The sequence below is a fragment of the Sinocyclocheilus grahami genome, unplaced genomic scaffold, assembly GCF_001515645.1.
Source record: "Sinocyclocheilus grahami isolate Dianchi unplaced genomic scaffold, SAMN03320097.WGS_v1.1 scaffold1543.1, whole genome shotgun sequence".
NCBI classification, from domain to species: domain Eukaryota; kingdom Metazoa; phylum Chordata; class Actinopteri; order Cypriniformes; family Cyprinidae; genus Sinocyclocheilus; species Sinocyclocheilus grahami.
In genome coordinates, this window is record NW_015506722.1 from 135,415 (window position 1) to 196,818 (window position 61,404).

A 61,404-nucleotide genomic window follows, 5' to 3' on the forward strand; every position below is an offset into this window, starting at 1 on the left:
GGTGCTTATATCATGTACATTTGATCATGAGGTAATCTTGTCCTAATTGGGCAACGGCAAATCAGATTACTGTGAATATAGTTTGGTCCATTATGAACAGCTTTGCTCCGAGGTCATAACGGAAGGTATTAGCAAATAGCATGTACTGCTCTAAAACTATTACAAACAAACTCAGAAGCAAAATATGTAGACAGACAAACAAACGTGCCCTGTGTGTTTAGATTTTGTGTGGTCCAATCAAATGTATATAAGCCAAGATGCTCATCGGTAGACAGCTGTGACACTGAGCACTTGAGTGTCTCCAAAATATTTAAGTTTTATAGCGAAGGTCTATGTCTCCACTTACCATTCCTTATTTGACCCAAAGATAAGCAGTGCCTGAGAAAGCTGGTTGTTTTGAATAGCAGTAATGAGGCTGAGTTATGTTATGAGGTTTATCTGTGGACCTTGAGGAGGAAACACACTCAAGTTGTGACGTCCTGTAAATGTACGTTTTCCTCAAATCCAGAAAGTGTCATTTGTCTCCTCGAGGGACTGGAAAAATGCAGTCCTATCTTGGAGCATCTATCCCTGCTCATTGACAATACACTTTACACCACATACATTTGAAGTTTTCAGCTTCCAGTGTTTATAATCTCTATAAATCACTCGTGAGTCGCCTCACAGTCACTGAGAGTTCAGAAGGTTAATGCAGTTGACTGTGAGGGTGGCTTGATGTACAGTCATTATTCAATTCCAACATAGCCTGTGAAAGTAATCGGATTGAACGTGCCATTGAGGGTACAAGAAGTAGTTATGTTGTACATTGTTCATAAGCAGTTATGTCTCATTGCAGTTATTGTACATATTCTCAAAATAAAATAGTCGTTGGGTTTCCAAAACACCTAATCGGCCCAGAACTTTGATTAGATATAAACATTGCAGGTAATCAAATACATACATATTTATATTGATTTAAAATATTAATAATAATAATAATTTCATAAATAAACGAATGTGTTTGTATTAAATTGTTATATTCACAAATAAAATTGATTTAATAATAAAAACAATAATGATGATGATAATGATTATTATTTTTATTATTATTATTATATTAGGTTTATTATTATATTTGGTTTATTTCTATCAAATTTTCATGACTTATTACAAACAAAATTATTATTACAAATTATTGCATCAATACTATATTATTATTATTAATAATAATAATAATTATTATTTTTAAAAGATCGTATTCTACCATGTCAAACAGCTAAAGTACAGCACAATAAAGCAGATGTGACAAAAACATTATTATTATTATTATTATTATCATCATCATTAATAATTTTTAAAAGATATTATTCTACCATCTGTCAAACAGCTAAAGTACAGCACATTAAAGCAGATGTTAAGAGAAAAAAAAACTGCATCGCACCTCATATTGGCAGATTAGTGCCGAGTATTGGAGCGGGACAGAGCGGTTTTGCATCCCTGCACAGGGGAACATGGCTGCAGTGTTAATCTGACACTAATAAGATTACAGGCATATCATAGAGCCAGAATATTTTAGGGGCACAGCTGGAGGACAAGGTCTTAATGACTTTAAACCTGTCCCAACAGAGATGTGTGCAACCCTCGTGTTTGTAGTTTTAACAAACTCAGTAATGAAAAGCAATCAGCTGTATGACTGTTTTAGAAAATAAATGAACTAAAATGTTACTTAGCTTAACATGAAGCAGTAACTATAAACACTGATGTTTTCCAACAGATTCAAGCAAATCCCATTTGCAGTCTTTACAACCCCTTGCTGGCAAGTATTCATAAATGCTCTATAGAAAACAATTCTGGGGAAAATTGGCATCAAAAACACGCTCATAAATGTCAGCGCATTCACAAATGCTGGACCACTATGATGGATTGGTTTAATTTAATTCATACTGGCAACAAGAGTTCTCTATTTCTTTAAAGAAATCAAGTGTAAAAACATCCATTAGGCCATAAAGCTAAATTATATGATGTAGTTTGTGAAGCATCTCCTCAACAGAGAATGACAACACAAAATAAGCAGTAAAAAATCTAAAATACAATTGCTAGCACATTCTTCACTGCATTCACTAAAACCATGATTTCTTAAGGTGTCACTGACATTTCAGATTTTTCTAAAGATTTGAACCCACATCCACATAGCCCAGTCCATATTTCAGTTGTTGAGGAGACGTCAGTGTTGTGTACGGTACACAACATCTGATATACCTCATAAACTCATTACAGCAGAAATGCCTGATCCTTTCTCTCATATGGCTTCTGGCTATAACATCACCACCAAATCACTGAGCGCTCCACTTTTAATCAGAAGCAATATCTCATATCATCCATCTGAAAGGTTAAGTATGCAACATACACACCACCAGTCAAAAAAAAAAAAGGCCAAATTTATGTTTCTTGTGATCTGAAGGCTTATGTTTAAATGCTTTAAATTAGATTTGTAGACAATATAAAGTGTCTACATAAGAATGTTTTTACAACAAGAAACTTTTGATTGTTTGGTCACGACAATGTAAATTAAAGCATTTTTTTTCTGTATTATTGACTTATTTAACTATTTTGATAGTTAAAGGGCATCTTTTAACCAAGAAAAATCAATTCAGTGCCACCATTCATCAACATACATTCACAATAAAAGGCATCTATAGGGGTCATACAGTGAACAAAAGCAAAAAAATACTGAAGCAAAGAGGCAGTGATCAAAGCCACTAGGCACTCACAGCTGGCCAGATGTTAAAGCCAACTCTGGCATGAGCATTTAACTAGGCCGAGATCTTGATTAAGATTTAGCCCTCTTGTCTACTGGAAACCATTCATGAGCGCAAAAAACTTATAACAGCCAATCGGAGCGCACAGTTTTTTTCAGCCATCAAAGGCGCTGGCGGACTGGGGTGGAGCAGGGAAACGGTAGTGTCCTTCAGTGCTGGACTCTTTCATCTGCTCAGAGAACACATCCTGATTAGTCCAACAACAGCTAGAGGAGAAAAGCTTGCCAAAAAGGCCTGATATAAACATACAGCGACAGCATGCAGTGATCCAGGGCACTTAATTAGGCCAAAATATTACAGTTCCTTGAATTTAATAATGTTAACAACTGTGAAAAAAAGACGTTTTACCATAGACACTGCAAACACACACACACAAAATAAATAAATAACTTGAAAATGAGATTTCGCTAGAAAAAAAGTAACATTTGTGGCAAGTTTCTCTTTAACAAAATAAATTAATAATGAAGTAGATAAAAACTAGATACAGTGCCCTTCACCAATATTGGCACCCTTGGTAAATGAGCAGAAAAGGCTGTGAATTTTTTTTTTAAATGAAATTGAATTAATTTAACCTTTTGCTTAAAATATTAACAAAAACAAACTGCTCTCATTGAAAACAAACGATTGCAAACACACCACAGTTCTATCAAAGCACACACACTTTATCTTTGTTAAATGTGTGTGCACCACAATTATTGGCACCCCTATGAATTCATACAAGAAAAATATTTTTAAAGTATATTTTCATTGATATTTTACATTTTTAGTACACCTGGGTGACCGGGAACAGGAAATTGTTCAACTATGACCTCATGTTTCACAGGGGTATAAATATGAGGTAACACATATAGGCCAAACTCCCTTACTCATTCATCACAATGGGCAAGACAAAAAAACAACATACAGTAGTTGTGATGTGCGGCAAAAGGTTGTTGAGCTTCGCGAAATGAGAAGTGGCAATAAGATAGCAAAAACACTGAAAATGCCCATTTCCACCATCAGGGCAATAGTTAAGAAATTCCAATCAAATGGAAGTGTTATGAATCAGCCTGGAAGAGGATGTGTGTCTATCTTGTCAGGAGGATGGTTTGAGTGGCCAAAAAATCTCAAAGGATCATAGCTGAAGAATTGCAGCTGTGAAGTTAGTTGGGTCCACATACAGTAGTTGTGATGTGCGGCAAAAGGTTGAGCTTCGCGAAATGAGAAGTGGCAATAAGATAGCAAAAACACTGAAAATGCCCATTTCCACCATCAGGGCAATAGTTAAGAAATTCCAATCAAATGGAAGTGTTATGAATCAGCCTGGAAGAGGATGTGTGTCTATCTTGTCAGGAGGATGGTTTGAGTGGCCAAAAAATCTCAAAGGATCATAGCTGAAGAATTGCAGCTGTGAAGTTAGTTGGGTCTTGGGGTCAGAAAGTCTCCATAACTGCAATCCGACATCACCTACATCACCACAAATTGTTTGGAATGGTTTCTAGAAAAAAAGCCTCTACTCTCATCCAAAAATAAACTCAAGTGTCTTCAGTTTGCCAGACTTTACTGGAACTTCAAATGGGATCGGGTTCTATGGTCAGATGAATCCAAAATTTACCATTCCTTATTTCCAGCTTTTTGGCAATAAACACCAGAGGTGAGCTTGGCGCACACAGAGAGGTAGCCATATGGAAAAGTACCTCATGCCCACGGTTAAATATGGTGGTGGGTCTTTAATATTTTGGGGCTGTTTTTCTGCCAGAGGACCTGGACATCTTGTTAGGATATGGCATCATGGACTCTACCAAATATCATCAGATATTAAATGAACATCTGATTGCCTCTGCCAGAAAGCTTAAAATGGGCCATGGTTGGACAATGATCCAAAACATACATCAAAATCAACACAAAAATGGTTTACTGACAACAAAATCAAGGTCTTACCCTGGCGATCCCAGTCTCCTGACTTGAATCCCATAGAAAATTTAGAGTCTACCAGCATGGACCTCAAAATCGGAAGGATCTGAAATTTGTATGTATGGAGGAATGGCCTCAGATCCCTTCCCCATGTATTCTCCAAACTCATCAGTCAGGAGAAGATTCAGTGCTGTTATCTTGGCAAAGGTAGGCAGCACAAAGTACTGACTAAAAGGATGCCAGTAATTGTGGCACACATATATTTAACAAAGATATTTGTTTTTTGATAAAACTGTGTTGTGTTTGCAATTGTTTGTTTTCAGTGAGAGCAGAGTTTTTTGTTAATATTTTGCACAAAAGATAAAAAGGTTAAACAATAAAGACATTTTTTCATAGCCTTCTTTGCTCATATTTACCAAGAGTGCCAATATTATTGGAGGGCACTGTAAGTAGATAAACAGACAGATAAATAAATAATAAATAGAAAAATAAACTGGAAAAATAATAATAAATTAAGGTAGATACATAAATAGACAGATAAATAGATACATACTGTACATTAATAAATAACTATACAAATGGAATAATAAACAAAGAAAATAATAAAATGTAGAAAAATAAAGTAGATAAACAAATACAAGGATAAATAATAAATAGAATAAACAGACAAAATAAAAAAATAAAAAGCAAAACGTTTTTCAAAATGATACCAAGGAACAGAAAAGTTACCCTAATTGAAGCATCACTATCTATTCTGCTTTTGAGAGAAAAATACAGATTGCTCACATTCAAACTCAGAGACAGCAACTGCAGATAAAGTGAAAAAAAATATGACGGCCCTCATATAAACAGCACTGACTCACAATCATTTGAATGATCTTAACAAACCCAATGAGTATCTGTGATTCTTCTCACTTTGACAATTGATCTGAGAAATTCCTCGCTACAGCAGAACCGACACTCATCTCCAGCACAAGCCATCTGGACTAATATCCCAGAGCGATGTCATGTTAATGGAATAGCCATTTCACTCAGCACAAAGAAGTCTTGTTAGCGCAATGATGGATGATGTCCATAAGAAGCCCAGTGGCAGAGGTAGCCACAGAGAGAACCGCAGTTAAAGGAAATCAATGCTTTATAAAACCACTGCAGTTCAGTCAATCAGACACATCGCCTGGCTGTACTGAGGATTTAAAATAGAGTATTTCACAGCTTAAAAGCTCTGACACTTAAATAAATCAAGCCTAATTGAGTAACTAATTAAGAAACTGAGAGCAGGTATGTGTTATATGCTCTGAAACCCTTCAGAAAGTACAGCCACTTACATTTAAAACACACTTAAATGTCCTTTAAATGCATTGGATAACAAAATAACCAATCAAGTAACTTCTGCAAGCAAATAAAGTAGACCATTTTTGCCATTTTTACAAACATTTTAAGTAGCTGGTGCTAAGTTTAGTTTATCTCACTCAAAATGAAAATGAAATGAAATAAATAATAAAATAAAATAATGAATAGAAAATAATATAATAATATACATTTTAACATTATTGTATTATATTAAGTGGGACAACAAAAATACTTTACATCTTTTGCAAACCTGCTACTGTAAAAGCCCTGATTTCCTCACTTCCCATAGTCCAGACCCTGTAAAGTCTCACCGTCTGAACACTGTGATGGATGTTGAGCTGCACATCTGGAAAAGTGTGAGCTTGAAGTGTTTCTTGGCCCTCCATTGAGGTGCTTTTAATGAAAATATATATGCAGGCCTTCCCTGCATATAAAATGTGAATGGAGCACAAATGCTCTTACCAGGCAATGACTGGAGCTTTAACAGTGATCGTTTTCATAACATAAATGGCTTCTATAAAATCCAGTTAAAGCTGGATTTATAGGGCCACCCAACCGGGCACCAGTGCCTGGATCCGGACTGTATTGCATTTGAACAAAAACATGTTCAAAATGTACATTACAGGGAAGTAACCAGGCAGTGAAATATTATTAACTGCATATCCTATTCCCCATCTTCTGTTGTCTGGATAGGCAATAATTGAGTCTGAGGAGTTAATGAAAAGCTATTGTCTACATTGTCTACTCAGCGGTGATAAATGATGGCCCTGATTAAATTCTGACAGTGCCCGGTTCTCCTAGCAACAAACCATGTCTGTCTACTCACTGCCTATTTGTGCAAATCAAAATGTAATCTACAAGAATCACCCCAGGGACTGATGCTAATTTGATGGTTCTTTTGAATTCTGTTGCTTCCAGAGCATGTGAGCAGAGCGGAGCGGGGAGCGGAGTGGTAATATTTCCTTAAGAGCGCAGAGCGCCTTTCTGAATATTCTGCTCCGCTCGCTCAATACGCTCAGCGCCGCTCGCTCAACCCAGAATGCCGTTTGGCGAATAGAGCGGAAAACGTAGCGGAGCGGTGCTTCGCTCACATGCTCTGGTTGCTTCTAATGATCATAGATGGTTTTACTCCATTCCTGCAAAATATATAATATAATATAATATAATAGCACTGGATTCTAAAATAATAAATCAAGTATCTTCTGTAAGCAAATAAAGTAGATCATTTTTGACATTTTTATAAATACTTTAAGTAGCTGGTGCCAAGATTAGTTTACCTCACTCTTAAAAAAATTAAATAAAATAAATGTGAGAAAATATAAAACCAAGTAACTTTTGCAAGCAAATACACTACACTCTTAAAAATAAAGGTGCTTCAAAAGGTTCAAGCGATGCCATAGAAGAACCATTCAGTCAAAGGTTCTTTAAAGAACCATCTCTTTCTTACCTTTTTATAATCTGAAGAACCTTCTTTTGCCACAAAGAACCTTTTGTGAAACAGAAAGGTTCTTCAGATGTTAAAGGTTCTTTATGGAACCATTTAGACAAAAAGGTTCTTCTATGGCATCGTGAAGCACCTTTATTTTTAAGAGTGTAGACACCTTTTTGTTGCCATTTTTACAATTACTTTAAGTACCTGGTCTCAAGTTTAGTTTATCTCACGATCGATCGATAGATAGATCGATAGATAGTGCGGTGACATAATAAGTGCCAAATACTTTTTTTGGCCCACATAGTTATTTTTCACTATAACCTTTACAGTATATATTTATATAAAAATTCTTACTCTGTATTTCAGAATCTTGCTCTCGTCTTGCATCTGTATGATACATGTCTGGTGTTATCAGGAGGAGCGAGGTAAGCTGGTTATCTGGATGTCACAGTGACCTAAAAAGCTCCCACCTGCTCGAGGAGAAGACAGCTGAATGTATTCAGACTCCAGTGGGGAACGAGAGTAACAATGAAGTGTACAGATCCATAAATGAAGAACAGCGGGTTCTTTTGGAGCTCTTGCATTGTCCGGCTGCCCCAGACTAGTCATTAAAAACACAAAACTCACAAGAAAGAGAACAAAGCAGAGAATGAGGGCAAAAAAGCCTAGACCTATTCATCACATTCCATTCTTCATCTGTGTTCCTCATCCATTCCTCTTTGACCTCTCTTTCTCTTTTTGTAACACTTTTCAGGACATCCACTAATTGGCACAATCCCACAACAACCTCTTCCTCTAAAACTCCACATAAGCTCCCAGAACAGCGAACACTCATAAGGCTTATGCATGTTAGAAAGCTGCCATGGCTTGTATAGAGCTTGTGTAATATTCCACTCATCTGCCACTTATTCTTCTATTAAACACCACAGGGAATCTTCACTGAGTGAGGCAAGAAAATGTCTTGTAGTTGTAAATAAGCAACTGAATGTTTTCAGGAACACAAATAGAACTTCCAAGGAAGTTGAGAGTACAGTGAGGAAAAACAGTCATTTAGAGCATTTAATGCAGTTTGTAAGCCAATATCTTTGAGTTCTGGTTATTTATAGGAGACAAAACTACAAATATGTGGACTTGAAGGACTTGACAGCCAATTAGCATCCACTCAACTTCATAGAGCACAAACATTTAAAACAGCAGATGGGGTGGAAAAGCAGCTTGTCAACTCCTTGCATTTTACTTATAGTAGTTTCAGCTTTTTATTAGATGAAACTGCAACTATTTTAGCATCTTAAATGCAAACTGGAATCCACATTCACTTTGAGTTGACAAGAGAGGTATGGAAGATAATGACTAAAATGAGGAGGAAACGAGACAGAAAGATGGGAGAAAAAAAAAAAGAGCGAAGAGATATTAGATTGTGGCTAGACGTACAGCTGGATCATAGTATTCTAATTTGTGCAATGTGCACTGCAAATCTTTGCAACATATCGAGCGGTAGAAATGTCCATTTCATCAAAAACTGACAGATGGTGTCTGAGAACGGCCATGAATGTCATATCGGAGAGATATTCAGAGCTCACACACTCCAAGACAGATAAACACAGCAGGCAGGAGTTTATCTAAATCCCACTCTGAAATATGGTTTCTTTCCGTTTATTGAAATCAAATGAGGCCAGATAAAACACAAACTCCAGGACCTGATGGTGTGATGTTACTAGAGCCAGACACCGCATGAGGAATAATACAATCTGTGAGCCAGATAAGAGAAAAACAGCATTGAGGAATGAGCAGGGGGTCCTTTTCAGCTCATGATTTGAAAAATATGTCTCAAATCAAGTTAAAATCAAATGTAAGGTAAACATTACATTCTCATCATTTATGAAAACTAGATTTGAAAAACTAGTCAGTTTATAAAGAGTCATCATAATTAGCAGAGCTGGGTAAATTACAAATTGTAGTCTGTTTCTGATTACACACTGAAAACTGTAGTTAGTAATGTAATCTAGGTTACTCATTTTAGGTATTCTGACTATTTTTAGATTACTTTTTATTCAAAAATATGTTTTAAACATATCATTAAACGTATTGATATACAAAAGCAAAGGGAAAGAAAATATATTCCTTTTTTTATATTATCAACATAAAATGCATTAAACATTACTTTACAGCAGGAAGTGGGGTTAATGTAAGAACTGCAGAGGGTTTGCGAGTTGATAAAAAGCAAATAATTAAAAAAAAATTATAAAAATGTAAAATGAAAATCATTTAAACACTAAAAATGTTTACCTGCCTGTCAATCGGACCATTAATGACATCAGAGAACTGTAAATATGCAAATATGCTGTTAAATTATTTGAAACAACTTACTCAGAGACATTAAGTAAACATTTTATTTTAAGGGGTCTGGCTGCTAAAAATGGGAACCCCTGCATTATATGAAGAAAAAAAACATTAATAAACATGAACAATGACATTTAAAAATTCATTAAAAAAATCATGAATCATTTACTGCGATTGTGTGAATAATATGTAATCCATAAAAAGTAACTGTAATCTGATAATGAGCATTTAAAAAAATTATATACTCTAATTACAAGTACTTAATTTTGGAATCTGATTACATAATCCAGATTATATGTAAGCAGTTACTACCCAGCACTGATGGTTAGACATCACAACCATGAACATATAAACATATGACCAACCAATCAAAACAGAGGTCATTTACATAAATGTACAGTATGTAAATATCTAAAACAGACAGAAAGGTGGTAGAAAATGGACTTATAAAACACAAAATACTACATGTGAACTTCAGGGAACACTAAATTCTGCAAAAACTCCTCACTGCCTGTCTGACATTTCTCTTTCTCAAATGCGTGCACACAAACCCTCCGCACCTGAACGATAAATTAACTGTATCATCTGACCGGTAATGGCATTGCATAGCAATGAGAGCGCTGCAGACAGTGAACCTAAACAAGTCCTCATATCACGGAGATCTCTTTACACGGCAGGCGAAACGCTCTATGCGCCTCTTTATCTGGGGGAAACACAGGAAAAGCAAACAGATTGCTTCCGGACTGGTGATGAATTGCAGACCCTAAAAAGATTTGGATAGTAATGATATATGACCCGAATGTGGTTACTAATGATGCCCTATCGCTCAGAGCAGAATAAAAGCAAAAACACAAAGCAAAACACAAGCCCCCTCCCTACACACACAGCATACCATTAAGATAATGTAGGTTGAGTGATGCAGTACAGGTCATATGTATAAAACGATGAAGCTGCAGCTTTCCCTCAGGGAAGGTTACTTGGATATGGGAATTTTTAGATGCTTTCTTTGTTCTTTGGAAAACAAATTCTCAATTCGGAGTGTCCATATCACAAAAAAAGAGCTAAATTTCTCCAAATGTTCACAATACTCCTTCACAGCTACATCCTAAAAAAAAATACTGATGGTCTATATAATAGGAAATGCATTAATGGCTCAGCGCTAGAAAGTTACAGGTGTGAGAAATACAGCAGAAGGCCTTTTAAAACCATTACATTTCCTTCTCGCCTTTTTTGCTTTTCTTTTTACGAAGTGAGAGGCTATAAAAACCTCCCCTCGAATTAGCCATTCAAAAACGACATGCCTTTTGAAGCTGCAGTAATTACCTAGAAATGCATTTGAGCTGAAGTGTGTGGAGAATTTGTCTGAATAGACTAGACGCGATGATGGACTTTGCCACCATGCTCTGTGACACAGCCTAATGAATCTCTATTGAACTCATAAAGCAGCTGGGCATGGAGATGTGACATTTCAAGTAATTTAAAAAATCCATCCAGGAAGGCAAAATTAGAGGCCCTCATTAAGTTGCAGGTAGCTTTGGCAGAATGCGCATGAATAATGTCAAGAACAGAGAACCATTAGCACAGATCAAGCTGGCAAAAAAACAACAACTCTAACAGACTTTGTGAAAAATGTTTGATTTATAACTGGTCATGTGCAAATTTTATTTCTTTGTATTTATTAATTTATTTTGCAGCCAGCTTGATTTTTATTTTTTTGTATAAAAAAGCAAAATTACTACGGTATACTGAGGAAATGAAGAACAAAAACCATTTAAACCATTTTTCTAAATCGTTTGTTTATTACCACAAATAAAGCTGACAAAAACTGAAAAACTCATACTTTACATACATTTTTTTTTGTGGTTTTTTTTTTTTTGCACATAAAAACCTGAACTACTGAGGAAATTAAAAACAATCTAAAACATTTTTTGTTGTTTATTCTCACAGATAAAGCAAACAAAATCAGAAAAAAAAAAATTATGAAAAATCCTACTTGCTGGAACACTATCAAGAAATATTGATGATTTTTTTATAAATAGCCATGCATGCATAATTCATTAATTTTATTTTTTTTGCACAAAACAATCAGAACCACTTTACTGCACAAATTAAAAACAATTTAAACCAGTTTGTTCACTATTTGCATATTTAAAAGTTTATGCAAGACATTATTTACAGAGGGATCCAAAAGTCTGAAACCTCATTGAAAATATGGGATTCATAATCTAATTCAAACCAGGGAAATAAAGTTTTAGGATTTTGATAAATGTAAAACACTGTGGAAAAATACATTAGAGTCTGCATTATAGGTCACTGGACCGTGACACTGACCATAGTTTGTAATGGAAAAACTGTATTAAACTAGACAAATGCAAAACAGAAGCATTTTCGCTGGTGGTCTTGGACTGTTTATCTTTGGTCCTGCCAGAAAAACAGCACAAAGATTAAAGAAGATCAATACAAGAAACAATCAGCAGCGTTAAACAAGGCTTGGGATTTGATTCAGTTGACACGCTCCCTCCTAACAGATGACCAGGACCACATGCTCCACATGAACCATGATCACCCAGTGATTAACCTGTCAACCAAGCCGCCCAATTATCACGGCATGACACCATGTTGATGGATCCCCTTTATATCCACACACACACACTCTCTGAGCTCAACAGGATTATGATCGTCATCTCTACCTGAGCAGAAGGCATCAATTCATTAGAAGATTTGTCAGTCAGATGCACAGAACTGACATTGAGAACAGAGGATTTATTTTTGTGTACTCCCCTGATTCCAAATTGGCACGAGGCTAGTGCGGAAGCGTTTGAAAGAGAAGAGAACAAAAGACAGAGGAAGACAAAGACAGGAGGAGGCAGAGAGTGCTGAGAGCGGGAGCTGCCGAAAGATGATACACAATCGCCATCGATCACACAGACAGCAAACAGCTACGAATGTGTGTAATCTGTGGGGGCTTGTGAGGGTTTGAATTTCCCCCTACTGTGGCGAGTTTTTATGCCCACCTATGTGTTTGTGGGAGAAGGCAGATGCCAGTGCAATGTGACACCAGTGCAGATAGAGCTCATAATCGCTGGGCTAAAGTGTGTGTGGTCCCTCAGCCCGAGGTTATCATCAATCATTAATGGAAAATATTATGAAGACAAAAACTTAGATATGGCAGTTTGCAAACTGAACTTGTAAATAAGCACTGCAATATAAACAAATTGAATAAAATACGACTTTTTAATCAGTGCCGGATGATCTGATTTAAACAATCTCTCAAGTCTGACCAATGAAACACCCAGGAAGAGATCGTCTGATCAGTTGCTGACTCATGTAGTTATAACTTACAGCCAAGCTGGTTTTATTGTTGTTGGGAATTGAATGAATAAAACTTTAACTCGAAAGCCGATACAGCATTATTGTAAGAACAATGTAGTTTCTGATAAACTGTGGTGTGATTAAATCATAGACAGATGGAACAATGTCATGCTATTAGTAATGTAAGGCTTGAAAACGAAAACAAAATGTCTATTAAAATAAGTAATGTTCAAATAAATATATTACGCAAGTACCTAAACAAATGAATAAAGTGAAACAAAATAAATTATGCTAAAGTAATGCAAAAAAAAAATCTAAACTAAAACCAAAGCAATTCTCAAATAAACTAATGAATACAAAATATTACGTAGATAAATAACTAAAGTACATAAAAAAATAATTAAATGATGCAGTGTGATGGCTTATTAGTAATGTGAGAGAGATGAAATCTAAGTAACAGCCTACTGAAACTAGTTATTTTCAAATAAATAAAAGTGGTAATTAAATAAGTAACTAAAGTAAACAAATAATGCAGTGTGATATTAGGAACGGGATGCAAAAGAAATAAGTAAATTAATTAATATTGCAGTGTAGTGTTATATTAGTAATGTAAGGGATGAAGACTAAAACCAACAGACTACAGAAAGTCAAAAAGAAGTTATTTCAAATAAATAAGTCAATAAATAAATAAAAATCAGTACAAGGCTGCCTCAGTCCGATTTGAGAACCCGAGCAGACAGACACTACAAGACCCACAAAAACCATGAGCCATATAAAGGCCATGAACTCTGCAAACTTTTGGAAAGACTGAATGGGTTACATGTTTTCACATACATTCAAAATATCTTTTGGATTTCAACCATCAGCAACCATACTCTGAGGTCTGTGGAACATTAACCTGGATGGGAAGTTATGCCTCAACTCTGCAAGACCTCAGGACTGAGGTTTTCATCATGTGTGAACACTTCATAACTCAACGAGCGCTCTGCTGAACCCTTTGATCCAGACTTACACTGGTACGACTTCTGTGAGGGAACGTAAGGGGGTTCACGTTTCCAAAAGTTACCTCATAGTGGCACTGACAGGAGTTGTCAGAGTCTAGAGTCCATGCACACAATAAAATTCTGCTTGATGTGATACCATGAATGATTGAGGCACATAGTGGCAAACTAAGAGAGAATCTAATTGTAATTGCATATTCTACTGCATTAAATTTCTGCTCCAGCCACTCACGTTTGAACAAAACTAATGTCCTTTCCTGTTAAAAGAACCATTTATTTGATGTTTCTGGGTACAAAGGGTCAGATCCCATGGTGGTATAGCAACACCAATGCTAGTCAAGCTCAGTAAAGCTCAATAAAGGCGACATGCTCTTTGTTGTAACACTGGCTAGTACGTTCTTTCAAGAAACTCTACTCTTAACTCTGCCTGTAGATGATCCTCCATTGGGAGACTGGTGTCATTGACATGAGGGGTTTCACCCTGATTGTGGATTCAGACAGTGTTCAAATGTGCAGAGTTGGCTGACAGCTCCTCGAAGCTGGCCACAGAAGGATAACCAGTGCAAATCTGCAAGTAATCAAGGCATCAACCCCCAACACACAGCATAGCATCGACACCGACTCCCATAGAGTGTGCATAAATCAATAGGGATGGTAGATTTGAACTTAAAAACTTGCATGTGTTCTACACTGGTGGAATAATACAACACATTAGGGGTCGAGGGGGAAATGCGGAGTGTTTTAAAATGCAACCATTTCCACTGGCAACAAATCAAACCTTTCAGTCACTGACTCGCTCTGCATCTCGTTCACTTTGCCTCTGGCTCACTATAACCACTCAAAATGATTTTAAAATTCATTTTGGTACTTTTGATGAAGCCCATCTGCCTCTCCTTCATAAAATATATCATTTCAACACTGGCTAGTACGTTCTTTCAAGAAACTCTACTCTTAACTCTGCCTGTAGATGATCCTCCATTGGGAGACTGGTGTCATTGACATGAGGGGTTTCACCCTGATTGTGGATTCAGACAGTGTTCAAATGTGCAGAGTTGGCTGACAGCTCCTCGAAGCTAGCCACAGAAGGATAACCAGTGCAAATCTGCAAGTAATCAAGGCATCAACCCCCAACACACAGCATAGCATCGACACCGACTCCCATAGAGTGTGCATAAATCAATAGGGATGGTAGATTTGAACTTAAAAACTTGCATGTGTTCTACACTGGTGGAATAATACAACACATTAGGGGTCGAGGGGGAAATGCGGAGTGTTTTAAAATGCAACCATTTCCACTGGCAACAAATCAAACCTTTCAGTCACTGACTCGCTCTGCATCTCGTTCACTTTGCCTCTGGCTCACTATAACCACTCAAAATGATTTTAAAATTCATTTTGGTACTTTTGATGAAGCCCATCTGCCTCTCCTTCATAAAATATATCATTTCTGTGATGTACTTGTCTGGGTTGTGTGGTTTAAGCGCTCTCTTCAGCCTCCAAACATCTCAAATTACCCTCTTTAAATCAGTCACTCTTCACTGCATCGCTCATGTTGCATCCCACAGCAGTCAGAGCTGAATGACAGTGGTTCGGTTAGAAGAGATTAAAAAAAAGTGCTAAATGTTCTGGTGCCAAAGTGGATATTTGGGATTGTAACAGGTTTAATAGAAAAAAGACTAAAGGTACTAACAGGGTGTGACAAGAGCTGCAAAGTAATGTGAATGCATTGATCTGTTATAAAGTCCAGCAGCCTCTAACTGTAATGAGATAAAGTGTGTGTAGACTGATGTGGATTAACTACACTTTTTTATTATTAAATGTTAAATAATATAAAAATACATAATTAAAAAAAAATAAAATCATATATATTTTTATAGCTGTCAAACGATTAATCACATCCAAAATAAAAGTTTTGTTTACATAATAAATGTGTGTGTACTGTGTATATTTATTATGTATATATAAATACACGTACATACAGTATATATTTTGAAAATATTTACATGCATATATTTATATTCATATAATTTATATATATAAATATATTTAATATACAAAAATATTTTTTTTTCTGAAATATATACATGCATGTGTTTGTATTTATATTTACATAATAAATATACACAGTACACACATATATATTACGTGAAAAAAATGTTTATTTTGGATGTGATTAATCGCGAGTAATCGTTTGACAGCACTAATTATTTTTTTATATATTTTTGAAAAATAAAAATATATTTAAAATACATTTAAAATTAATTATAATATGGCATAAGATGATCATTCCATAGACATGGCTGATTTTGATTATTGCGATACGGATTGCGTATACTGAAAATGCATTATGTTGACTTGAATTCTTTCCCAGGCCACCAATGACCACATACCTACTTCCAAATTGATAAAAAGAGACAATTTCAGGAAAACTCTTTGTCCTAAAACCCCAAGAGCTTTAAGAAAATAACAGTCTGACATTTTAAAAGGCATGAGAGCATGTCTAGAACAAATGATTTGATAAAATAAATGGTCTGTTGCCAACTAATAGTAAGGCCTGTAATAGCAAGGATTAACATCATGAAGACGATAGAAAGTTTATGTATTTTGTTATATTTTTGTGGATGACTAATGTGTGATATTTTACTTTAAGAATTACATAAACTCCATATAGGTAACAAAACAGGTGTCAATCATTATGGATATGAGAGTGAAACAAAAAAAATCAATGTGACCAAAATGCAGTATAACATTTTCATATCAGCTTTAAATTGCTATTTAATTATTTACAATCTGTCAAGACCACACATACGGTGATAAAGCTTGAGTGCAAGTGCGAGTTCTCTTTGACACAATCTATCAATCACAATACACACAAAGGCGCATAATGAAACACTCCTCCTAAAAGCCACAAAGTGTTATACAGTCTCTCCATTGATAAAACACACATGTGCACCAGATAACCATCAAACCGAATGCAACAATTGAGATACTGCAAAATACTTAGTGAAACAAAGAAAAAACATTCCCTGCTTATTTGCAGGAGATATCAAAGTTACAGCAATACGCAAGACAACTTGTTAAGCATGCATTTCGTCACACAGCTGGAAAAGAGATGGATGTTTTCTTTGTAAATCCCCCTTGAGGCCCATTTCACATTTCTACGGCCACGTTTAAGGACTGTTACAGATTAACAAAACATGAAGAATGAAGAAAAGTGGGCAGCAGTATATGACTGGGTTGAATTAAAAACCTTATTCGTATGCAAATCTTTTGTTCGACTACAAGTCTGTTTGATTTTTTAAAACGCAATACTGCTGTTGTCTTACAGTACCAAGCATCAATTGCAACCACTGTATTATTTAAGAAACAACTGCTCTACAAGTGTAATATCCCACTGAATTAATCCAAAACTAACTTTATTCGGGGGAAACTTGTCCTCTGCAACGGATATGGACATGTTTGAACCTGAGCTAATCAGCAAACAACATCCTCTGGAAGTCTCTTCACTAATAAAACCGTAGCATTCAAAACAAACTGCAAGATTTTATCTCTGCAAGTAACGTGAAACTCATCCAGAGGGCAAAAACCATGTATAACTCTCAGTCAGAACCATGGAAAATGCTTTAGAACAGCACAATTGGCACAAGATCACATGCCGGCTCTCAAACATCGCTCTCAAGACATGTAAAAATAAATTTCCCCCAGTAGGATTAACACTGGCTGACGTCTTCTGCCTTCAGTCAAGTTGTGCATTTCATACCAAGAATGCTTTATTCGCTTTTTTATTGAGATTACCATTGGCGCATGGAGTGTGGACAAGCCTCCATACCGTTCCAAGGAAAAACACTTGACGTGATTAAGAAAACAGAGACTGAGTGCAGTATTCCAGAGCTCTGGAAGCCTAGGATTGCAACCACACTTCAACAGCTGGTGCATGACCACAGTCAGAGACCGAAACCAGTCCCAAGAGTCGAGATGGGAATCACAGAAAACCAATCGCCAGATTCTTTGATTATGCCTTGTGCACACAAACACATAAATCAAAGCAACTTAAACCCCAGAGAACGGGTGAAGGACGCAAGACCGTTGACCTTTATGTGAGAAGGTCGACTTGATGAATGACTCTGGAAGGTCAGTGTACTGATTGGGTGTCTGTGGTCACTCAAGAGGGACAGAGAAGGATGCATGCATGTGTGCATCTCTTGGGTTTAAATTAACACTGGGTCTCATATGAAAATTAAAGGTCACGAGTCGTGATTTAACATTTAAACGCAGTGCGAGACACACTATTTGCATCACTCCTACAGACAACTAGTTAAGAGCAAAAATTTGCAGTCTCATCAGTGAAATCTCTGTAGAATTTTGAGCGCAAAAGGTCCATTGTCCACCGGTTTCAAACTAAGCAGCTTTCAATTGGTCATGACCAACTTGAGTATGAGCGAAATATGCATGGGGAACTTTTTCGCTCTCACTCAAAACTCCCGATCACATGGATTCCTGTTGGAATGGCTGGATTTCACCCATTAAATTTTGTCTATCAACACAGAGTAGATCACCACTTGCTGAGTCTGTATTTAAATATATGACCAATTGAAAATCAATTATTTACATTTGATTGGCAAGTTGGAGGTCAATTTGTTGATGATGATATATTGAAACAATTATGGCATGGACACTGATGTGCCCAACTGGGTCCTTGAAAAGATCTTAAAGCCTGATTAGGTTCCACTTGGGTGTCTATAAATTAATCTTAATAGAATCAGAAGCAGCTGGAGATGTTTACACAAATTATCACTTTCCTTCTGCATTGGCTACTACACTAAACCCATCATTTCATGGGTCATTTCTCTGCAGTAAACCCACAAAAGATTCCCAGGGTTATGTCTCGCAAAGCATGCTGAAAACGTTTTAATCAATTTCCCAGAAATAAGCATTAATGTAATGATGAGAAAGACAGTAACAGCAGGCCTGTCACACAGTCAAATACGGGATACACTCTTAAAAATAAAGGTGCTTCAAAAGGTTCTTCACAGCGATGCCATAGAAGAACCATTTTTGGTTCCACAAAGAACCATTCAGTCAAAGGTTCTTTAAAGAACCATCTCTTTCTTTTCTTTTTATAATCTGAAGAACCTTCTTTCGCCACAAAGAACCTTTTGTGAAACAGAAAGGTTCTTCAGATGTTAAAGGTTCTTTATGGAACCATTTAGACAAAAAGGTTCTTCTATGGCATCGTGAAGCACCTTTATTTTTAAGAGTGTAGGCTAGTTGTCACAGAGATTATATCTCAGTAAATATGCTTCAGATCAGTCCGTTTCCTAAACATGATCCAGCAGTGCACATTTTGGATGTGTCCATCGACATCTGTTTCAGGCCCTGAAGTCTACAAAATGAACTAATGAGCTCAACTGGGTGTGTTTAATTTAGAAAAATATACAACATTTGTAGTGTTTGAGTCACTTGGGGCAAGTTGTCACATATTTTACATGTTGTTAACTATACATGATTGCACGATAGGCTACCATTTACATACATATTATTTCATGCTACTTAAAATAAACTAATCTGACAAATATTCACTGTAGTGAAAAGTGTGACAACTGGCCCCGATTTCCCCTACTGGCATCTCCTCAATGGAGAGGCGCCCGCGAACAGTTCACACTAAACAATGAACAAATGTAAAATGACAAACAATAAAATCGACCAGATGTGTCACAATATGAATGTTTCTTAGATATATTGCAAGTGTCATAAATATACAAATACATTAATAAATGAAAATAAACTAATTAAAATAACCAACATGTTTGAATCCCTTTTAATCTGCCACTTACAAAACGTTTCCCATGTGTAAATAAATGTAGTAAGAGTGATACATTTTGTAACTAAAGCTGTTTTCATAAAGCTATGTGTTATTCTAACAAACAATAAACATACAGATTATTTTAAGAGCACATTTAACTGAACACACCTGTCATTACTGAGCTTAACTGTTAAAGTGAAGTGATGGAGAAGGACTGTAAGTTACCTGTCATCATAGCAGAAATCAGCGCTCAGTGTGTTCATATAGAGGAGCAGAGCCACCGCGCTGCACACCAGCTCCACTATCATCTCAACGACAAAGAGGAGAAAAGAAAGTCCAGGAATGAATGACACTGATCAGTCCCCGTCTCTGTTTGCTGTTGTCCTCATTGTTTTGCTCCCGCTGCGAGATGGGAAGAGTTTCAAACACAAGCATCGCTCGTCTAACCCATTCTCAGTCGAAGGCTGTGGATTCAGCCCACATATCTGCACGTACTGTGTGCTTTCGCTAATGAACGGAGAGTATTCGCCTGCTCTTCATCCAGAAAGCCGTAGTGAAACATCCCGGAGCAGTAACACCCTCCTATCAAACACACAACACGCGTGAGATATTTGGAAACGCCGCGCATGCGCAGAAATCAATTCACAAGAGAGAAGCATCAGCACCACTGAGCTGAGCGCGAGAGTCTTATCCTATTAAATTGATTTAGAGCCTTACTATAATAAACTTCAATTGCTTTGGTTTGCAGCATTTACATTAGTTTCGAATAACTTGTAAATAAATAAACAAGTAAATAAATATTCCATCCAGTTCCATTCTGTAATTTGATTGGTATGTAAATATCACCTCAGCATGGAAGCCCGTTTTCGCCTTTATATAAAATATAAATAAATAAATGTAATTGCGACTCTTTTTTTGCAATTCTGAGTTTATATCTCACAATTCGAACTTTGTTTCCCCAATTCTGAGAATAAAAAAGTTAGTATTGCAAAATATAAAATCAGAATTTTGACTTTTCTTCTCTCAATTTTGAGTTATATACCATAGGCTATAGGCTATATCTCGCAATTCTTTTTAATATTTTTTTTATAAACTGCAGTTGCTTGGTTTGAAGCATTTATATTAGTTTTGAACAACTTGTAAATAAATAAATATTAAGATCTATAATGTAATTTCATTGGTATGTAAATATCACCCATTTTCGCCTGAATAAAACAAAATAAAACACAATTTAAAAACAAACAAACAAATAAAATGTAATTGCGACTTTTTTTCTTGTAATTCTGAGTTTATATCTCACAATTCGTACTTTGTTTCCCCAATTCTGAGAGTAAAAAAAGTCAGTATTGCAAAACATAAAATCAGAATTCTGAGTTTACATCCCTTATAGGCTATATGTCGCAATTCTTTTTATTCAAGACTTTTTTCCCCTCAGAATTCTGTTCACATCTTTCAATTGTTTTTTTCTCTCTTTCCTGCCACAGAAGAAAAAAAAGCTTTCTTCTAGCAACTCCGACTTTATATTTCACAATTCAGACTTTTATTCTCAGAATTGCAAGAAAAAAAGTCTTGTTGTTGTTTGTTTGCTTTTCCCCCCTAATAATAATCTGCTTTGAAGGAAGTGTAGATGATGAATTTGATTTTTGCACCCTGCGGTGAGTTGTGCTTTTTGCATGTGGATATCTGAAAATCCCCACCGAGGAGCAGCTGGGGCAAAACCTGTTCAGTGCATGTGTGAATCTGCATGAGTCAAACACAGGAACAAGAGCGAGAGATCATTTGTACCCCAGTGTAGTCACTCCACTCCTGTTCCACCCCGCTGACCTCAAGCTGTTGACCCTTGACCGTCAACCCCACTGGGAGGACAACTGCTGTTTTCAGGGATCAACACGAGCTCTGACCTTATCAGTGCTGCATTCTGCTGTGGATACAAATAGTGAGATGGAATAGATGTCAATCTGAAAAGTATACAATTAAAAACAAAAACAAAATATTTCACAAAATTATAATCACAATAGATTGCAAAAAATGGTTTGTAACTGATTTCAGGTGTGTTAGGGTAGTTTCTAAGGACATTTTTAAAATGCAAATAATACAATTAAATAAATAATACAATAAAAAATAAAAATACAAAATGCATGATATTCTTAGCAATATTAATAAATTTTAATGTCCAATTTGTAAATGTGTAGTCACCTTTGAATGAAAAACAAGTCTGATGAATACTATAAGATGTGTCTCGTTTTCTTTTTCAGAGTTCCTGTTGTATAAATAATTATATTTTATTTTATTAATTTTTTTAAGAAAGACTTTTTCATCACTGCTGATAAATATCAAGTAGGAAACAGTCATGATGGGCAGTGCCACAGTCTGGAACACTCCGGCTCCAAACTAGCACCTGCTTGATTTAGACCAGCACAAAAACACACTGGGATCAATTGTATTAAAATAATAAATAGCACCAAACATATGTTTTATGCTGATTAAAAGAACATTTCAGATGGAAACTGATTGAAGTCTTGACTTGGCATTGTTATTCCTATGTTTGTTTTGTTCTTCATCCTCTCTTTTTGATTACAAAAACTGGTATTTGACATTTTCATGTTTCATGTCAGGCCTGTGTTTGAACTGCAATGCTTTTAAACAAACAATAATATCAACAATGATCTGATATAGACAAAACATTATTACAAACACCTCTGGTTTTTCCATAACATAATTCCACAAATCGGTTAAAGGAGTAGTTCACCCAAAAATGAAAATCTGCCTAAAATGTACTCAACCCCAGGGACATCCTGCATGTTTGTAAGTAAGCCGGAAGCAACAGTTTGCAAAAGAAGCAAAAGTTAAAAACTTCATAATGATGGATTTGTTTGTGTTATAAACATGCAGCTTTTCACTTTGCAAGACATTAATAGATTGACTAGAGTTTTGTGGATTGCTTATGGATTATTGTCTTGTTTCTGTTACATTCTTATCAGCTGTTTGAACTCTCATTCTGACGGCACCCATTCACTGCAGAGAATCCACAGAATACTGAACAGCTGCATTAATTAAACTGATAAAACAAGTGTCTTAGTTCTGGCATAAAGACTCCATATGTTTATATATTAGAAATTTGCCATGTTTATTAGTAAAATACTGCTTGTCTAATGAGTGATTTTGTTATATTTTCCATGCAGCCCAACTCAATAAAGTTTTCAGGGCAAAACATTTTAATCTGAAACATCGCCATCCAATTTGTGATAGAAAACGCATTATGAGAACTTGTTTACTTTTCATCCACAACTTATCAAAAAAATATATATCACTGACTTTTACAATCAAATTTGGATTGAGGCCCATGATGCACAGAGCATACAGAGAGAGAGTGAAATAACAGAACTTGAAGACATTTTATTCATGTACGTCTTTCGGCCAGACATGAATTTGTTCCCTAAAATGCTGTTAACACTTCAGACAGTGAGGCAAAAAAGAAGCTGATTATTTTCAGATGGAACTCATCATGCGTCATTGTAGATGAGATTGGCATATGTTTGCGTGTGAGGGAGAAATAGAGACGAGATTGAAAGAGAGAGACATAATAACAGAATATTTTCCATCTGTGCATCCTGTTTAGTCCCTTTGAATCGCTGATGAAAAGATAAATCGCACCTCTCTTTCCTTCCAATTCCCTTCACTCTCACTCTCCCCTCTCCTTCTTCTTTTCCCATGCAGTTCCCTATTAAAGTGCCGATGCCTGATAAGGAGTATTGTGCGGTTCCTCCCCGTTTTCTCCGCTGACCGGAAGCTACTCTGGCACCTATTGACTTTTCCCATCATTTCCCTCTTCATCTTGTCTCTCCCTGCTTCCTCCACTGACCGGAAGCTTAAATGGCTCCCCATTGACTTTTCCCTTCGTTTCCCTTTTCATCTCATTCTCACACAAGACCTGCCAGGGCCTAGATGTCCACATAGCTAAAACAGCAAAGAAAAGTCCCATTCTGGGAGTAAAAATTCAATGTATAATCTTTCACACTAAAGTTGAATTTAAGGGGGAATTAAAGTTCACATAAAATGCGTACTTGCGTTTAAAAAAGCAAGACGAAGCATAAAGAAATGGCATAAGAGGCCATTCACATGGAATGCAGTGCTTTTTTTAATCATTTTTTAAAAGCACACGGCCACCATATTTAAACACTGCACCTTGCAACGTAGCACTCAAATGCAAAAATACGATAATTCGTATTTATTTCATGTTTTGGCAAATTGGTTGATAATTTGTACAAATTTGTGCATAATGTTTGGCTTTTCATACGATTTGCTTATGTCATACTGACAGTTAGGTTTAGGGCTGTAGATTTTATGCTGTTTTTTTTTTTAAATCACACTTTTCTGTACAAATTCACACAAAATTACCACCTCATAAGTAGCGCACGACACTGTACTGTAAAAACATGTCGCTCAAGTTAAAGCAAGTTTTCTCATAGCAATTTGTAACAATTTTACATTTTAGTGAATTATTTGTATGAATTCGTACAATCTTCGTACGTTTTTATATGATCTGCTTTTGCCCCACTGATGTTCTGTACAAATCACATTGTGCAAATTCATACAAAATTACCACCTTGTTAAAACAGTGCATGACACTGCATTCTGAAAACACGTTGCTTAAGTTAAAATACATTTTCTCATAGCAATTTGTAACTATTTTATGTTTTGGTGTATGAATTCTTAGTCTCAAATACAAAAACAAAAAATCATATTGCACAAATGTATATGCAATCACCATCTTGTAAAATAGCTACGTTTTCTCATGAGATTGTATTGATACAAATTTTTTCAAAATGACGCATTCCACTGACCTACGTTTCACAAAAACTTACTTCAGTGTAAACCGGTCCCAAGAAGCCATTCACATTAATTTTTCATTCCATTGCGCTGCTTTCCCATTGTTTTTTTAGATAATAATGCACTAGAAAGATGTTTTTGTTGCACTCATGCCTTGTGTCTTTTGCGTCTTAACACATCATTCAAAAACATGGCGCTCAAGTTAAGTTCAACATTTAAAAAAAACACTATTTTTTTCCATTCTACACCAGTCAAACACATCTTCATAACCAAATTAAAAGCAGCAGCTTAATGCAAAAACACGTTTTGTCTGAACCAACCCTAAGAGGTCAACAAATGTTATCATTTTCTTGCCATCTCACATCTTTGGTAAATGTGTTATTTATATCCTGAAGTCATTAAGTCGGTGACACACACCATGGTTGTTGACCACAAAACTTCAGGGGACAGCAGCTGTTTTGTGAAGTGAAAAATGATTCTCCTCACAAGCAAACAAATCAGTCGACTGTTTCTGCTTTAGGAGAAGAAAACAAATTCTTATGTTTTTTTTGATGATGTACTAAAAATTAACTTTGTTTTGTTCAAAGTGGAGCTGGACATTCTTGGTGACGATAGAGAAGCATTTCCTCAGCCTCCTTTGCATGCAAAGAAAAAAGCTACATTTCAGGAAATAAGGGAGTGAGTAAGCTGGTTTCCCATCGCTTTGCTATTTCTGTCACGGAGAGAGATGTTTTGGAGTGCATCATATCATTATCCTGAAGCTTTTCCTTTCTCTGATTTAGACACAGAACAGGATATGGCACAATACATCCGCTGGAAGATGAATTCATGAGGGAAACATATGTGACTGGTCAACGGACTCTTATTGGAGAAGCATTAGACTGGCACCAACAAATTCAGTGAAGTTCAAGCTGCAGTGTCAATGTGTAGCCATGCTTATCTCCACAGAGACACACTAATGGCGTCTATTTATTTCCAAAAATAATGGCAGAGCTGGCTTTGTTCTGGTCAAGTGGTACCATGATAAATGGATGTAGTGTTGTTAGAGAAGGAAAAATCATTAGAAGCAGGAATGGTGTATACTTAAGCTTAGCTATGTGGCCTACTTTCTCTGAAAGAACAAACGTCCTCAATTTTTTCCACAACTGTTTACATTCAATAAATAACGACTTATAATTACTATGATGAAAATATGAATTCACTGCAGTCTAAAAAAAGAAAACAAGTTAAAAACAAATCAGCCAGTCACAGTGACTTGTTAATGTTTCGACAGAACTTTACTAACCACTTGTGCTACTTGAAACTGCATACTTATCACATAAAGAAACCATATTGCTGAACAATTAAGACAGGTCAGTGTGCATAATCATTAATAAACTCCTTGCAGTTAGAATTGGTGGCTTTGAATTCTCTCTTGGAGCTCTATAAAGCCACATTCCCTCTTAATATAGAAGCAAACACATAAATAGTAACACCAAATATAGTAGTATAAGAAAGTAAAACAAATGCACGAGAAACAAACTCTTTGTGCCTTAAGTGCTATGAGTTCTTAAAGGGGTCTTAATCGAGCAAGAATACACTGAAGAATCAATCAGGTTAAGGCAAAAGCTACCTCGAGGTGTTTCATTTATGAATATTAACTAAAACACAAGACAGGAGAATAATGGTCTGTGGGGAATGGCCTGGAAATAATGAAGAGCTCAATGTCTGATTAATATTAATGGTGTGTTAAATAAGTGGAAGCACAAGACGTCTCAAGTGTGACTGATGTCCTCGTGTGGCTCAGTAAGGCTAAGGCTGATTTATAAAGCAGTCAGACTAATGAACACTAAAAGCAACGTTCTGCATCACACTGATCACTATATCTTTCCGCTTTAAGCTGCAGAACGAACCGTTATGCTTCATAACTGAACCGATCTGGAGACTAATACAGTCAGGTCTTTGGAGCAGCCGGAATGAAAAACTGCTTTTAATTTACTGTGAACAACCCTACTTTGACACAAATTATATTTGACATAATTTTTTGTAAAATATAATTACATAAATAAAAAAAGCATTTTTATTGTTGCTTGAAAAATTGGCAAGAGTTCATTTGAATTTGACTTTAAAAACAAAATTAATAATATAAACAATAAAAACAGTTTTACCAAAATAATAAATAAAAATTAAATCAATAAATTACACTAAACAGCAGGGCTATAGATTTGGTCTTCAAACGGTAGATTCCTTTACACCAACAACTGCATAACATCTAGGGGACTGGAGAGGGTCAAAGAGCTGAACCAGCGCAGAATGAGACACATTGTCCTGAAATAAAAGAGATATTTTATTTAAATGTAGAAATGTGAAAGTCTGAAATCCAGATGCACTGGTGTAGCTTTCAATATCAATTTATAAAAAAAATGTATTCAGTATTTAAGGCATAAATCTTCATTCATGTGAGGCTTTCGCAAGTGGTTTCTCTGTGATTCACTAAAAAGAACTGACTCATAAGAATCAATTGTTCAGGAATGGACTACACTGTTCATATGCTGTCTGTTTTTGACTCACTAAAAATAACTAACTCATGAGAGCCATTTGTCAGGCATTGGCACACTGGTCATGCTTCATATTTCTGATTCACTAACAAGAACTAATTCAAAAGAATCATTTGTTCGGGAATCAGACTACACTGTTCGCGCTCTACGTTTCTGATTCCTTGAAAAGAACATAATCATAAGAGTCATTCATTCAAGAATCAATCTACCTGGTCACTTTGTATGGTTCTGATTCACTAAAAACAATCGGATAATAAGTTCAGTATATATACACACACACACACACACACACAGGATATATTATTTTAGATGAACCGTAATTTAAATTAAATTTCCAGCATATCCATAAGTAAAAAAAGTATATTGGACCTGATCAAAATAATCAGCTTAACTGAGCACAGCTTGTTTCAATCCAAAATCCATATTACAGCTTTCCATAATCACTGATCAAAGCACGTTAATATACTTGGCAGCACACCCAGGGTACCGTGTTATGAAATGGTTTATACATAACAAAACCCTCCACAGGGCAAATTGTAAAGCGGACTCTTCGATGTGGTTAGCGGAGTTCACAGAGTCGTCACTGAGAAACCTTATCATGTTGCCAAGCCCTTTAATGTCAGACATACACAAATCATAGACCTCTGTAGAAAAAAAACATAGATCTGACATTGGGGAGGTTTTACTTGCTTTACATTACATGACTGAGAAGTAACCCCTGTAAGATCATGTGGAAATTGATCCCACAGAAACTTGCTGTCACTGTTTTGTGGGTATAAACAAAATTATTTTGTCATGCCCTAAATTTTGAGTCTAACGTTCTTCACAGATGGCTTAGTCTGACACTCCTGACTGTCGTCGCGAGGAGGTTTACATTCAAAGCCTGGTGGGCAAGAAGGAAATGGACGTGTAACTTAAAACCTCTGAACTCCTGTAAGTTGGAAACCAGTTTTTGGACTGTTTTGGATCTGCTATACGTGGCTAAAGTCTGTTGGTATATATGCTGTGAGAATAAGTTGTTGACTTGGGAAATCTGTGTTGTGGTACTGAAGTAAAGCCTGAAACAAAAGCCCCTCACAGTTCTCTAATTATATGAGGATTATATATCTTTACAAGCACAAATCTATGGGGTAAATGTACATTTGAGGGTAAAATGTAGTGTTACTGTTATCTGTTCTGACAATTGGTTTCTTACCTGCTCTTTCAAGTAACAAAGTCGGTCGAGGAGGATGAGACCCTCTATACACGGAGCCAAAATGACTTTCAACTGTGGAAGATGAAAACCAGCATGAGGCAGATATAGAGTTAGTGATCAAAAATAAATGGCACGTTTCTCTGTCATGCTCACCATGTTAAAAGCCACCATCTCATTCATTCTGGGAATGTAGTGTTTATGATAGCTCTGAATGTCACCGTCAGATAGCTGTAGACAACAAGAGATATGAAAAAAATAGATTTTAAAGAAATAAAGGAATAAGATTATGTTCTATTCACCAACCAGGATCTAAAACACGAATACATTTCTGTAGACTAATAAAAATTGAGTGTATATAACATTTTTATAAAAGTTTTAGATTTAAAAAAATAGTATTTTATAGTAAATAAATAAAATATATTAAAGTAAATATTTATATAAAATACATATTTTATATATATTTAGATAATATGTACTTTAGACTAGTAAAAATGTAATTCACTCACAAATAAACATATATTGCAAAATAAAAAGCTATTAAAATATTAGAAATATTTTATACATGAATGTCATATTATATATTAATAAAACATATTTTGTACTGTTTAACAGCATTATAACAATTATTGTTATCATTACTGTTGTTTTACTAATATTATATTGCAAAATAAAAATAAAAGCGTTTTAATTTCAAAAACAAGATTTTATATTAAATGAAAAATATATTACAAATAAATATATTTAATATATTAAAATACATCTATTACATAATCTGCACTTTTGACTAGTAACACACACACACACACACAAAAACAAACATATATTAGCAAAATATTACCAAATCATCATATTAAAATGATTTCTAAAATATCACGAGCTTTGTTATTACAGGACTCAAATAAACTAATCAATATTAAAAGTAATTTAAATTATTAAAAATTTAAATATGATATAATATATTTATATAAAATATATACAGTATATTTTGTTCTACAGATTGCTGCAGATTTGCCCTTTTTCTGTTCCCATATTTCCCTAAGTGTCAAACATATTTGACTCTGTTCATCTCATTAGCTTCATTGTGGTGTAATTCAGATGCATGTGGGCTGACTTAAAAAAGCATTAAATGTAATGTGAGAACTTTTGGTTATTACTTTGGTGTCATCCAGATCCAGCTTCCTAAGTGTTTGTCTGACATAGTCCACAAACGACAAGGCTTTGGAGTACACCTTCCCAACACGTTTCTCACTGTCAATAGAACATAAAATACCCATTAAATACTTCAAAAATGTATCATAACAAAAACAAACTAACACAACTGTTTTTAATGTAGTTTAAAAACTAAATGTACAGACAGTAAGTCACATGTAGAGGGTGAACTTTGTACTCCTTGTTGAATTGCCCATTACCGTAACCTGATGGTTTGGCTTTGACTCACAGAAGCGTATTAAACCTGAAAACAGGGCTTTAGGGTTTGAGTCACGAGCATCAGTCAGCACTGAATCAGATCTGCTCTCTGCAGCCACGATCAAGTATCTCAATAAACATTTCTCATCCTCCACAAAAAGGAAGGAAGGACCAGAGGGAATATGGAGCCTCTTTATTCTCTCTTCTAGTTTACTAAAGCTCTCCAGCGACTAAAACAAAGACAGGCGGTTGTTTTCTGTCTAATGAGCAGATGATGTGGTGAGAGTGCTGTCCATGAGATATCTGATCCTGGTCTTTTTGAGAGGAACGGCGTCAGTGTGGGAGCTCAATATTTGTTATCGCGTGCGTTTCCGACTGAGAGTCACTCATCAGGGGGTCCGGGGTGTGTGTGTTTCCGCTTTTACAGACTGTTTTTCAAAGACAGGACTTTTTTGTTTTTTTAGTAAACTATAATTTACTGCAACTACTACAATTAGTAGTTTTTCCAGATATCTACATGTATCTAAAAGCCATAAAACAGCCTGAGCTACTGAACTACTAAAATGAATAGATCATGTGGCACAGTAACAAAACAAATCCAGCATGACACAAAATCTATTACGTACTTTATATGATGGTGCAATGGTGCATATGATGGACAGAACAAAAGATGCAGACTTAATGATTTTAAATTATATATACACACACACACACTTATAAATATTAAATATTTTTAAATAAAAAATAATCACATATAGCTAAAGAGAACAAGAGATATAGACTTAATGATTAACAATACACACACACACACAATACTAAAAAAAATCATTTTATGTACTAATTTAATGTATTTATATTGACAACAAATATACAGAAATATAAAAATACATAATTAATAAATATTACTAATTACTAATAAATTTATTAAATACACACACACACACACACACACACACACACATATATATATATAGATACATACTATTACTAAAATATATTAAATAAGAAATTACACTTTATATACTAATTCATTTATATTGAAAAAATACAAAAAATATAAATACGTATAATTAATGTATTTAAATGTCTATTTATATAATCTGTGCTGTAGATTAATAAAAGTGTAGTGTGTGTGTGTGTGTGTGTGTGTGTGTATATACTGTATATATATACATATATATATATGCACAGGGGAAGTCGTGGCCTAATGGTTAGAGTCGGACTCGTAACCCGAAGGTTGCGAGTTTGAGTCTCAGGTCCGGCAGGAATTGTAGGTGGGGGGAATGAATGTACAGCACTTTCTACCACCTTCAATACACCGACTGAGGTGCCCTTGAGCACCGAATTTTAAATACATATTTTACTTAAGTAGAATTTACTGCCAAACCTCCAATATTTGGTTATATGTTTCTTTAGGTCATGAAGATTTGCTGTGGCAACAATTAGTATAAATACCTTTCAGAGCAATCGTAGTGATCTCGTAAAATAACATGAAGAACCGCCCGATAAAAAAGTGACTCCATAGGCAGCTGTAACAGTGAAGAAACCCAGTTAACCACAATCCAAATTATTTTGTTTCATTTCAAAGCTGATTTTGCTTACTTATACAACACATGCTTACTTGGTTATGTTTGCTTACTTATTTACATTTTTAATTACTTCATTTGAAATGTTTGTACCATTTGTGGCAACTTTGAAAACAGATTATGTCATATTTTCCATGACAATTATGTCATCCAAACAATCAGACATGCAGAAGACAGAAAGAGTTTGTTCATGCTGACTGCTTCACCTCGGTACTTTCAATCATTTTTCAAAAAGGACAAATCAAATTAAAATACACAGTGCGTCTAATTGAATCAGATAAATATGCATAGGCGCATATGCTGTGCATTCTGGCATTCAAGCTTGACCAACACATTACAATCAGCTGTGCAAACAGACTCGGTCGCATGAGACTGCAGTCTTTATATGCAAATCCTGCAGGGGAAATGAGTTTTTAATCGAAAAATGAATATTGATATGATACATGACACAATCAAATACTCACCCCTCCTCCAGCAGACACTCTCTCCAGAGCCTGAGAGGGGAATAAAAAGCCAACATCAGCCAAATCTGCTGGAAACAAGCTTGTATTCAAAAAGTAGTGATAACTAAACACACATTTTCATGGTCTGATAGTCGCCCTTCAGTTTAATGGCATTATATTTTAAAAAATAACACCTAAAAGATTATTTATTTATAGTTAAAACCTGATGCAACATGCATCAGCTAATAAGCAAAGGATGTGGTTGAAGATGCGTGGGCGATGTGATGTTATTTGTGACGTGTGAAGCAGACTTACGAGACATGCTGACATCCTGGCATTCGACCACAGAAACACGCCTGAGCCTTCAGATACTGACTCATAGGGAAACCACACACACCATCAACACACCCTGAGCAACAAAACAACACAGATGAAAAACTACACAGCTTAAGTTTTAACATCAAATACTGTTCAAATGTTCGGGGTCAGAAAATCTTTTCAAAAGAAATTACACTTGTAGTCAGCAAGGATACATTAAAATTGATCAAAGATGATAGTAAAGACATTTATGTTATAAAAGATGTCTATTTCAAATAAATGTTATTCTTTTGAACTTTTTTTTCATTAAAGGATCTTGTTAAAAAAATGTTTTCCAACCGTTTTCAACATTGATAATAATAATAAATGTTTCTAGAGCAGAAATTCAGTATATTAGACTGATTTCTGAAGGAACTTGTGACACTGAAGACTAGAGTAATGATGCTGAAAATTCAGCTTTGCATCACAGGAATAAATTACATTTTAAAATATATTAAAATATAAAACTGCTATTTGAAATCGTAATATTTCACAATTTTACGTTTTTTTTATTGTATTTTAATCAAATAAAAGCACCCTTGGTGAGCATAAAAGACTTCTCAAAAACATTAAAAATCTTAACAACCCAAACTTTTTATTGCATTTTAAACTAAACACTTTGTGGATGAGAACCTGTTGAACACATGCCATTCAAACAAGACCCACACTGCAGTTCGAGGCCTATTCACGGTGCAGATAAACACTGTTTACTCCAGCTATCATGCTAATCTAAACCATGCCAAACTGAACAGGATCCAGAGTCCAGCACAGGCCTGAAAAATGTGTGTGTGATACAGCATGAGCTGTGCATAAAAAAATGCCTGAGAGAGGGACAGTGTACAAAACAATATCAGTGATTTCATTATAAAACGTTTGACTCATTGCGAGTGAACTTTAACACTGTCTTGAGGCGACCAGTTGCTGTGGGATGTTAAACTGAATAGTCTTCAGTTCACGTTTGATAATACAAAAATTTAAAACTGAAGTGTTTTTTTTCTGATGAAAATACAAATTGAATGCACTATGAATAAGCAACTGCTTAACTAATGATGTTGGTGGGCGGGACTTCCTGTTTTCTGTTTAAGTAGGTTGCATTGCCTGGGCTCTTCTGAATTGTGTCAGCAAATGCAGAGCCTGAAAAAAAGATCTCGTGGAAAAGTATTACGCTGTCAAAATGAAAAGATAAATTCTGCTCATTACAAATGAAATTCTATGCAAAATCTTGGTGTGAGTAGCACAAAAATGACACCGCATGCTGTAATCGTACAGGGGTTTTGAGACTAAAAGACACAAATGAAACTGCACTTGTTTCACTACATTTTGTTTCTTCTTCAGAACAAATGTGCTTGTAAAGTGAGCCGCTGAAGCCCTGAAAACACTGACATCCCGCTGAAAACGCCACATGTTGTACTGAATCTTCTTGAGTTTGTGAGATCAAACAGACAGTCTGTTGAAGGGAAGAGTGTTTGTGATGTCAGTCCAGCTTTTGCACACACTTCATGCGTTTTAGCTCTGTCCCTGCAGCAATCGAGGGTCTGTGATGTGATCACCAGGCTTTAAAAGACAATGAGATATTATTGTAGTCCTGCTGTGCTTCATAACACAGTAATTATGTGATCAAAATATCAGATTTTATAGGCACTCCAATCCTTTCTGCACTGTCTGCTCTAAGAGAACGTGTCTAAGAGGCACACAGAAACCACATGCTCTCTTAAAACTAACACCAAGTTAGAAAGTCCACCTAAAAATGAAAATTGTCATCATTTACTTATTCTCATGTTGTTCCAAACCTGCATTCTCTATGAACATAATCTGAAAAAAGTGTCAGTGCTTTTTGTCCACAAAATAAAAGTTAGTGGGGCCTAATGGGGTTGTTTTGGAGACTAGTAAACTTAAAATAATAATAATAATAATAATAATAAACAATTAATTAAGTAATTTATTTAATAAAAAACTATTTATTATTTATTATAAAACAATGTATTATTTATTATAAAATAACAATACAAATTTTTATTATTATGTTATAAAAATGTAATATTAACAATTTTATAATGAATAATACATTTATTATCATTGTTGTAGTTATTATATTTACTATATTACTAAATTATATTACATTATATATCGTATATTATATTGTTCCAATTATTATAATTGTTATGTGTTCATTTAATCCATTATTGAGTAATAATTAATATTATAATAATGTTTTTAGTAAAAAAAAATTGTAATAATGTATGTATATATATATATATATATATATAAATTACAATAATGATTAGGATATTATTAGAATGTAACAATTACATTATACTTATTGTATTATTATTATTATTATTATTATTATTAAATAATGTATTTATTTACTAAACAATCAAGAAAAATATTATAAAATAATAACATTTTAATAATAATAATAATAATACGTTATTGCTTTTACTATTATTATTATTTTATTTTTTTAACCATGTATTGGTACAGGGATGCACATTGCCGGAAAAAATATTATACAGAGAAATGCAATTCCACACAGCTTGACTTGTTTGAAGACTTGCTCAACTATTCTGATTGAGACTGATCTGTCCACATGAGTGTGTGTGTGTGTGTGTGTGTGTGTGTGTGTGTGTGTGTACAGACAGGAAGTGTTCTTACTCTGTCTGTCCAGATCAAACTCTTCAGAGAGCAGATGATAGCAGCAGCCCACACTGCAAACGGCGCGCAGCTCCTGTTTGGCCCTGAAAATCCTCAGAGTGCTGGGGGCCAAATCTCCACAGGTATGCAGCCCAACCAGAACTGCATCCTGGGTACCAGCCAGAGAAAAGAGAGAGGGAGAAAGAAAAAAAAATGGGGTAATTTAGTGAAATCAACACAGACCGTTTGCCATCTCTCATTGATCATAAATAATTTGCTATGGACACATCCAAGTCCCTCTCCATTCTTGAGCTCAATTTCACCTAATTAACATGATTAGAATAATCGCAGGCGTCTCGCTGAGCTGTAATAGCAATGGTACAACTTCAGCTCTATAATCAGAGCCAACAGCTGGACAACTATTGCAGCATAGTGCTATTATATGAGTTTAGTATACATCAATTATTTAATCCTGAGAGAATGTCATATGAAATTAATTCACAGTGCATTTACGAGAAAAAAAGTAATGCTTCAAATAGAATAGAAAATACATCTTCAGCACCCACTTAGTATTTTAAGCACGATATTATATAATGATATGATATTATAAAAAACAACAATGTAAAAAATGTGTTCATTAATTATAATGATAATTAGTATAATTGTAATTATAACAATAATACCAATAATGTTTATATATTAAAATATTAGTAGTAGTAGTAGTCATTAAAATTATTATTACAATTACATTTTAATAATAATAATAATAATAATACAGTAATTACTATTATTATTAATGTTGTTTTCATTGTTGCTATTTATTATCTCCCTTTGTTATTTATTTCACAATGAATAATAAATTATTATTATTATTATTATTATTATTACTACTACTACTATTGTTATTATTTTAACAAAATTTACTTAAACATTTTAAATTATTATTATAATTATTATTATTATTTAAAAATTAAATTACTGATTTTATAAAACCATACTGTTGTACATTTTGTACACACATTTTCTGCCTTGGTACTTTATTTTAGAATTAGAATTTTAGAATTATTATTTGAGAATTATTATTAGAATTATTAACATGTATTTATTTAAACATTACTTATTTTACATATTTGCACTATTTTTCTAAAAATAATTCTAAAATGTATTACTAATTATTTCATAGTGAATAAATAATAATTATTATTTTTAAACAATTAAATAATTGGTTTAATAAATTTAAATAATAATAAGAAGAAGATTAACAATTATTATTATTATTATTGTTATTCTTACTATTATTATTATTATTTATTTATTCTCCCTTGGACAAAACCATCATCCCTTCACCTCCAGCTCTGTGATCAGCATCTTGAGCTCAGTTTCTGCAGTGACATATGAGGTCAGAGGGGAAAACTGGCTGTCGTCTCTGATGTTCCTGCTTCCTTCTCGAGCTTTCCTCTCCAGATTCTCTCTCTTCCTCTTCCTTTCCTCCAGGCTCAGCTGGCTGGGGTGGACGCGGGGAGAGACATCCTCTATGACGTCCAGAGACAGCCTACTGAGGAAGCTGCATCCTGAATCTGAATCATTCAGGTCTAATGGACATTCTGCAGCATTATTTGAAGCAGATAAATCATTGGTGACTTGTTTTGATAAAGCACTGGTATCCGCTCGAGCCTCAAAGCTTTCCTTTTTCTCAGTAATAAAGTTTTTGATGCCATCACTGTTTTCAGTTTCTGCTGTGTTGTATACTCTCATCCTCAGTGTCCAAAGTTTGCTTCCTAGAGGCTTTGTTCGGTGTGTTCTGATAAGCTTTGGAGAACTTCTTCAGTTTCCTGTTTCTCTCCTGAGCTCCATGTGTGTCTGTGCTGGAGGAGTCGATCCCGAACACCTGTAGGTTAAACCGCACGGACAGATAGGAGCACAGGTAGCCTTTCCCTGAACCAACGTCTATCACCTGAGAAGCAGAAACAGATGATCAAAAAGACTCAATTCAGTTTGTTTTTAATGACATTTTTACCTGTTTGACTTGGCAGCATTTGGCCAAACTAGCCACAACCTCAGACATTGCCTGCACCTCATGGGCCTTCTTACAATTCATAAACTCATCCGGTGCAACTACTTTGTCTGATGACTCTCCTATGGGAATTACAGACAATGCATGAAATATGACCTTCTAATAACCTGAATGTGACATGCATAATAATCACAATAAAGATCCAGTGGAATGTAAATGTGATTTTCAGTGCTTCTGATAATCTGACTGCAGTTACCTGCTATAATGTCTCCAGTCCTCCATCTCAGATTCTGCATCAGATCTTCCAGCTGCATACAGACCCCCAGACCTGGTAAACAGTGGGCTTTCGCTACCCTCAGCAGGGCTGATATGTCCAACTTCTTTGAGACATTGCAGAAACCAAAAGTAGTGTTTTCCTTCTCTAAAAACTTATATAGATATATAGATATATATATATATATCTTAGTTTTTTTTTTTTTATGCAAATCAGATTGAGAGCATTGCCTTCTATCGCCCCCATGCGGTCTTGTGTGGAACTGAGAGCACACAACACTTCCTCTGGACTCACACACATGAACGTGCTGCAAACATCACGCGTGTAAAAGTCCACAGTGTGCGCATTTGAGATACTTAATGATATGGAGAGAAAGCGCTTAACTTCATCTATTTTTCTTTTTAAAGTGTCGATGGGTATCTCATTAAATGCCATTGTTCACGGGCACAGAAAAGTGAGAATATTTAGTGAGAGCAGCAGCTGTTGACAGTATTTAAGACATAAGTAGTCAAATCAGGATATGATTCCTCTGAGGGACCGACTGCGCGGCCATGTTGAGTGTACCAGTTGCGTTTTGTTGAATGGGCGAATCGAAAATGTTGCCCTCGTACAAATGGCGTTTATTTTGATTAGTAATGCCTTGCGACCCATCCTTACGTCATTATTGTGCGTCTTTACACGAGAAACAAACAACGGTTTTGTCCACATATTAGCAGATGTTAAGTTAACGTGAAACATGGCACCTTTAAAACAAAACGCAAAAACCAAAGGTCCGATTAAAGAAAGATACTTCAATAACACATTTGCACATGGTGGTTTAACACACAACGCCAAAACGAGAAGAAAATGGGTTCCAGAGAACAAAGTTTCTGATGGTAGTTTAAAAGAGGGTGAGTAGTTCACTTTAAACATAGCCACTTAAAAAACAATATTTAAGAAAATGTATTTTAGATGTAGAAAGTTCACAATGAATAAACAAATCTGACATAAGGGTCAATGAAAAATAAAGACGTCCGAGATGAGAAAAATCTGTGTAAAACGCACGTGCCTAGTTCTTAGATATGTATCGTTGCTTTAACCTTGGTTACATTTTTGAAAACGTTTATATCATGTTATACAAAAAAAAGTTAACTTGCGTATTTTTTTTATATAAATTGCCGTTATAGATCCAGAAAAAAAATGAGCGTCATGACATCGACCAATATATACAACAAATAGTTAACTAGGACTAAATGTAGAGTGTGTACTGTTTGAATCTCAACTCCCTCTCATTCTTTCTCAGGTCAGGGATTTGCCTTCAAAAGGATGGAGAAGATAAAACATGAATATAACAAACTTCTCAGAAAGGAGAGGAAGAAAATGCAACCATCACTAATCCAGTTAGAGGAGGAATATCCCGAGCATCTGAGGCATCTATACCTGGCTGAAAGAGAACGACTAGATGAAGAACAAGAAAAAAGAAGAAAAGATGTAAAGGGAGAGCAGTAGATGAAGAGACAGAGGCAGACAATGAACTAAACATGGTGTTGGATTCACCTTTCACTGAGAAACACATCTCAAACACAACGATTGACCAAACTACCGTCCCTGATTCAGCTAATGAACCAGCAGAGTCTGACAGGTACAGTAACAGCTAGTAGTAAAAAAAAATATATATATATATATATACACACAAAGCCACATTCCTGATTTGTGTCATCAGCTCCCATAAGACTCCATTCATCCGAAGGAAGCAGAAAATGTCGTCGTATCAGAAAACAAGGCAAGAATATGAAAGGATAATTGGGGAACGTGCAAGAAAACGAGAGGTGAGGAAATAAAAACTGGCAAATGTATACTCGGTGCGCAAATGCACTTCTTAAGCCCATCAGTATGATGGAATTGTTGTACAGTTTTCAATTTCCTAATGAATCTCCTTTGTGATGCCATTAAAGAAGACTTATGGCATGTAAACATACACATTTTAATCATCCTTTACATTCTTTGGCAAGTGACTGATGCATGCTTTATTATGTGTGTCTGTGTAGGAATTTTTGAAAGGCAAAGCTCAGCGAGAGGAGGCTCTGAAAAAATATAAGGAGAAGAAAATAGCCACATATCAGCTGTTGAAAAGAAAAACCAAGAAAGGTCAGCCCAACCTCAATCTGCATATGGAGATTTTGCTGCAAAAGATTCAAACTCCGTGCAAATAATTCAGTCTCAACCATAAAATGAGACTGTTTAAAGCATTTTAAAGTTAAAATAGACCATCACACAATAAACTCTGCAGTTTGGGTGAGTTTTTTTTTTTTTAACACAAGGATGTGCATACCTTTGTCCTTCACATTAATTCAAAATGTGTCATATATTTGGGTGTTTGTGGAATATTTTTGGAAACAAAATGTAAACTGTGCTGTTGCAGGTCTTAACCTGGCATTGTTGGCATTATTATAATATACAGTCTTAAGCGTTTTTAATAAGATAACAGATTTAGTATTATGAACAGCCTCAACACAGTCATTGGTCAAAAATTTCATTTAGTTATAGAATTACATTTTATGTGTGATTTTATAAGTGTGAATCACATTTAAATTTTTTTGAAATGTTCAAATTTATTGGAGTCTGACCATTATTTATTTGAGGTATTATTTAATTATATTTTAGCTCTCTAACCTGAGAGAAGCTCATCAGCATCTTCATACCCAGAATGCATTTCTTCAGAGATGAGACTCCCTGTTAAAGAAGAGTAGAAAAGTCAGAAACATGTAACAGACTGAATCCTCATTTCCTTTGGATCATGAATCCTTTACATTCTTTGGCAAGTGACTGATGCATGCTTTATTATGTGTGTCTGTGTAGGAATTTTTGAAAGGCAAAGCTCAGCGAGAGGAGGCTCTGAAAAAATATAAGGAGAAGAAAATAGCCACATATCAGTTGTTGAAAAGAAAAACCAAGAAAGGTCAGCCCAACCTCAATCTGCATATGGAGATTTTGCTGCAAAAGATTCTGTTTGCTGTAACCTGCACAGGTAAGTCCAGCGTGCTCTTTGTGGGAGCAGTCAGTGTGGTTTTTCAGGGAGAGAGGACAGTCCCACAGGTGAATCTCATTCCCTCTGCACTCGACTCTGTTCAGCCACACAACACCTTCACCAGCACCAAAGACTGAATTCCCATCAGCCCTCAGTGCTGCTCCACAACCCAGCTGCCTGCAGACCACCTGAGCATCGCTGATGTCCCACTGATCATCACAGACTGAGCCCCACACAGCGTTATGATACACCTCCAGCCTCCCAGAGCACCGGCCCTCCCCTCCACTCAGTCTGAGAGGAACATGATCTAAAACACACACATCAACCAGCACTGACCAGCTTTTGCAACATTCACAACAAAACACACTCAAACTGAAGTTGGATGCCTTTAAAGCGTAATTCATTTCGGAGGTAAATAATATTTGTTAAATTATACAGATATTAATAATTATAATTAATTGACTAGGAAAATACACTGTTTACATTAACAATTAACACCTTTGTTGTAAAAAAACAAAACAAAAAAAACTTACCTGAACACTGTCTCTGGTGAGAAGATGATGAGGTAGAACATGTCAGACGACTCTGAGAAAACTTGTGTGTCTGATCCTCTGAGAATAAAAATTAAGAACAGAAAATTTCATCGCTAATTGAAAACAAATCATTAGTGTGAAAATTGCTAAACATTTAAGCCTCACAAATAATTTTGTCCCTTCAACTTATTTCAGTAGTTTACTCACCACATTAGACATACAGTAAACAGGTATGTACAAAAAAACATGACTATTGAGATCATATTAAACCATTTAAATATCATCCTACCTGAGCATATGATTTTAGCCACTTCATATTCGTTGCATTTATTTTGTTCCCAGGGTAAAGATGGACACTGCCACAGATTTGAATCATGTGGTCGACATTTCACTTCATCCAGCCAGTTAGGAGCTGATTTCACTCTTGCTGTAGAATCAGACAAAACACCAGATCTTCCACAGTTCAGCTCTTGACAGATCAGACTCACAGTGTCTTCATCCATCTGGTTCCAGCACACATTACCCCAGGATCCATTGTAGAAAACCTCCACATTCCCTTCACAGCCTTCAGTTAACCTGATCTCTTTAAACTCTAGATGAAAAAGGTGCATTAAAACAATTCAGTTCAGGTTGTGTTAAACCTAAAATATCACCAAAATAACTGATTAATCCAAGTCTAATGCATGCTGCAAGCACAAAATGCATCTAAAACATGCATCTTTTAATGTTATTAAAATGTTTAATACATAATACCTTGGGAAACATTCATAGTAATATGACTTAATATACATGGATATTTAAAATTATTAAATAATTTACACAAAAAAAAACTAAATTTCATGTTGACATTTATTTTTTGGTAAGTAGCCACGAACTGTACAGTCAGTTATTATTGCAAAACAAACCCCATCAGTGTGATACAAGACCTCTCCACTCCTCATCACACAGGAGTTTAATAATTGCATATTTTGTGGAAAACAATAAAAACATCTTTGATAAAACATGCACACTAGTTTACTGTTTACCCGAGCACACGACTCCTACATCCTCCTTGTGTTGACAGTCATGTTTTCCCCAGCCTGGAGAAGAGCAGCTCCACAGGGACGTCTCATTCCCCTCACACGCCACATCATCCAGCCATATGGGTCCAGAACCAGGACCAAACCAGGCTGGTACCTGCTGGTTACTGAGGGCCACTCCACACTGCAGCTGTCTGCACACCACATGAGCATCTTTAATATCCCAGGAGTCATCACACACTGTCCCCCATGAGCCGCTGTGAAAAACCTCCAGCCTCCCTGCACAGTCTCCCCCAGAACCCACCAGCCTGATGGACCTGCAACCTGATATTCGGAGAATGTAAAACACATTATTGATCATGAACAACTGAAGAATCTGTCCAGATGTTGTTTTTCTCACCAAGGCAGGTGATTGACAGCTGTTGTGTGGAGCTGCAGTTGAGAGTTTGTGGAGAGCTGCAGTTCCCCAGATGAGCTTCACTCCCAGAGCACTGGAAGCCCGTCACACACTCATGACTGTGTTCAGGCCTGGATGAAGAGGAGCCGTAGAAGTTCAGCACAGAGCCACAGCCCAGCTGTCTGCAGACCACAGAGGATTCAGTGAGACTCCAGGAGTCCAGCAGAACTCTCCTCCAGACCTGATGGATGAAAACTTCCACCTCCCCCTCACACTGTCTCTCTCCAGACAACTGCACCAGACCGTCATGAAGAGCTAGAGGGGAACCTGAGTGAAAGATGTGGCATTTTATTAATATATTGCAATGTAACTTATGTATTTAACTTTTGATTTTTCAATGAAGTCCTCTCACTAGAACAGATGACTCCAACATCTCGTCTATGAGAACATTCAGCTCGACTCCATGAAGAGATGGAACATTCTGAGAGTTTTGTTTCATTCCCGTCACAATCAAACACATCAGCCCAGATTTCATCACTTCCCTCTCCAAACCAGTCTGATCCCACAACAGAGACAGCAATCCCACAATTCAGCTGTCTACAGAGGACACTGGCAGCTCTCATATCCCAGCATGCATCACACACTGTGCCCCATTTACTGAAGTACTGACGTTCAACTCGACCAGAACAGATGTCAGGGCCGTTTACCAGTCTGAGATCGGTGTAACCTTGACAGAGAATTGAGGGTTTAGTGAAGCAGTTTGAAATAGTTTGTAAGCAAAAGATAGATTACATTTTAATATTAAGTTATTAAATATTAAAAATACTTCTACCAGAACATGACAGTCCTACAGCATTCTCATGGGTACAGTTGTGTTTGAGAGAAGATGTTGGACAGACAGATATGTAAGATTCATTTCCTCTGCACTGAATCTCTTGTGTCCACATCTGAGCATCTCCTTTGCCAAAAGCAGCTGCTCCCAGCACCTGTACAGGAGCCCCACAGTCCAGCTCTCTACACACAACCTCTGCATCCTGCTGGTCAAAGGTAGCGTCACACACTGAAAGTCGTGTGTTCGCATGAAGTATCTCTAATCTCCCAGAGCAGCGAGAACCTCCAACCAGCCTGACACCTAGAAAGATGGGTATTTATAACTTTCAGATTTTCTAATTGTGATCCTCACAAGCATGCTAACACATAAGTAATTATGATGTACAAAAATAATCATTAGGCCATCTTATTGGCAAACTTATATCAGGATTGAAATACAATATTAAGTAAAAATTTGCATTCATCTTGGTATTCGAAAACATAAATTGCACATTAGAACAGTAGTGGGGGTTTTTTTAAAGAAAGAAAAAGAAAAAAAGAACAGTAGTGGCTTATGACCACATAGCCAGGGCAGATAGTGAAAAAACACATGCGCTGTTATTTCATGCCTTTTTTTCTCTCTTTTTTTTTTTACATAAAATATGTTCAGAAATGTGATTTTGACTTGATATTGTATAGATATTGAATTGATATTGTTTCCGACACGACTACACACAAGAGATGTTTGGAGTGATAAAGACCCCAACTGACAACAATTAATTTTCACATGCTTTGTCTCTGTTTATAATGAAGGTATAATTCATCAATAAAAAATGTCCACAAACGACACACACAATATCTTTCTCTTCTTCTCGCTCTTTCACTCACACACACATAACCCTAACCCTACCCCTAAACTTACCCATCACAGAAAACTTTCAGCATTTTTAGATTTTCTAAAAAAAAAAAACTGTTTAGTACATTTTTTAAACCATTTGGTTGAGGACACAGGAAGTGTGTTAGCATTGTAATAACTATGTCATAATACACATTTGTGTCCTCATTAGCCATATAAACCTGTACACACACACTCAATTCAATTCAGTTCAATTCAATTCAAAAAGCTTTACTGGCAAGACTGTAATTAATACAATATTGCCAAAGCGTAGAATAATGTATTTCATCACATGAATAAATAAATACATTCATTCATTCATAAATAAAATAAATTAATTAAAATAAATAAATAAACAAAGCAGGGCCCGTATTCACAAAACATTTTATCTTACCACTAAGAGTTCTCCGAAATAACAGTAAAAAAAAAAAATACCATTAAATACCATTCACAAAGCTGTTGAGACAAACTTTTACTAAGGAATAGAGAGAAGTCTTAAGCTAAGAGTAAGGGTGGGGTTGACCTCGTTGCTGAAGATGATGTCAGCATGCTTACTAATTATGCATGGGGTGGGGGTCTCTCTCAGAGATTTATTCAAAGAAATATTGTAGAGCACAATATTATGTTGCCATATTTAAATAAAGGTTTACAAATAAAAATGTTAATTGCCACGTTCAAATACAATTTTAAACAAGTATAGTGCATATGTTGCAGCCTGATACTACAATTGTTTAAAAAAAAAAATTCTCATTAATCTACACTCTGTACCTCATAATGACAAAGTGAAAATATAATTTTTGAAATGTCTATAAATTTATTAAAAAGAAAAAACTGAAATATCACATTTACATAAGTATTCAGCAAAAACTTGAAATTTAGCTCAGGTGCCTCCCATTTCTTTTAATCATTGCTGAGATGTTTCTACACCTTGATTGGAGTCCACCTGTGGTAAATTAAATCGATTGGACATGATTTGGAAAGGCACACACCTCTCTATTAAAGGCCTTTACAGCTGACAATGCATATCAGAGCGAAAACTAAGCCATGAGGTCAAAGAAAAAAAGAACTGCCTGCAGAGCTAAGAGACAGGACTGTATCGAGGCACAGATCAGGGGAAGGCTACAAAAAAAATTCTGCTGCACTGAAGGTTCCCAAGAGCACAGCGCCTTCCATCATTTTCAAATGAAAGAAGTTTGGCACAACCAGGACTCTTCAAAGAGCTGGTCGCCCAGACAAACTGAGCAATTGATGGAGAAGGGCCTTGTCTAGACTGGTGACCAAGAACCTGATGGTTAAGCTCCATTATCATATAAGCAGATGGGAGAAACCTACAGAAGGACAAACATCACTGCAATACAATCCTCTCCTCAGTGAAGACACGTGAAAACACACTTGGAAATTGAAAAACAGCACCTAAAGGACCCTCAGACTCTGAGTAACAAGATTATCTGGTCTGAGGAACCTCAAATCTAAGCATCATGTTTGAAGGAAACCAGCTCTGCTCATCACCTGCAGAGTACCATCCCAAAAGTAAAGTGTCCTGGTAGCAGCTGTGGGACTGTTTTTCAGTGGCAGGGACTGGGAGACTGGTCAGGATTGAGGGAACGCTGAATGGAGCAAAGTACAGAGTTATCCTCAATGAAAACCTGTTCCACCGCACTCAGGACCTCAGACTGGGCAGAAGGTTCACCTTCCAGCATGACAATGACCCTAAGCACATAGTCAAGGTAACACAGGAGTGGCTTAGGGACAACTATGTGAATGTCCTAGAGTGGCCCAGCCAGAGCCCTGACTTGAACCCTATCAAACATCTCTGGAGAGACCTTAAAATGGCTGGTCCCCTCCCCATCTAACCTGACCACGCTTGAGAGGATTTGCAAAGAATAATGGCAGAAAATCCGCCAATCCAGGTGTGCAAAGCTTGTTGCGTCATACCCAAAAAGACTCGAGGCTGTAATTGCTGCCAAACGTGCTTCAACTAAGTACTGAGTAAAGGGTTGGAATACTTATGTCAATGTGATATTTCAGTCAGAATATTTTCAGTCAGACATTTATAAAATTCTGTTTTCACTTTGTCATTATGAGGTACGGAGTGTAAATTAATGAGAAAAAAAAACGAATTTAAACAATTGTAGTATCAGGCTGCAACATAACAAAATTGAAAAAAGTGAAGGGGGTCTGAATACTTTCTGAATGCACTGTATATGTTCAGCTATTTGTCAGCCTCTTACATGTATGCTTCTCGTAAACAATTAGTGAATGCATATAAACAGCCTTTTAATTAACAGAGTAGAATAATAATGGCTGATAGTAAGACATGCAAACGTAAAAGAAAACAAAACTGGACGGAAGAACAGCTGTTACTTCTTGCCCAACTGGTTAAAACAAGGATATAATCAAAGGAAAATTTGAAGTTGGGATAACCTTCAAAACGCGATACCTTTTTAAAAGCTCATTATCGTCTGTATAAAATGTTTACTTTCTGAGGCAGATTACTGGCAACAGCAATTTTAGGATAGTTTGTAGTTTGGTCTTACTGACTTAGGAGTCCTTTTCACTACTCCTAACGTTTCACAGATTTAGGAGCTAGTTTTAGCGCTAAAACGCTTTGTGAAATACTCTTAGAGCAAAAATTTAGGAGTCCTAAATTTAGGACTGACACGCCCATTATTTTTAAGATTTTCTCCTAAATCAGCGAGTTATGAGTTACTTTTAGCCTTAAGATGTTTTGTGAATACGGGCCCAGATCTCAAAAACATCACGCAACAACTCAAACATCACACAATTCTGCCTTAAGACTTCAATGGCACTCTAATGATGACTAGCATATTGTTAATTTTTCTAATATTTTTATTTTATTTATTTTTGGACATTTACATGAACTATTTTTATGTCTGGCTTATGAGAACCAAGTTGTTTGGTTGCCAATTTGTCTTGAATTTGCAATTGCTCAAATTGAGTTTGCAATGAAATGAAAAGCTGTTGCACACTCATTAATGCTCATTGCTCACCAGGTTGTGGGGCAGTTGTGATCTGATGGTTAGAGAGTCAGATCTGCAACTCGAAGGTTGTGGGGCAGTTGTGATCTGATGGTTAGAGAGTCAGAACCAAGTTGTTTGGTTGCCAATTTGTCTTGAATTTGCAATTGCTCAAATTGAGTTTGCAATGAAATGAAAAGCTGTTGCACACTCATTAATGCTCATTGCTCACCAGGTTGTGGGGCAGTTGTGATCTGATGGTTAGAGAGTCAGACCTGCAACTCGAAGGTTGTGGGGCAGTTGTGATCTGATGGTTAGAGAGTCAGACCTGCAACTCGAAGGTTGTGGGTTTGATTCTCAGTACTGGCAGGAAATGTAGGTGGGGAGCGAATGAACAACGTTCTTTTGCACACTCAATACAATATGAGGTGCCTTTGAGCAAGTAACTGCAGCAAAAATGGCTGCCCACTGCTCCGGGTGTGTGTCCACGGCTTTAGTGTGTGTGTGTGTGTGTGTGTAATACTCAATGCTGTGTGTGTGCACTAACTTGTATGGGATAAATTCAGAGGACAAATTCTGAATATGGGTTACCCTCCCGTCACTTCAAGCACCATTGTTTGTCTAGGAGAGCTTACCAGAGCAGATGACCCCAGCATCATCAGCATGATTAGCCGTATGTTTTCCCCAGTTATGTGATCCACAGTCCTTCAGTGCAGATTCTTCTCCATTACACATCACATCAATAATCCAGACTGGTCCTTTCCCCTGGCCAAAGTGGGCATGCTTAGGTGCAGCTACAGCCTCTCCACAGCCCAGCTCTCTACACACCACTGCAGCATCAGCCAAATCCCAACCGAGGTCACCTACTGTTCCCCAACGACCATCATGAAAAACCTCCACTCTACCAGCACAGGAACTACCACCACCATCTAATCTTAATGTTTCTGAAAGAGAGGACATACACAAGAAATAAGGAGAAAGAGAGGAAATAAATTTCGCATGACACTATAAATGGTTTGTTATGCTTTGAATCAAAGTCGTTTTGTGTTTGCCTACCAGCACACACCACTCCCGTATTATAGTTATGGGAACAATTGCTGTGTGAAGATGATACTGGACAGAGAGCAAACTGATATTCATTTCCTCTGCACTGAATCTCTTGTGTCATCATCTGAGCGTCTCCTTTGCCAAAAGCAGCTGCTCCCAGCACCTGTACAGGAGCCCCACAGCCCAGCTCTCTACACACAACCTCTGCATCCTGCTGGTCAAAGGCAGCATCACACACTGTGTGCCATGTGTTCCCATGAGGCACCTCTAACCTCCCAGAGCAGAGAGAACCTCCAACCAGCCTGATGCCTGAAATTATAGTGATGACAAACCATTTAAAACATCGTAACATAAAACATGTTACAGTGTGGGAAAACTGTTAGTTAATAGTTCATATATTTTCCCTAATCTAAAGTGTTACCAATGTTACATATGAAATTAAATCAAGTCTGTTGATTCAGGTCATGCATGTACTGTTATTAAACATGTATTAACCCAATCACAATTCAAATCATAAACCAACATTTTTACTTCAAATTTGTTTGAAATTTGTTATTGTCATGTACTGTAGATCTTTTATATGTACAACTTCTATTGAGTGTGGTGATCCTAGATTGATCAAATGTTCAGCGAATTTTCCCACAGGTCAACACTAATTGGTTGATGGTTCTCTCACCCAGTATTACATCACTCCTTAGTCGAATGGTTCGAAATCTAATTTTGAAACTCTTCTTAGTACATGCATGTTTTTAATATAGTTAGTAATGGTGCTTTTGATGATGAAAGCTAGACAGAAAATCAACCTACCTGAGCAAATAACTCCAACATCTTCATTATGCTTACAGTTATGGTTACCCATTGTTGCTTTTGGGCATTTGAATATTGAGGACTCCAACCCTCTACATCTCACATTATCCATCCATATTTTTCCTGATCCTGGTCCAAAGTAAGCAACACGCATTATATTTGAAGTATCACCACAGCCCAGCTCTCTACACACGACTGCAGTGTTTGCCAAATACCAGTAATCATCACACACGGTTCCCCATTCTTTTTTATAATAAACCTCCACCCTACCAGCACAGGAATTACTACCATCCACCAGCCTCACATTACCTGTAGACAAGATATAGCAAGATGTACATCAAATGTATATGTGAGACGATGGACATCAACATACAGTATATTGAGAAAGAGAGGAATAGAGAAAATGACCATGAGAGAAGGAAATTCACTTCTATATTAATGCAAATATTACACATACACAAATCGAACTATAAATTATATTATGACGAATTCATAACACTATAACAGAGTCAATCACTGCATAACATGAACACAAACCCTGAATGTGTACGTACCAGCTGCAGTAAGTCTGATCAGAGAAGACAAAAAAATGAGAGTTAGATAACGCTCCATCTTTACTGATTATTCACTCTGATCAACTCAGAACTAACAGGTTCATGAGAGACAGAGACAGAAGTCTTCACAACCACTAAACAAGAAGCCAATCAAAGACACTTTTACCTTATTAGACAGAAGAGAGGAAATCATCAAAAAGTTTCATTGACAAATCAGAAGACGTATTTATGATTCTCACCATATTTATTAAAAGCACGCTTCATTGTTGAATAAAGCCTTTGTCAAGTTTGGGCTGACACTGAGGCTGAGAATCCTGAGATAACTTGACAGACAGTATTTAAATAGCATTGAGTCATTAATCAAATATGTAATAGAATTACTAATTACATATATAGCCCTATATTCTTTAAAAAGGATTTGCTGTGCAGTCAGCTTGATGGTGTTCCCAAAATATATCATCTAACCTGAGAGAAGCTCATCAGTGTTTTCATATCCAGAATGCAGTTCTTCAGAGATGAGACTCCCTGTTAAAGGAGATCAGAACAGTCAGAAACACGTTCATCATTACAAACAGACTGAATCCTTATTTCCTTAGGATCATAAAATATTGTGGATAGATAGTCTCTGTGGTTTTCTGTCAGGAATTCTGTGAAGCAGGAGGTTTAACAGGACTAATAATAAAGGAACATCAACTGTCTGACAGACTATTAATGGTATTAAATGAGATTCATGGCTCATGTTTCACCCCTCTGAGTGAAGTGATTGTGTCTGTGCTGAATCTCCTCATAAACAGCCTCAGTCGTCATCCTGTGTCTCCTCTTAGAGAGAGCTGTGAGTGTAGACAGACAAACCTGCTGTCAGTTCACAACACATGACTGATCACACACTGAATAAGACACAATATGACAGTCTCTGGATCTCTCCTACCTCTCCTCATCACTCTGTTCTGCTGAATCAGTATAAGCAGTGGCACTAAGAGCAGTAAGAGCACAACTCCCAGAACAATCACAAGCACTGGGGGGAGGGGGGGGAGACGCTGCTAGAGGAGTTTGTGGAGGAGAGACTGATGTTGAGCGCACTGGAGGAGAAACTGTTGTTGTGGCAGGAGTACTGGTCATTGATAAATTTGTGAAAACGGACACAAACACATTCAAAATCACACTCTAAAAACTGCTGGGTTGTTTCAACCCAACTTTGGGTCAAATATGGACTAACCCAGCTGTTGGGTTAAATTTTTTAATTACATTTTTAACCCAAAAGATGGGTTAGTCCATATTTGACCCAAAGTTGGGTTGAATCAGCCCAGCATTTTTTAGAGTGCATGATTATCCTGAATACTCAAAGGGTATAGAACAGAAAATAATTAATCTAAAATTTTTCCTGTGACCTGCACAGGCAAGTCCAGCGTGCTCTTTTTGGGAGCAGTCAGTGTGGTTTTTCAGGGAGAGAGGACAGTCCCACAGGTGAATCTCATTCCCTCTGCACTCGACTCTGTTCAGCCACACAACACCTTCACCAGCACCAAAGACTGAATTCCCATCAGCCCTCAGTGCTGCTCCACAACCCAGCTGCCAGCAGACCACCTGAGCATCTCTGATGTCCCACTGATCATCACAGACTGAGCCCCACACAGCATTATGATACACCTCCAGCCTCCCAGAGCACCGGCCCTCTCCTCCACTCAGTCTGAGAGGAACATGATCTAAAACACACACATCAACCAGCACTGACCAGCTTCAGCACAACATTTACAACAAAACACACTGAAACTGAATGCATTTCTTTACATAATTTATTAGGAATATAAGGCATACATTAACTAAAATTTAACAAATTTGTTGTCAAAAACTTACTTGAACACTGTTTCTGTTGAGGAGATGGAAAGACAAAGCATGTCAGATGACTCAGAGGAGACTCATGATACTCCTCCTCTGAGATTAAAACATGAAGAGAACATTAGGATAAAAGACACATACTGTAACATATCACGTTGAAACACATCAGTGTGAAAATATATCATTTATGCCTCAAATCATTAATTTAATTCCTTTAGCTCAGGTTTCTTTTTATGAAGTATTAGTTTACTCACCACATTTGATATAAACACTGGGCCTCACTCATGAAACATTTGTAAATAAATGAGTAAATTCTGAGTAATTTGCGAGTAAAACAGACCTTCCCGAAAACTCTCCTCTGGATTCACAAACGCTTCTTAAACATCAGATTTAATAGTTAAACATGTGTATGTGAATGAATTCCAATCATTCGTAAATAGGGCGCTCGTGCACACTCATTCACAAATATAGCTGCAAGCAGAGATCTCGGGCCCAAGCCCCCAGAGCCAATGCCATCCCGGTGGCTTTAGGGAAACTGTGCACGGTGGGAAATAAGCAGTTAGAGCAGACAAATATCAAAGGACTAAGTCAAAGTCATTTAAATAAGCCACATTTACTGCACCCAGCTGTTGTCAGTATGACTGATAACCACAACAGTCACATTCATGAGGTGATGTACATTCAGATGAATGTCATGTCACAGGATGTCATAGGTCAGTATCAAATGAGTGTCAAATTATTTGCAGCACAAAAAATTATAAATCCACATGTATGTATCTTTAGATCTTTTTATGTTGTAACTAACATAATTATTAATCTAATTACATAAAATTATTTTTGTCCCTAAAACTAACAGGTATTTCTTAAGCTGTAATGCAGGCAAAATCACACAGATATAAATGAATAGACCTTTAAACCATGAAGAGTTTAAATAGACCCTCTTGCTCTCTCTCTCTCTCTCTCTCTCTCTCTCTCTCACCCAAACACCTACCCACCCCCACACTCAACACACACCCACCCCCCAACCCCACACACAGAGAGGTAGAATGAGATCAGATGTCTGAAAGTTTTACAATAGAGCATTGTAAATTCATAAAACTAAGCATGTTTCCTCAGAATGACTTGCTCTCCATAAGTAAACAGTTTTAAAGAGTTTGGATAATGCACTTTAAAGATATAAAAAAATACTGTTTTTACTGTCACTTTAATAAATCACCATGGCAACACCGTTCAAGATATCCCAATTCTGTTTGCAATTTAAGTTTCTCAATGTTTTGCAATCATGTTGACAAAGTTTGGTGTAAATTCCATGATTTTCATAGGACTAGTATGCATTAATTCACAGCTTGATTTTTCCAAAAATCCACATTCAAATAAAAATATCTCACTTCCTGTTGGTCGTAGCTAATGACTGTAAATTAGAAAGTTGTCTGGCTTTATGAGAACAATATATAGGCCGAGTTTGGTGACTGTAGAAAAAATTAACCCCCACACTTTTGTCAAAAGGTGGCGCTATAGAGTGATTTATCAATGATCCCTTCATAGTTTTACATCGGCCATATTTTTACCTTATTCTGATGAAGTTTGAAGCAAATCGGGTAAATATAAGAGGGTGCATTCAAAGCGTTTGAAAAACTAACACACTTCCTGCTGCCAGTTGGTGGCGCTATGACCGAAACTCATTATAGTCACATGTATGTGATCGGACTCCTTGAACAAATAAACTGCTGAAGTTTGTTCAAAATCAGACGAAATATGCAAAAGTTATTAGACACTTCCTGTTTCTCATTTCTCACCATAATTTCAGCTCCTCGCCACGGCCAAACCGTTCGAGATATCACAATTTAGCATCCCCAATGTCTTGAGGTCATGCTGACCGAGTTTGGTGGCAATCGGGTAAAATACCTAGGACGAGTATATCAAATTCTAGTGCATGCGATTTTCACAAAATCCTGAATAACCAACTTCCTGTTGGGCGGAGCCTATGACATGCAGTGTGTAAGTTGTTTGGCTCGATGAGATCTATATGTATACATGCAAGTGTGTATGATTTATGGGCCTCCGTATTTCAGGGGGTGCTGTAGAGCCACTCTGCCACGCCCGTGTATCAGTCTCTACCCGGCCCTAATGGCCGCAGATACCAAGGTTTTTGAGCATGTTAAGGGCCCCAAAAACCTTGACAAAAATAAAAACTAAGAAATATAGCTGCAAGCAGCGATGGCGGGCCCAAGCCATCAGTGCAAAAGCTACCCCGGTTGCACCAGGAAAACTGTGCAAAGCGGGCACATGCATTTACGGTAACCCTCTGTCAGTCTGGTTTTAAAGGTGTCATATGATGCGATTTCAAGTTTTCCTTTCTCTTTGGAGTGTTACAAGCTGTTTGTGAATAGATAAGATCCCTAAAGTTGCAAAGACTAAAGTCTCAAACCCAAAGAGATATTCTTTATAAAAGGACGAGGACTGTTAACTGGGAGAGTAGCCTACAATGCCGGTTTTCTAACAAATAATGCTGACTCACAGCCTGTAAGTACGTTTCCATATTTAAAGATTTTGCCACTGACGATTCAAACACGAGTTTTGAGCAGTGTAGAGTAGCACTTGTTGTTTGTACGCGTAAAAAGACAGTATAAGTCATTATAATCAGTAATTATGTCCCCACTGGATGCTACAAATGCCTCGTTTGTAATGGGTTTTATTGGTTTTGTCTCGTCGCACCGGGACACGGCATCACAGTATGGTAAGAGCCGTAACATTTCCGTCACACGCTTGAAGGATTCAGCCAATCACAACACACTGGATAGCTGGCCAATCAGTGTACACCTCGCTTTTCAAAACGATAAGCTTTGTAAAAATTGACGCGTTTCAGAAAGGCGGGGCATAGAGGAGAAACAATAATGTACAGTATGTGGAAAATAATGTTTTTTGAACCTTAAACTGCATAAACACATTTCATTACACCAAATACACAAAATAATGTTCTTTTTTAGCAACGTCATATTAACCCTTTAAGGGATAAAGCAATGAAAGGGTTACTCTATAACTTTAAGATTTCGAAACACACACACAGATAAAAAAGTTGTACAAATATATTGTTCATTGTTAGTCCATGTTAGTTATTGCATTAACTTATGTTAACAAATGAGACCTTATTGAAAAGTGTTACCAAAACCTTTACTTATCTATAAGCATTTTTTTAGCGATTTTAAGGATCTATAAGCATTTGTGAAATAATTTTGCCTGCATTTTGCAGCTTAGTATTACAGACAAAATCACAGATATAAATGAATAGACTTTTAAACCTAGAGTGTAAAATAGACTCTCTCTCTCTCTCTCTCTCTCTCTCTCTCTCTCTCTCTCCCCCACACACACACACACACACACACGAAGAGAACAATATATACAACTTTTGTAACACTTTACAATAAGGTTTTAGTTGTTAACTTTAAATAACTATGTTAGTTAACATGAACAATATTTAAATAGCATTTATGAATCTAAGTTAATATGTTCAAAATTAACTACTACATTATTAATTAAAATGTATAGTTAATGTATAATGTTAATGTCTGTAACTTGTAACTCCCCTGAGGATTTTAAAAGTTTATCAGTGCGTCATGTATTCGCTCCGATAAAGACTGTCATTTTCTTCTTAAGAAAAAAATTAAGATGTTCTTAGGAATATATTTGAGAACTTAAGAATTTTTCAAGAATTTCACTTAAGAACATTCTTACGAACTTCATGGAATTTATCTTATCTTATCTTATCTTATTTCTTAAGAAGATTTTCGTGAGTCCGGCCCCAAGTGTACATTTCTTTTGTACCAACTAACATTTTGAAAATACGAACACTTTCATGAATCCGAAAATTTACGTCAGAACAGCTTTATGAACAATTTACACAAATTCGTTCTGCTCGTGTTTCATGAATGAGGCCCAATGTGTTTAAAGAAGCATGGCTAAGACATTATACATCATTTAAATGTCATACTACCTGAGCAGGGGATTTTGGCCACTTCATCTCTACTGCAGTCATTCAGTCCCCAGGGTGAAGATGGACACTGCCATAAAGTGGAATCATGTTGTCGACATTTAAATTTATCAAGCCAGTTATGAGGCTTCAGTCCCTCTGAATTACTGGGTTCACTGCCAGATCTTCCACAGTTCAGCTCTTGACAGATCAGACTCATTGTGTCTCTGTCCATCTGGTTCCAGCACACATTACCCCAGGATCCATTGTAGAAAACCTCCACATTCCCTTCACAGCCTTCAGTTAACCTGATCTCTTAAACTCTAGATGGAAAGGATGTGCATTAAAGCAACTGCAAATCAGGTGGTGCTAAATTTGAAATATCACCAAAATAACTGGTTAATTCGAGGCTGATTCATGCTGCCAGCACTGACAGCATCTAAAATACTATATTAGCCTAATACTATATCACTTACATAATATTGTACATGCTATCAACACTTGCAACATGCATTAGCCTTTTTTGGGGGAAAAACAAAAAATATGTTTATGGAGAACATTTCCTCTAGTGTACTGTTTACCTGAGCACACGACTCCGACATCCTCCTTGTGTTGACAGTCGTGTTTTCCCCAGCCTGGAGAAGAGCAGCTCCACAGGGACGTCTCATTCCCCTCACACTCCACCTCATCCAGCCATATGGGTCCAGAACCAGGACCAAACCAGGCTGGTACCTGCTGGTTACTGAGGGCCACTCCACACTGCAGCTGTCTGCACACCACATGGGCATCTTTAATATCCCAGGAGTCATCACACACTGTCCCCCATGAGCCGCTGTGAAAAACCTCCAGCCTCCCTGCACAGTCTCCCCCAGAACCCACCAGCCTGATGGACCCGCGACCTGATATTCAGAAAGAGAAAAACACATTATTGATCACAGACAACTGAAGAATCTGCCTAGATGTTGTACTTCTCACCAAGGCAGGTGACTGACAGCTGTTGTGTGGAGCTGCAGTTCCCCAGATGAGCTTCACTCCCACACTCTTAAAAATAAAGGTGCTTCAAGAGGTTCTTCAAGCGATGCCATAGAAGAACCATTTTTGGTTCCACAAAGAACCATTCAGTCAAAGGTTCTTTAAAGAACCATCTCTTTCTTACCTTTTTGTAATCTGAAGAACCTTATTTTGCCACAAAGAACCTTTTGTGAAACAGAAAGGTTCTTCAGATGTTAAAGGTTCTTTATGGAACCATTTAGACAAAAAGGTTCTTCTATGGCATCGTGAAGCACCTTTATTTTTAAGAGTGCAGAGCACTGGAAGCCCGTCACTCATGACTGTGTTCAGGACTGGATGAAGAGGAGCCGTAGAAGTTCAGCACAGAGCCACAGCCCAGCTGTCTGCAGACCACAGAGGATTCAGTGCGAACCGCAGACAACCACACCAGACCATCATGAAGAGTCAGAGAGGAACCTGAGTGAAAGATGTGGCATTTTATTAATATATTGAAAGCAGTTTAAGGAATTTTCAAAGGAAGTTGCTAAAGGCAGTTCGATTAGTTGCTAAAAGTGGCAAAATGACATTGTGATCTCACTGTGCGATGACATCATTACATACATGACACAAAACTGTGTAATTGTAGAACACACAATGAGATTACTCAAATTGACTGTCCTCTCAGTGAAAAATAGGTTTTGAAATATGTTAATTTAGATTTGTTCATAAAAGTAATATGTATTATTTGTAAAAGTAAAGGTAATATAAACACATTTTTATGATCAGATATTTTAATTGTTAAATAAAACATTGAATTATTGAATAGTTACACATTTTTTTAACAATTATATATTATTTATTGTCTCATTTACTAGTAAAACTACACATTCTGAACAATAATAGATTCAAGCAGTATATTTTGGTAGCTAGTTAATATGCTACACTCTAAAAGTCTGTAAAAAATGTCACAATGTATTGTGATAATATGGAATTTTCTGTATTGTTTTATCACGGGGGGGGGGGGGGGGATTACAGAAAAGTAGCTGAAATATAAGTAGCTTTAGATATAAATATTTTAATTAAACATACAAAAATACAAATAAATAGGGAAATATTAAATTATATATTAAAAAAATTAAAAAACGATACTCTATAGGATACAACTAAAAGCGCCAGTAAGTGGTGGCAAATACCTGTCTTAAGTCAGTGAGTCATTCAATCATTCATTCAAGCGATTGGTTCAAGCAGCTGATTCATTCAGAAACGAAGCAAGTGATTGCCTGTACTCGATTCGTTTAAAAACGTGGATTCATTAATGAAACACCGCTATGTGCTGATCAAAGACGCACAACAGTTCTCCTAGGGCTTTATTAGTGAAATGACTGACAATGTGTCTAAAATGTAATTATTCACACTTTTACCTTATCTTCATTTTTACGTAAAAACTGTTATGTAACCTATTTTTATGTTTCTACCAGCCAATGATGATTGTGAAAGAAAACACGCAGTGTTTGTTATAGTAACACATGCAGCTTTCACGCGCATCTGACAGAACCGCTCTATTGCTGTTAATGGTTATTTTAGCGAATAGTTTGCTCCGTAAATTTACTTCAACAGCATTAATTTGAAGAGGGTAAACTTTATCACTCGACTGAATCTACACATGCATTTTAGGTGTTCTTGCTCCGTCCAAGCAATAAATGCACGTCTTTGAATGAGCTCTGTAGCGTATTCTTCAACCGCTCAGGTAATGTCAATACAACCCATTTCAGGGGCTGCCAAAATGATATTTTAAAATCAGCCAGCCTCGAAATGCATATTGATATTTACAAGTAAATCTCCATATTATGCGTATTAATATTTACAAGTAAATCTCCATATTACGGGTAGGCTAGCCGTCTTTCGATCTGACCCCTCCTACATCTAGTTTTGACGTCCATCAGGAGGGATCAAGCCTTCTTTAGGGGGGTCAGACCCCCCCACACCCCCTCTCAGATCCTCTCACTAGAACAGATGACTCCAACATCTCGTCTATGAGAACATTCAGCTCGACTCCATGAAGAGATGGAACATTCTGAGAGTTTTGTTTCATTCCCGTCACAATCAAACACATCAGCCCAAATTTCATCACTTCCCTCTCCAAACCAGTCTGATCCCACTACAGACACAGCAATCCCACAATTTAGCTGTCTACAGAGGACACTGGCAGCCCTCATATCCCAGCATGCATCACACACTGTGCCCCATTTACTGGAGTACTGACGTTCAACTGACCAGAACAGGAGTCTGGAATGTTTACCAGCCTGAGATCAGTGTAACCTGGACAGACAGCACAGTTCTTACTAAAACCAAAGCAAACAAAACAGAACAAAACAAAACAAAACCATTTTACCTGAACATATCAGTCTTATGTCATTATATGCGTCCAGGTTATTTTAGGTGAAGTTGACAATGGACAGCGTCGAATGTCCTGCACTGAATCTCTTGTGTCCACATATGAGCGTCTCCTTTGCCAAAAGCAGCTGCTCCCAGCACCTGTACAGGAGCCCCACAGTCCATCTCTCTACACACAACCTCTGCATCCTGCTGGTCAAAGGTAGCATCACACACTGTGTACCATATGTTCTCCTGAAGTATCTAATCTCCCAGAACACAGGTGGGATCCATTAACAAGTCTGGGGTGGTGACCTGTGTTTACATGACATGAGTAAAAATCTATTTAACAAACATGTGCTGTGCTAATTATTTAATTATTGAGATTAACAACAATTCCATTAAAAAATATTTTTATAACATATAATTTAAAGAAATTGGACAGGCTTACCTGTGTATGTGACTCAGCATCTTCACCATGACCACAGTCACTAAGACCCCATCCTCTTGATCTACAGCCCTTAGTGTCGACTCTGACCCACTACAGGCTACATTATCCATCCAGACTGGTCCTGATCCAGGTCCAAAACGACTCAGAGCATCTACAGGTTCTCCACAGTCCAGCTCTCTACACACCACTGCAGCATCAGGCATACCCCAACCAATGTCACACACTGTTCCCCACTGACCTCTATGAAGAAACTCCACTCTACCAGCACAAGGAAGACTGTTACCACCAACTAACCTCACAGTCTCAAAATGTGTACAAGGAAGAGCGAAAGGGATTTAAATCACCTACAAGCAGAATATTGCAAAGTTGAGAAACATAAGATGTAAAAAAGTTAGTAAATACAAAAATGTATTACAAGATGGATGAGATAACAGATAATCCTGTCATCATTAAATTGTTAGTCTGTAGAAGCCCAAATTGTTTATAAAATTTAACTGATTATTATTGAACTAGTGTCATAAGATACAGTTTCTAGATATTACACAGGCATCTATTCAATTTCTAGTGATATGAGGCCATCATAGATAAAGTGGCTCATTCAAACATGTATAATTTCATATCTTATTGTCTATTCTGTACTTACCAGATGTGGTCAGTGATTATGGTGGAGAGTAAAATGAGTGTCAGGCATCCCTCCTTCTTCTTCTTCTGCTCCTCAAACACACTGAAGAAACTGGCTCCTGTCAGCCCCCTAAAGAGAGAGAGAGAGACTCACAGCTGCCAATGACACTCACTCTTACCTTATTAGACACAACGTTAATGCACTTAACACTTTACTTCACACCCCCAAAAATTTTGACATTTGTGATATATAAATGATAATAATCTGAAAATTTTAAAGTTATGTTCTGGGACTACAGTTCTTCTGTATTTATATTTTCACTATACTGTTATAATGTTCTAACCAAGAGCACTATAAACAGTATGTTAATACATTATAAAATGAACAGGACTCTTTGTGTACAACAAATAGAGGGCTATTCAGACAACATTTGTAAATAAATATTGGTTTCTATTCCAAAGATATATTCATTTGGCATTATATGAAAGACATAGCTGTAGATGTGTTTAACACTGTAATGTGTAATTCATCCAGCAGAAGGCAGCAAAACACTTATTGTAAAGAGGAGCAGACAAGAGTCTAGTCCTCGTGTCACCACATGAGGGAACTTTTCTCTGGTGAGCTTTTTTGTGAGAGAAAAACAGCACATTCTTTTTAATTTTTGTCTACTGCTATAATATATTCTACAACTCAGAGACAGAATAATGTAAATACACTGTAGCAGTGAGAGTGATATTTCTGGTATTTTCATTCAGTTGTATAATAACGGCATTTAAAGTAAGATTACCAGACCTCCCCGTTCTCCAGGAACAGTCTGGGTTTTTGGTGTTCTGACCCTAAATGGAGCTGTTCCTGTAAAATGTTCCTGATTTTTCAGCACGTTCAAAACAGCTGCAAAGTCTGACCACCATAGCCGAATGGTCAGGGGTGGCTTTACCACTTTGTAGGTCCTAAGCAACGTCAAGAACCCAGGCCCCCTCGGTACAAATCACGTTCCAGGGGAGGGGGGTCCCACAGGGGCCCCACACAATTGCATGGTTTGCACGATGGTTAAAACCACTACTGTTGCCGGTTACTAGAGCAATCATGCGATTATTTTTAGTTACAGAGTGAGCTGCAAGCTACATTTATTACTTGGTTACACACTGCTACTTTAGCCATGAAGAACAAAGTTAAATCCGTTAATAGCACTTCCTGTGCACTTGCGGTCTTGCAGACTTATCTAAAATCATTAAGGCATGATTGGCTGATTAGATATTTGTGTAAACGAGCAGTTTATGTGGCCAGAGAGTGTATACTGTATTAACATAGAGATAATAAAATGGAAAAAAGAAACCTGCAGCTCCATAATGTTGTTTGTCATCAATGAAGTAGATCTCATAAACTCAGTACTGCAGGTAAGGATAATTTACAAACAAAAGAATATCAAAAGTAGAAGGACATTACCATGTGTATTGATGAAATTGCATTACGTCACACAACAGGCAACTGTGCTTGTTTTATATTGATAGATATGACATGAGCTGCACTGGGATTTTAATATTATGTTGTTAAGTCATAATTGTTATATTATTACATATGGTGTATAGAGAAGAAATATTTTAAACGTGTTACAGGTCGTTGAATTACACATATATAACACAGTACGTCTACAGTAAAATGTAGAATATAAAAGTAGTTTATAAGTAAAATATTATACACATATACATATATATACATACATATACACATATACATACATATACATATGCATATACATACATATACATACATATACATATATATACATACATATACATATATATACATACATATATATATACATACATATACATATATATATATATACATATATATATATACATACATATATATATATATATACATATATATATATATATATATATATATA

At 36.4% G+C, this 61,404-nt stretch overlaps 1 protein-coding gene and 3 pseudogenes across 1 annotated transcript; 1 reads left to right on the forward strand and 3 right to left on the reverse strand.

Moving 5' to 3' along the window:
- Positions 1 to 26,964: 26,964 nt before the first annotated feature.
- Positions 26,965 to 37,734, reverse strand: LOC107571052 (methyltransferase-like protein 25; annotated as a pseudogene).
- Positions 37,735 to 37,884: 150 nt separating this feature from the next.
- LOC107571050 (thyroid transcription factor 1-associated protein 26 homolog) lies at positions 37,885 to 39,453 on the forward strand (annotated as a pseudogene).
- Positions 39,454 to 39,853: 400 nt separating this feature from the next.
- On the reverse strand, positions 39,854 to 49,311 carry LOC107571048 (scavenger receptor cysteine-rich type 1 protein M130-like). The gene is made up of 12 exons (XM_016257330.1): positions 49,254 to 49,311; positions 48,700 to 49,008; positions 47,902 to 48,201; positions 47,481 to 47,789; positions 42,995 to 43,294; positions 42,575 to 42,889; positions 42,166 to 42,489; positions 41,772 to 42,089; positions 41,036 to 41,338; positions 40,747 to 40,824; positions 40,206 to 40,520; positions 39,854 to 39,918 (listed from the first exon to the last, which is right to left on the reverse strand). The coding sequence occupies exons 1-12, from the start codon at positions 49,309 to 49,311 to the stop codon at positions 39,854 to 39,856; spliced, it is 2,994 nt and encodes a 997-aa protein (XP_016112816.1).
- A 402-nt stretch (positions 49,312 to 49,713) lies between these two features.
- On the reverse strand, positions 49,714 to 60,653 carry LOC107571049 (scavenger receptor cysteine-rich type 1 protein M130-like; annotated as a pseudogene).
- Between the last annotated feature and the right edge of the window lie 751 nt (positions 60,654 to 61,404).

Bases quoted from the DNA above. Each gene is read 5' to 3' on its own strand.
- LOC107571048 (XM_016257330.1), bottom strand. From the start codon at position 49,311: ATGGAGCGTTATCTAACTCTCATTTTTTTGTCTTCTCTGATCAGACTT. The intron at 48,202-48,699 runs GTAGGTTGATTT...CTATAATTTCAG, and splicing joins TGTTGGAGTTATTTGCTCAG to GCATCAGGCTGGTTGGAGGT. The intron at 40,521-40,746 runs GTAAGTTTTTTT...TGTGTGTTTTAG, and splicing joins TCACCAGAGACAGTGTTCAG to ATCATGTTCCTCTCAGACTG.